The 65,953-nt window shown below is 56.8% G+C and overlaps 7 protein-coding genes across 10 annotated transcripts; all 7 read right to left on the bottom strand.

The window, feature by feature from the left end:
- Positions 1–4,031: 4,031 nt before the first annotated feature.
- Positions 4,032–9,694, bottom strand: S100A7 (S100 calcium binding protein A7). Its single transcript, XM_005280619.5, has 3 exons — positions 5,941–9,694; positions 5,119–5,310; positions 4,032–4,454 (listed from the first exon to the last, which is right to left on the bottom strand). The coding sequence occupies exons 2-3, from the start codon at positions 5,287–5,289 to the stop codon at positions 4,248–4,250; spliced, it is 378 nt and encodes a 125-aa protein (XP_005280676.1). The 5' UTR covers positions 5,290–5,310; positions 5,941–9,694; the 3' UTR covers positions 4,032–4,247.
- A 13,450-nt stretch (positions 9,695–23,144) lies between these two features.
- On the bottom strand, positions 23,145–26,053 carry S100A6 (S100 calcium binding protein A6). Its single transcript, XM_005280618.4, has 3 exons — positions 25,894–26,053; positions 24,451–24,613; positions 23,145–23,365 (listed from the first exon to the last, which is right to left on the bottom strand). The coding sequence occupies exons 2-3, from the start codon at positions 24,586–24,588 to the stop codon at positions 23,225–23,227; spliced, it is 279 nt and encodes a 92-aa protein (XP_005280675.1). The 5' UTR covers positions 24,589–24,613; positions 25,894–26,053; the 3' UTR covers positions 23,145–23,224.
- A 698-nt stretch (positions 26,054–26,751) lies between these two features.
- LOC101947433 (protein S100-A5) lies at positions 26,752–30,694 on the bottom strand. Of its 2 annotated transcripts, none has more exons than XM_005280617.4 (3): positions 30,394–30,694; positions 27,592–27,748; positions 26,752–26,977 (listed from the first exon to the last, which is right to left on the bottom strand). In XM_005280617.4, exons 2-3 carry the CDS (start codon positions 27,742–27,744, stop codon positions 26,834–26,836), a joined length of 297 nt encoding a protein of 98 aa, XP_005280674.3. In that variant the 5' UTR covers positions 27,745–27,748; positions 30,394–30,694; the 3' UTR covers positions 26,752–26,833. The 2 variants fall into 2 exon arrangements, with proteins under 2 accessions (XP_005280674.3, XP_065430856.1); XM_065574784.1 differs by lacking the exon at positions 30,394–30,694 and adding an exon at positions 28,221–28,478.
- A 2,578-nt stretch (positions 30,695–33,272) lies between these two features.
- Positions 33,273–34,635, bottom strand: LOC101947149 (protein S100-A4). Its single transcript, XM_005280616.4, has 2 exons — positions 34,495–34,635; positions 33,273–33,609 (listed from the first exon to the last, which is right to left on the bottom strand). Exons 1-2 carry the CDS (start codon positions 34,633–34,635, stop codon positions 33,445–33,447), a joined length of 306 nt encoding a protein of 101 aa, XP_005280673.1. The 3' UTR covers positions 33,273–33,444.
- Positions 34,495–45,193, bottom strand: LOC101950428 (protein S100-A2-like). Of its 2 annotated transcripts, XR_010594185.1 has the most exons (4): positions 42,711–44,291; positions 39,579–39,743; positions 36,102–37,923; positions 34,495–34,653 (listed from the first exon to the last, which is right to left on the bottom strand). XR_010594185.1 is itself a non-coding variant. In XM_065574783.1 (3 exons), exons 2-3 carry the CDS (start codon positions 39,723–39,725, stop codon positions 37,759–37,761), a joined length of 312 nt encoding a protein of 103 aa, XP_065430855.1. In that variant the 5' UTR covers positions 39,726–39,743; positions 44,336–45,193; the 3' UTR covers positions 36,816–37,758. The 2 variants fall into 2 exon arrangements, 1 of the variants encoding a protein (XP_065430855.1); XM_065574783.1 differs by lacking the exons at positions 34,495–34,653; positions 42,711–44,291 and adding an exon at positions 44,336–45,193 and having other exon boundaries at positions 36,816–37,923.
- A 1,976-nt stretch (positions 45,194–47,169) lies between these two features.
- LOC101946883 (protein S100-A2-like) lies at positions 47,170–49,900 on the bottom strand. The gene is made up of 3 exons (XM_005280615.5): positions 49,457–49,900; positions 47,757–47,913; positions 47,170–47,405 (listed from the first exon to the last, which is right to left on the bottom strand). Exons 2-3 carry the CDS (start codon positions 47,895–47,897, stop codon positions 47,241–47,243), a joined length of 306 nt encoding a protein of 101 aa, XP_005280672.1. The 5' UTR covers positions 47,898–47,913; positions 49,457–49,900; the 3' UTR covers positions 47,170–47,240.
- Positions 49,901–52,030: 2,130 nt separating this feature from the next.
- Positions 52,031–57,590, bottom strand: LOC101946427 (protein S100-A4-like). 2 transcript variants are annotated; one of them, XM_065574304.1, is made up of 3 exons: positions 56,292–57,590; positions 54,228–54,386; positions 52,031–52,292 (listed from the first exon to the last, which is right to left on the bottom strand). In XM_065574304.1, the coding sequence occupies exons 2-3, from the start codon at positions 54,366–54,368 to the stop codon at positions 52,128–52,130; spliced, it is 306 nt and encodes a 101-aa protein (XP_065430376.1). In that variant the 5' UTR covers positions 54,369–54,386; positions 56,292–57,590; the 3' UTR covers positions 52,031–52,127. The 2 variants fall into 2 exon arrangements, with proteins under 2 accessions (XP_065430376.1, XP_005280670.3); XM_005280613.5 differs by lacking the exon at positions 56,292–57,590 and adding an exon at positions 54,821–55,011.
- Between the last annotated feature and the right edge of the window lie 8,363 nt (positions 57,591–65,953).

Below are 65,953 nucleotides of genomic sequence, written 5' to 3' on the forward strand. Positions count from 1 at the left end.
CGGGATTCCTGCCCTGAGCCCAGTCGCTTGTGGTGACACAAGAGTCCATCTCTTCAAAGGACCCATCTGCATTGGAAGATTTCAGGCAGGGCTGGCTGATAACCTGCCATCAAAACTGGTTTTCACTCGGTTTTCAATTAAATGAATTCTTTGACGAAAAGCATCTACTTTCCACAGAAACGTTCCGCTTCTCCTGAGGAAAAGGAACACCTGAAAACTGACACATTGCAATTCAGGGTCTCCTGGGAGTTGTTTGCCTCATGCCCCCTTCCTTTTCAAAGGGTCAGGTTCCCTAGCCAGGCTGCATCTCCCAGAATGCACTGCGGCGAGGAACTCCCATGGTACACTGCAACAGCTGAGCAAGAGGGGAGGTCAGGGTGCCTCATGGGAGATGTAGTCCAATGAGGGACGCCAGCCTGCAGAGAAGAATCAGGGCATGAGAAATCCAAACTACAACCCCCATGAGTGGGCACGTGGCAGCAATTCTGAATAGAATTTTTCTAGCTTCAGCCAAAAGTTTTTGATTTTTTTCATCAAATGTCCATGGCAGAAACCACATCCCTAGGCAAGAGATTTAGTTGGTGTTGGTCCTGCTTTGAACAGGGGATTGGACTAGATGACCTCCTGAGGTCTCTTCCAACCCTAATATTCTTCGATTCTTTGCAAGCTGTTCCAGTAGTTAATTACCCTCGCCGCCAAAACTGCACACCTTTCTTCCAGTTTGAAATGGCCTTCGTCATTTTGCAATGTACCTATTTAGTCAGCCCAAAAAAGAGTGCCCTGATTGGGCGTTAGACCGGGAGAGAGCAATCAGCGAAGGCTGTCAAGCCCCGAAGACACTCAGAACTGTCATTCTTCGAAACTCCCTGGATTTGTCTCCCACCCCTGGACAGCTCAGACCCCAGTTTCACTAGGGACTGATGCCCCGTTTCAAGTGACCCTGGAAGATTTAGTATCCTCCAGGGCCTGTGGGGTTTTGTTGCATTAAAAAGTAATTGCCCCCAAAATATCCTCTTTTTTTTTTTTTGCTTCTGATTTCACAGATCCTGGGAGCCAAGCTAGAGAACAGGTTCTGACCTGATTGCTTGTTGCCCCATAGCTACGCACACAGAAATCTTTTCTGTGCAGCTATCAGCAATCTCCTTGGAAATCTTTTCTGCGCAGCTATCAGCAATCTCCTTTAAGGAGCCCGTTTGACCAGGTTGAACACTTTTGCATTCCAATGCGTATAGCAACAAAACAATCAGCTCCAGCCTTCAGCCATCCCCTTTGTTTGCCTCTGTGCCTAGACAGCGTTGGGACCCGAATGACGGTACCTCCTCTACGAAGTCCTAAAGTCAGGATCTACAATACCAGCCCCACTGGATGGGATTTGCATGGCCTAGCAAAGCCTCCCGGGCCCTGTCTGCACACACTGGCTTAAAAACGGAGTTAAGGGAAACGAGCACAGACCTTGGTGTGGACACTCAGATCAGTTTAGCATCTCCCCAGGTGAGGGGAATGAGTGGAGGAGTCAATGTCAGAAGGGGAAGTATGTGACTTGAAACCGGGCTTGCTGGGGACTGTGGGAGGGGGCTAGTGGCTATCCAGAGAGATGATCCTTCCTGAGCACTCAGGCAGAGGGAGCAGTGCAGGGAGCAGGAAGGTTGGAGTTCAGTGTTAGCCAATACCTATATGTTACACATAGTATACACCATGTTAATAGGTATTATGTGCTTGGGATTGTTACATTACACACTATGTACTGCGCACCGTACGCCCACCGTTCTGTTCACCCCGTCGGGTATCCCACAAACCCTTTGCAAAGCTGAAGTCAGCCTTGACATTCGAAAATAGGATCCATGTCAGAGCAAAGGTGCATGAATACTTTCTCCCCAGTGCACTTAGGGAGTCCTGTCATGGCTCACCACTATCTGGAGTGGAGTTTACCGAACTAGGCATGGGGCAAGACAAGGAGGTACCTTCCGGACCAGTCCCGGGAATTCTAGCATCCAGAATAAAGCAAGGTACAGAACAAGCTAAGGAACTGGTATGAACTGGTGGATTGGATGTAGAGGAAGGTTGGTAATAAATACTGCTAGCTGAACTGCATCTCTTTGAAGCACACCTTGTGTGTAAGGTGACCACGCTGTGAGAATATGCTTCCCAGACAGAGGGGTTGTATGTCCCATTGTACTCTCGACAATAAACGGGGCTACGCTTGGTTATCTGGTCTCTTGAACATTTTTAAGACTGACCCATGAGGGCAGTCAAACAATCGGCTGCAGCTTGTAGGCAATATGGGATCAGGAGGTGTTGGCTAGGAGTCTTTTGAGCCTATATGGAAACGAGGGAGTGGATGGACCCAAAGCCGGGCTGGGAAAACCCAACTATAGACATAATTCTGGACCCCCGAATGGGGTTAGCACTGTTTGGATGAGATGCATACACACGCCCAGGACAAAGGAAAGTCCAACACCTGATCGCTGGCAGGCTCCTCTGTACCCATTTGCTAGGATAAGGTCTATCTTCATCACACCATTTACGCTGGGAGTTCCTTGCCACACCATCCGGGAGGCAGAACATGCTGGTCACTTGCCAGAAGCTGGTGATTCAGGGCTAAGTGATTTTGTGGTGCTACATAAAAGTGATTGTACGCTATCCAGCCAGAGATGGGATGGGCATATTATAGCCATGGTTACTTATTTCTACAGCTCCAAAAATCTACCAGGGGCATACGAGAGAAGCATCCACCATCCTGAATGGTGCAAAGGGAACCCGCTGGCTCAGTGGTTGTTGCATGTCCCACTCAAGTGGTTGCTCCAGGAGAGGATAAGAGTCTACTAACACTGCCCACAAACGGAGTTACTCCTTTAGCTCAAGTGGTGAAGGCTCATCTTTTAGCACTGGCGGTCCGGAGTTCAATTCTGCCTGACCACCCACCCAGCAAAGTGCCAGGTCACCAGAGCTAACGTGGTGGATTTCGGAGGTGGGAACATCAGGATGGGACCATGTGCTCCAGTGAGAGCTGTGTACCAGGGTGGCCTCATCGCTCTTTGCAAGCATGGACTGTGATGCATATAAACACAGGGTAAAAAGTGATAGGAGAGAAAGGGTGCTCTCGAAAAGCTGACCCAGCATTAAGGAGAGCGCTTCTGTCACAATACCTCTGCCTAGGAAGAGGAGTGAGGCCAGGGGTCGGCATGCACAGCTGAGCATCTCACTAGCACCATGAGGAAGATGCTTCAGGCCATGCCCTGCACTCTGCCTCTGCCCTCTTGCAGGAAGCTTCATAGAATCATAGAATCTCAGGGGTAGAAGGGACCTCAGGAGATCATCTAGTCCAACCCCCTGCTCAAAGCAGGACCAATCCCCAACTAAATCACTTGCTGTCCACTGTATTCTGCTCACACTTGTCTTGGACCAGGTCCCATTTGCTCCCTAATGTGAGTACGATGCGAGGACTTGAACGACCAAGGTGCGACTGCAAGCTGATATGGCATTAGCCTGTATTTGAACAGCACGGCGTGATTGTGTCATGTTTAATCCCCCGCTCACACTGCCCCAGCCTCACTGCTATTCAGCTGTATTTCGTTTCCTTCCTTGCCGTTTGGCAGAAGGCCAAGGCTGAGGAATGCAGAAGGGAAGCAACTTGCCAACCTTTGCCCAGTGTCCGAGTGGAGCAGTGGTGGGTGGGAACAGAACCCAGGAATCCTGGCTGGTGTTTAGAATAGAACCCATGTGTCTTGACTCCCAGAACCTCCGTTTTACCCACCAGACAATCCTTCCTCCCAGTCCAGTGAGATGAGAAGCAACATGACTTGGCTACGTTTATGCCGAGTCAATGGCAAATGTGAGAGCAGAACCAAGGAGTCCTGTCTCCCCGTCCTGTGCTGGGAATAGAGACCAGACTTCCTGACTCTGCTTGTATCTTATCCGCCGGGCCACCCTTCCTCTCCCACCCCCCTTTACACGCCGTGATTAGCACACAAGTCCCAGCGGGTTACACCATTGTCAGGAGACTGAAGCACACAGCAAACAGACACAAGGGATTGCGTTAGAGGCAAGTTTTATTGCTACATTATCAGCCCAAACAGGCAAAGATTCTCTGGTTACATTCGATATTTGCAAAATCTCGTCTTGTTTTAACTCGAAGGGTCTCCCTGACTTCGGTGGTTAGGGTCATCGCTGGGGTTAGTGCCACAGCCATGACACCCGTGCCCAGAGGAGCTTCCAGCAGCGGGGCCAGAATTATGCTCATGCCCAAGTTAATTGGGGCCATGCCCATGCCCATGCCCATGCCCATCACCCGGCTTCCCAGACCCTTCATCACAAGCCCCGTGTGAGAGATCATGAGCATGTATGGCCAATTTTGCCAGCGTGGTAACGAACTCTTCGAAATGGAGTTGTCCATTTTTGTTTTTGTCGGTCTTCTTAAACAGGTCTTCTATGTATTCGTCCTCTGTCTTCCCGCGCTGCAAAAGAAGGAAGAGTCAAAGGAAGAATCCATTAGCAACACGGTGGTAGGAGGTTCCACTGCCCAGTGCCAGCGGTGGTCAATGAACCCTCCTTGCAACTTTTAACAGCAAAATACTATTCTGCGACTTCTGGATTTGGGGAGAGATTTGAAAGCTCCAAAGGGCTGCTAGACACCTGGCTCCCAGGGGGAGATAGCTGACTGCTAATCACTGACAGCGAAAATATAAAAGTGAAAGTGCTTCGAGAAAACCCTCCATGTGTACCATGAAATCCCCATTCATCTCTCTGAGTCTACTCAACCATTTCTTTGGTCCTTACTAGCCGTGCCGGCTTTTCCATCAAGGCATTTGCCTAAGACAGGAAGAGAGAAGGTCCAGAATAAAGTCCAGGCTCTCTTGGTCTCTGGATGTTTATCGACCGAGTGTTCTTCTCCACGCTAGTGGAGCAAACAGTAGGTTAAAGCAGCATAAATCGACGCTCAATAGCATTTACTTTCAGATGAACTTCTACTCCCCTACTTGACTCTCAGGGCACTAATGTGGTGAATGTCTCCCAGAGAAGTAAAGCGAAGGAAAAGGATAGGCCAGATCCCCAGGGGCGTAAAGCACCATCGTGGAGACTCCCAACACCTCCCACAGACAGTACCATGTCTCTGCTTACCGGGATAGTGCACGCCAGAAATGACTTGGCATGCTGTTTTAGCAGCTGCTTGAACTCCTGCTTCTGCAGGAAATCATCCGAGTTGGGCCTTTTTTCAGAGTACTCGTGGTACACATCGATTACATCATTCAAGGCTGTTTCCAGTTTGCTGGTAGGCAGTCCGCTTGTCATCTTGCTGAGTGTCTAGGGAACCTGAAACAGGAAGACAGTTATCTAAGAAACTGTTAGACTATAGAATACACGAATGAATGCTCCCTTCTGTCTCGGTCCGCCTTGATCAACACTTCTCCAGTCTGCGGAAGGTACCAAGAACAGTATCATGTTATTACTGGTTTTCAAATAGCTCGGAGAGTGCTGTGCATAGACGGTCCCTGCCTCTAAGAGGGGATTATTGATCCCATTTCACAGATGGGGAATTGAGACACAGAGTGATTATGATCACTCAGGGAAGCTATGGCAGAGTGGGAATTAACCCCAGCTCTCCTCAGCCTTAGTCCAGCAGCGTACCCATGAAGGCAGCTTTTCCTGCGGAAAGCAGGCATTTGGATGTTCCCTTACCTTTCCCATGAGCCCTGCGTCTGCCCCCCCGATGTTCAAACACAGAATCTAAAGCCCTCTCCGTGTGCCTTGGAGACTATCCTGTACTTCCAGCAGCATTTCCTACCCCTGCGTCAGTGGGGGGGGATCCTGCTTTGTGATCTCCCTGAAGCGGCCCGGCAGTGTCCCCTGTTTATAAAGCGCTATACAAGGCAGTTGGTTAGAAAAGCCAGGGTGTGGTTCAAATAAATAAATAATAAGGCTACTTATCATAAACAGACTTACCCGAGTCTTGGAGATCAGAAGAGGAGATGATCAGTCAGGTGTGGTGAAGCCAGTGCAGAGATCAGACACTTTTATACTCTCCTTGCACTGAGTTTAGTACACACACAGACAACGCCCTCAGATGGTGCATTATTGTTTTCGTTCTTTAAGGCTCTCTGGAGTCTTGTGCAATGCACTGCACCCAGCACGCCCAGGCGAGAATTCTGGAACCGGTCCAGAAAGTGACGCCTGCCAGGGTCACTTCAGAGGCACAGTCTGGGCGTTTGCTCTGTGCGACCAGCCGGCACGGGGTACAGACAGGGGTGCAGGAATCCTGAGGCTGGTATGTGCGTTCTAGTTCCCCAAACAGCATTATGGGGGGTCTCAAAAGCCAGTGCCACACTGGTCATCAAAGTCATTGCAAAACAACTGTATGGATGTTGTTATAGAATATCAGGGTTGGAAGGGACTTCAGGAGGTCATCTAGTCCAACCCCCTGCTCAAAGAAGGACCAATCCCCAGACAGATTTTTGCCCCAGATCCCTAAATGGCCCCCTCAAGGATTGAGCTCACAACCCTGGGTTTAGCAGGCCAATGCTCAAACCACTGAGCTATCCCTCCTCCCCACTGAAAATGTGTTCTTTGAGTCTGTGTCCAGCGAAGGTGAAAACCAAGTTCTGTCAGACAAGAGATGTTTAATCTGTAAAGCTGGTCCACAGTGGGCCTCCTACCACCCGTCTGAACTGAATGCAAAGGAAGGATTGCGAGAACTTCAGAAAGAAATGAAGAGGAAGAGAAAAACAGTGGGGCAGTCGGGGGGGGCATAGACCTCACTTCGAAGGATTGCTCTGCTATATTTGGGGTGCAGAGAAGACACCCCCCACCTAGGAAGTCAATGGATAGCGGATTTGCTTTATGAAAGTAGGATCTCAACCAGGCTTGGCTGAAAATGCTGCCAGATCTTCAGCTCCTATAAATCAGTGTCGTTTGTTGATTTCAATGGCACAACGTTGACTTGATACCAGCTGGGGGCTCTCTGACCCATTGACTTCAATGGAGCTCTGCTGGGGATTTGGCCCTCTGACTTCACTAGATCCATGCCCCTTTACACAGCTTAAGATATGACTCGGTGTCTTTAGTTTCTCAAGCCAAGAACGCAATGTTCCAGGTAAATTTTTGTTTCCTGTACATGTGGGCGGTAGGTAATGGCCCAGATTTCTTCATTCTCTTGCTCACACTTTTAAGCCCATGAACTATCTGCTCCGCCCTCCATTCTGCATCTCCCTAGGGACTTCTCCTTTCTCAACAGTTTTCTAAGGGAGTTTCTTGCAAAGGAGACGAGGGCTACACCCCTGAAATCTGCCCAAGGCTTATTAAATGGGTGGCATATCACAGCAGCGTTTTTCGTTATCTTACTAGGAGCAAAACTGAGACAAAGTCAGCAGTTAGCCCCTGTTGGCCTGGCCTCTTTTAACTCATCTGGTAAAACAGCAATTTGTCACCTCCCCTGAATTCTCTGAGATGGACCTTTTTCCCCACTAGAAATCCGTTCTCTATAACCAGCATTTTGCACTGCCAAGCCGTGTCACCTGCCAGCTTTTTCCTGCCTTCAGGAAAACTTGTGAGACTTGAAAGAAAGAACCGGCCGTTGCTCCAATCATTCCTTCTCGTGATGGGCGGATTGGACACCCCTCTTCCCTCCACTCATTCTGGAAGGGACATCCCAACCTTGTCCACTCAGGTCCCGATCCCCCACGCACACTCCATGCACTTCATGGGAATGGAGCAGTAACACGAAGTCATTCCCCCTGAACCGATGCCAAAGTCTTGCCTCGACTGGAGACGCTGCCAGCCGGGCATGGATGAGTTGCCAAACTAAAGTCATCGCAGCACATGATAAAAGCTTCGGGCATTTCAATCAAGTGCATCATCCTTTTGATAGAAAGTTCAATGCCACCTACTGTGTTGTGCAGCCTTTTCTATTTCTCCAAGGGGTATGCCTCAGGAACCCCAGTTCGCAGGCTTGACCTCTTCCTTGGCTCGCTCTGTAAGGTAACAAAGACAACTTAGCGCAGACAGTAACATTCAGCTTGTCTTGATTTGGGGTCAAAGCATTTCCCTCCCTCCCCAACACTTCTTCACACTCCCAGTCGAGGAATACCCCATTAACGCGACCATCTGAGTCAACCATTCCCCCATAGCCATTCACCCTCTCCATTACAGGGCAAAGTTTAGCTTTTTTTAAAAGAAACCTTCACACTGGAAGGTCAAATGGCCCATGCATCAGTCTTTAAAATATGTCCACTGGCTGCCTTCTTCAATGGAAAATATCCTCGCCACACTTATCGACTGATTCATAGATTTTCTAAGGCCAGAAGGAGCCATCTAATCCAACATTCTCCATAACCCAGCCCACAGAATTTTACCCAGTCATTCCTGTATCCGGCCAACAGCTTGTGGGTGAACTAGGGTATGTCTACACTACGAAATTAGGTCGATTTTATAGAAGTTGATTTTTAGAAATCGATTTTATACAGTTGATTGCCTATGTCCACACTAAGCGCATTAAGTCGGCGGAGTGTGTCCTCACTACCGTGGCTAGCATCGACTCACGGAGCGGTGCACTGTGGGTAGCTATCCCACAGTTCCCGCCGTCTCCGCCACCCATTGGAATTCTGGGGTAAGCTCCCAATGCCTGATGGGGCAAAAACATTGTCGCGGGTGGTTTTGGGTACATGTCATCAGTCGCCCCTCCCTCCGTGAAAGCAACGTCAGACAATCGTTTTGCGTCTTTTTTCCATGCAGACGCCATACCATGGCAAGCCTGGAGCCCGCTCAGCTCAGCTCACCGTCACCCAGGCAGTTGTGAGCATTGTAAACAGCTCGTGCATTATACTGCAGTATGTGCAGAACCGGACTAAGAGACGGCAGCACGAGGAGGATTTTGATGAGGACATGGACACAGACGTTCCTGAAAGCACGGGCTGTGGCAACTGGGACATTATGGTGGCACTGGGGCTGTTGATAGAGTGGAACGCCGATTCTGGGCCCGGCAAACAAGCACAGACTGGTGGGACCGCATAGTATTGCAGGTATGGGATGATTCACAGTGGCTGCGAAACTTTTGCATGCATAAGGCCACTTTCCTGGAACTCTGTGAGTTGCTTTCCCCCACCCTGAAGTGCAGGAATCCCAAGATGAGAGCTGCCTTGACTGTTGAGAAGCGAGTGGCGACAGCCCTGTGGAAGCTTGCAACACCAGACTGCTACCGATCAGTCGGGAATCAATTTGGAGTGGGCAAGTCTACTGTGGGGACTGCTGTGATCCAAGTCGCCAATGCATTCACTGACGTTCTGTAATCAAGGGTAGTGACTCTGGGAAATGTGCAGGTCATAGTGGATGGCTTTGCTGCAGTGGGGTTCCCTAACTGTGGTGGGGCGATAGACAGAACGCATATCCCCATCTTGGCACTGGACCACCTTGCCAACCAGTACATAAACCGCAAGGGGTACTTCTCAATGGTGCTGCAAGCACTGGTGGATCATAAGGGACGTTTCACCGACATCAACATGGGATGGCCAGGAAAGATGCATGACGCTCGCATATTTAGGAACTCCGGGCTGTTCGAGCAGCTGCAAGAAGGGACTTAATTCCCAGACCACAAAATTACCATTGGGGATGTTGAAATGCCAATCGTTATCCTTGGGGACCCCTTGCTCCCATAGTTCATGAAGCCTGGACAGTAGTAAGGAGCAGTTCAACTATAGGCTGAGCAAGTGCAGAATGGTAGTAGAATGTGCCTTTGGACGTTTAAAAGCTCGCTGGCGCTGTTTGCTGATTAGGTTAGATGGAGCCACCTCCTCGCCGTCCCCCCGCATTCTTGGGCGTCTGGGTGAGGAGGCTATGGAACATGGGGAGGAGGGTAGGTGGTTATACTGTGCTCTTGTTGGCTTTCCTGCAGCTCCAACACATGCTTCATCATGTCCATTTGCTCGCCCAACAGATGCTTCAGCATGTCCATTTGCTCCCCCATTAGCCTCAGCATCGCATCCTGCCTCCGCTCTTCGCACTCACTCAATTCTTTCCTGGCCTCTGCCACTGAGTGCCTCCATGCATTAAGCTGTGCCCTACCAGTGCGCAGGGCCGGCTCTAGCGTTTTTGCCGCCCCAAGCAGAAAAAAAAAAAAAAAAAAAGCTTTTATCGCGATCGGCGGCAGCTCTAGCGCCGCTTCATTCTACGGAGGCAATTCGGCGGCAGGTCCTTCGCTCCGAGAGGGAGTGACGGCCCCGCCGCCAAATTGCCGCCAAACAGCCGGACGTGCCGCCCCCCTCTTCATTGGCCACCCCAGGCACCTGCTTGCTACGCTGGTGCCTGGAGCCAGCCTGTTAGTGCGGGAGGACTGCATCAGCTCAGAAAATGTCATCGCGAGTGCATTTTTTTCACCTTCTAATCTGCAATAACCGCAGAGACGGAGATGATAGGGGGAGCGTAGAAACATTTGCACCTGGGGGGAGATAAAAAGGGAGAGTAAAATTGGGTTGGCTTCTTATGCCTTCATAACATGTGGGAATGTTTTCAAACTGCAGTGCCCCCCTTTCCCAGAGCAAGCAATGGGTTGGGTTTCACATTTAAAAGGAGGGGCTGCAGTATTCGGGTAGATGTGCAGCACACACCTACCCCCACCCCACCACGTGGCTATTCTCCGGGATGATTCCTTCTCCCCCGCCCCACCACGTGGCTATTCTCTGGGATGATTCCTTCTCCCCCGCCTCCCCCCCACCGCGTGGCTATTCTCTGGGATGATCCCTTTTAGCCAAGCACAAACAGCCCAGCATGAACTTTTACTGTTCCCTTACAAAAATTCCCCTATTTCAACCAGGTGACCATGAACACTATTGCTTTTAAACACTGTACTGTAGTTACAAATGTTCACTCACCAGAGGTGTTACCAGATTTGCCCATTACTTTGGGGTATGCTCATTTATTCGGGTTACTCCTCTGGGGAAGGGGATTCTGTAATCCTATCAATGTACTGCTTGTGTCACTTGTGTTTTCATATGGAGCTCTACTTCTCCCTTCTGCAAGTCCCCTCCCAATGGAGCTATCCTGCAGGACCTAGGTTCCCCAGGGCTGGGTTCCTCCAGCCCCAAAACCGGATGAACACACACGGACCGGGTCAATCAGCATTGTCAAGCTGACCCCTTATCTGTCTCTGGACTCACTGGGCTGGAGGAAGCAGCACTTTCAAGCTGCCCCCCCCTCATATGCCCCTGAGCTCAATGGACTGGGTCAAGCAGCACTTTCAAGCTGTTACCCTTATGCGTCCCAGATTCAGCACGTCCCTATCCCCACTCTCACATCACAATTGTACTGGCAGTAACCTACTTGATGAGCAAACCCCGCAGTATTCTGGGCGCTGCAGGGATCTTTAGCTTAGGTAAAAGAAGCGTTGCTGTAGAGTGAATGGGGGAAGCTAAAAACACAAACGAGTAAAGTTCAGCAAGAGGGAGAGAAGCAACCAACTTAACCATAGAAGTTATTTATTGAATAATAGTGATAACTACACAAGGACCTAAACCAACATAACAGTTACATTATTAAAGGTTAATACCTAAGGTAGAAAGGAAAACAGAGAGAGAGAAAGAGGGGGTGTCTCACCCACTCCATGAGGCTTGAACTGGTCGGGGTTCCCAGATGATGGTGGTAGCGGAGGGACCTGAATGCTGGAGACAGGCAGAGCCCCCAGCACGATCAGTCAGGAGATGGAGTTCCGGTGGAACTGATGCATAGTTTGGATCTAAGCATCAGAACCCTGACTGAAGGGTGAGTAGGGATTTTTGTAGAGAAATTACAATGGTTCAAGGGAGAACACTAGATTTGTTTCTAGGTAAGCTGATGACTCCAGGGTTTTCTTTAGACTAGACAATAGGAGCTGATCACTCTTGGCTCTGGGTGGTGTTTTCTTCCAGGGAGCTCACAATGCAACTAGGCTGCTTCAGTATTTGGATATCAATTAAGGATTCATTTCTAGAATTAATTGGGTAGAAGCTTTCGTGGGTAAAAACCTCACTTCTTCAGATGCATAGAGTGAAAGTTACAGATGCAGGCATTATATACTGACCCATGGAGAGCAGGGAGTTACTTCGCAAGTGGAGAACCAGTGCTGACAGGGCCAATTCAATCAGGGTGGATGTAATCCACTCCCAATAATAGATGAGGAGGTGTCAATTCCAGGAGAGGAAAAGCTGCTTCTATAATGAGCCAGCCACTCCCAGTCCCTATTCAAGCCCAGATTAATGGTGTTAAATTTGCAAATGAATTTTAGTTCGTCTGTTTCTCTTTGAAGTCTGTTTCTGAAGTTTTTTTGTTCAATGATAGTGACTTTTAAATAGAATGACCAGGGAGATTGAAGTGTTCACTTACTGGCTTTTGTATGTTACCATTCCTGATGTCCGATTTGTGTCCATTTATTCTTTTACGGAGGGACTGTCCGGTTTGGCCAATGTACATGGCAGAGGGGCATTGCTGGCACATGATGGCATATATAACATTAGTGGATGTGCAGGTGAATGAGCCCTTGATGGTGTGGCTGATGCGGTTGGGTCCTCTGATGGTGTCGCCAGAGTAAATATGGGGACAGAAATGGACAAAAATCGGACACTAAGACAGAACAAATGACTTGACCTTCTTGCATCTGAAGAAGTGAGGTTCTTACCCACGAAAGCTTATGCTCCCAATACTTCTGTTAGTCTCAAAGGTGCCACAGGACCCGCTGTTGCTTTTTACAGATTCAGACTAACACGGATACCCCTCTGATACTCAACTTTCACTCTATGCATCTGAAGAAGTGAGGTTTTTACCCACGAAAGCTTATGCCCAAATAAATCTGTTAGTCTTTAAGGTGCCACCAGACTCCTTGTTGTTTTTGTAGATACAGACTAACCCGGCTACCCCCTGAGACTTGATTACTAGAATTGGTCTGATAACTGCTGAGCTGGTGTGTGCAGACATAGGTTCATTAGCATCTGGAGCAGAGATTCCCAGGATGCAGTGCTTCCCTGCTTTTTCTGGTCCCAGAGTTCAGTGTGGTTCTCTGTTCTCCATTCTGTATGTAAATGGAGATGTCTCCCTGTCCCATCATTCATGCAGATGAGGCAAGGGGAGTTGTCTCTGCTCTCCATTCTGTATGCTAATGGAAATGTCTTAATCTTGTCACCCTTGTCAGGAGGGGTCTAGGTGTGTCTCCCAACACCCTTCACTGCTCTCTGCAAGTTTTTTTCCTCTGATGGGTTTTGGTTTAAGCAAAGGCTGGGGGGGAGGGTGTCTTTCATGAGTCAGGCTGGATACTACACCCTGGTTCCCCAAGAACACAGAGGTGTCTGATATCAGAGGGGCCTTCTCCGGCTTCAGGCTTGGGGATCCCACCATGGGAGGGTATTGGCTCCAGGGTGATGAAAAGGTCCTGGCTGCCAGGGAGAAGGGATTCACCACCTGCCTGCTGCACATTCTCCTCATCCTCCGCCTCTTCCTCATCCTCCTCCGTGTTGCGTGAGACTCCTCCCTTGCAGATGTCCATGGACAGTGGTGGGGCGGTGGTAGGGTCCCCCCTTAGAATGCCATGCAGCTGTTCATAGAAGCATCACGTATGGGGCTGTGACCCGAAGCGACCATTTGCCTCCTTTGTCTTGGTAGGCTTGCCTGAGCTCCTTAACTTTCACGCGGCCCTGCTGTGTGTCCCTGGGGTAGCCTCTGTCCAACATGCCCTGGGAGATTTTGGCAAATATATTTGCATTTCTTCTTTTGGATCAGAGTTCTGCCTGCACAGATCCTTCTCCCCAGACAGCAATCAGATCCAGTGTCTCCCGTTCACTCCATGCTGGAGCTCGTTTGCGATTCTGGGACTGCATGGTCACCTGTGCTGCTGAGCTCGCCACGCTGACCAAACAGGAAATGAAATTCAAAAGTTCCCAGGGCTTTTCCTGTGTACCTGGCTAGTGCATCGGAGTTGAAAGTGCTGTCCAGAGCGGTCACAATGGAGCACTCTGGGATAGCTCCCGGAGGCCAATACCGTCAAATTGCGGCCACACTACCCCAAATTCGACCCAGCAAGGTCGATTTTAGCGCTACTCCCCTCGCTGGGGAGGAGTGCAGAAGTCGATTTTAAGAGCCCTTTAGGTCGACGGAACAACCGGGTTGGTTGTGTGGACGCAGTCATTTTTAAATCAACCTAACGCGGCTAAATTCGACCTAACCCCGTAGTGTAGACCAGGCCTTAGACAGATCTCCAATCTTGATTTAGAGACGTCAAGTGACGGAAAAACCATCGTGTCTCTTTAGAAGGTGCCTCAAGGGTTCAGTACCCTCACTGTCAAGTAATTGCACCTTATTTCCTGTTTGAATTTGTCTAGCTTCAACATCCAGCCATTGGATCTTGCTAGGCTTTTGTCTGCTAAAGCAAAAATGACCTCTAGTATCAGACATCTTCTCCCTAGGCAGATACTTATAGACCATGATCAAGTCACCTCATAACCTCGTCTTGATAAACTAAACAGATTGGACGTCTCAAGTCTTTAAAGCAGGTTTCCCAGTCTTCTAAAAACATCATTCTTGTGTCTCTCTTCTGAACCCTCCCCAATTAAGGTTAATTAAGGGCTCTCGCTCCCCTGCACCTCACTTCTCTTTCTATAGGATCTGTCTATAGTCAGAAACCCAGCCATTGCTAGAATGGTGCTAAATTGACTTCCTGTGTAGGTAGGTTTTTATTGATGGTATAAACCTGTCTACCAGTCATGCTATAGACTAAATCGTGAATTCTCAACCTCTAGAGGTCGCAAATAGGCTTCAAGGGAGTCATGGCCACCCTCTCCTCCTTTATGGCTTGATGGGAAGAGGGGTTGACTACTTTTTTCTGTTGTCATGATGGAAAAGATGATAGCCTTGTTTGCTATGGTTGGTTCTGTTTCATTAGGGTCCCTATAGCTTTTGGGGGGTCCTCTCAGGTTCCTGGAGATTGTTCATGATTAGAAAAATTATTATTAGTTATTTGGATTGCAGTAGCCCTGAGGATCCCTAGCCCGGGACCAGGCCCCCATTGTACTAGGGCAGGAGTCGGCAACCTCTGGCACGCGGGCCAGTTTGTTTACCTGCCGCGTCTGCAGGTTCAGTTGATCGCGGCTCTGACTGGCCGCAGTTCGCTGCTCCAGGCCAATGAGGGCGGCGGGAAGCCGCGGCCAGCAAATCCCTCGGCCCGCGCCGCTTCCTACACCCCTCATTGGCCTGGGACGGCGAACCGCGGCCAGTGGGAGCCACGATCGGCCAAACCTGTGGACGCGGCAGGTAAACAAACTGGCCCGGCCCACCAGGGTGCTTCCCCTGGCGAGCCGCGTGCCAGAGGTTGCCGACCCCTGTGCGAGGGGCTGTACAAAGTCAGAACCAAAAAGATGATTTGGAGGAGAAACATAGCTTGTTCCATTCCTCCAGGCTTCCTGGCCTGTAGCACAGACTATAGGGTTTAGGAATGTCACAACTGCATAAGCATCTATGCTGAGATGCTGGAAAAAGAAACCGAGGGATGCTGTGAAGACAAAGGCCTCACTTAATACCTTACATTTCAAACCATGGCCAAATGACACGCGTGAGGGAGGAGAGCTCTGGACCCAGGCCTGCTTCGGGCTCCGGCCCCTCCCTGCTCCCTCCTCTTCAACCCCTTCTTTTCCAGCCACTGGCCTTGCCTGGACCTGTTGGCTCAGTGACGCTGGCAAGAGAAGATCTGCCATGCCGTTGGCTCTGAGCACACCGCGGTGCCCTCTGGGGCGGGATCTGCCAGCGGATATCAAAAATGCCCTTTGCTCAGTTCCCCGGCGCAAGGACAGCTTCGCCTGCACGCGCGAGGTGCGGCGAAAGGAAGGCGCACTGTGGTTTGGAACGCAGCTCACTAACTAAAGCAAGAGAGGAAGACAGCAGCACAGGGGAAGAGCCCTCAGCCTCCACGGCAAAGAATCATCGCCGTGGGGTGCCGGGCCTGGCACCCGGCTTGCAAATGGCCATTGTGGAGCAGGTAGAAAACAGATCCTGGCGGCTCCGGTCAGCGCTGTTGACTGTCTGGTTGGGGCTGGCAGGCTCCCTGCTAGCCTCCACGCACGTCCCCCGTCCGGCTCTTAGGTGTAGGGGCAGCCAGGGGGCTCCGCATGCTGCCCCTGCCCCAAGCGCCGACACCACAGCTCCCATTGGCCGGGAACTGCGGTGGTGGTGCCCGCAGACGGGGCAGCACGCAGAGCCGCCTGGCCGCACCTCCGTGTAGGAGCCGGAAGGGGGACATGGCAGCTCTTCCAGGAGCTGCTTGAGGTAAGCACCACCCAGAGCATGCACCCCTGAGGCCCCCCCACGCACCCCAACCCCCTGCCCCAGCCCTGATCCCCCTCCCACCCTCCGAACCCACTCGATCCCAGCCCGGAGCCGCCTCCTGCAGCTTAAACCTCTCATCCCCATCCCCACCCCAGAGCCTGCAGCCCCAGACAGAGCCCTCACACACCCCCACACCCGAACTCACTGCCCCAGCCCGGAGTCCCCTCCTGCACCCTGAACCCCCCATTTCTGGCCCCACCCCAGAACCTGCAGCCCCAGACAGAGCCTTCACACACCCCCACACCCGAACCCATCAGACCATCAGCCATCCACTCCTGGGCCTTGTCTACACTAGGGAATTAGCCAGCACCCAGCACTTGATACGCATTGACTCCTTTGGGGGTTTCAGGACCTTGCTGCTTCTAAAAACAATGAGCCCTTAATTAGCTCCTTTATTTCCCCTCGTTAGGCGATCCCGCGGGTACTTTGCTTCTCTCCCCACTGAGGCGCCAGGATCCAGAGGTCAGCTCCTTCCACTTCCAATGGGGCTTAATTATTTTTCCCAGCCGGCGGCATCTGGGTTGGCCCCACCAATGCACCCTGCATTGCTGCAGCCTATTTACGTGAGTGGCGCGTTAGGACGCTGGCGACCGCTCCCTGGAGAGGCTGCGGAAGCAAAGCCCAGAGCCGCCCCGCCACATGGAACCAAGGGAGAATCATTTACCCTGCCCGCTAGTGACATGGAGCCCTCCGGCTTTTGGGACGCTGTCGGGGCCTCTTTTGGTTGCCCGGAAGCCATGCACCCACCCTGGAGACCGGCAGGGTTCTGAGGGATACGCCGTCCCAACACGGAGTGCTACCTGGAGCGAAGAAACGAGTCCCCACATTGCCCCGAACACACAAGAGCGTGTGAATCTCCATCGACCTGGTACGCGCCAAGGACACGCCGTCCATAGCTTTGCTGCCATCTCGTGGCCTGTCCCGTAAACACACCCCACTGCTAACACAGCCCACTCCCCACGCGTGCCTGTAAACCAGGGGTCGGCAACCTTTCAGACGTGCTGTGCCGAGTCTTCATTTATTCACTCTGATTTAAGGTTTCGTGTGCCTGTCATACATGTTAACGTTTTTAGAAGGTCTCTTTCTAGAAGTCTATAATATAGAACTAAACTATTGTTGTATGTAAAGTAAATAAGATTTTTAAAATATTTAAGAAGCTTCATTTAAAATTCAATTAAAATGCAGAGCCCCCCGGACCAGAGGCCAGGACCCGGGCAGTGTGAGTGCCCTGAAAATCAGCTCCCGTGCCGCCTTCAGCACGTGTGCCATAGGTTGCCTACCCCAGCTGTATACACAGGGAGCTCTGTCTCATGCCTGCCACCTGGGGGCACTTCAGGTTGTTGGTCTTCTTTAAATGCAACAGGCCAAGTTCAATGGATTTCAATAGTTCGGCTGCTTTTTACACACAGGCCAGGCCGTACGACCCCCCATGCAGCTGTGCTCTGTCTGCAGCGTGGAATCCCTCTCCCTCCAGCAAGCAGGTCTCCCCCGAAGCCTGTATCCCTCTGAGCCTGCCGTTTCTGAGTCCTGGTTGTGTTGGGGTAGCTGATTTATTGCAGATAAACAAGGGATTGCAGGTGGTGAGGAGATGGAAGGATGGATGATGGGTGTATACGGAGAGAGAGAGAAAAATTGCTGGAAGAAGGAAGGATAGCTGGATGGATGGATAGACAGATAAGGATCTAGGAGGATGGATGGGTAATTTGTTCACAATATTGACAACCCCAAACATTTAAAATCATGAATGAGGCACCCACCATGTCACACTGGCTTCAAAACCACGAGATTTTAAAAAACAACTTGGGGAGGTGCGGGGGGGAGGGGTCCTTGGATTTTGAGTTTTCAGGTGCACTTAGATCCTGTTTTCAGGCTTTTCTCTGAACCAATAAGGACTAGAAACCTCTTTCTTTGTAATGAAAGCTGAGGTTCTCGTGTAATTAGGCCGCCCGCTTCTGTGGCTCTGAACTCTGGGCACTGAGGAACAGAGAAGAACAGAGCACGAATACAGTGGAAATGAAAATGTTAAGACGGATGCTTGGAGTTACACGGCTGGACCATGTTCAGAGCAAAAGAATCCAGGGAAGGGGGAAGGTGGCCTAGGGTGACCAGACAGCAAGTGTGAAAAATTGGGACGGGGGGCAGGGGGAAAGGTGCCTAAATAAGAAAAAGCCCCAAATATCGGGGCTGTCCCTTTAAAATAGGGACATCTGGTCACCCTAAGGTGGCCCCAATTCTAGAAAAGCTCCAGGAATCCAGGCTGTGAAAAGAAGAATGGAAGAACATATCGGAAACAGGGTGTTACACTTAGAAGCGGAGAGCAAGAAAACCCAAAACTAGATAGGTGGATGTCATACAGAAAAATTTGATTAACTACAAAATTTACAAGGGACCGCTTCAAGACCGACTGGAACGGCAAAGAAGGGCTGCAAGACCCACTCCCATATAGTTGGGACTAAGGCTAGAAGAAGAAGACGGTTCTCGTGTAATCACAGGACTCCGGGAGCTGCTGCTTTAAAAGAAAAACACCAAATCTCACAAAAACTTGGCAACAGTGTAACAGTTTATGGGATGCTGGTTCGGGGTTAGCAGAGCTCCTGGACCAGATCCCCAGCGACAGCCTAGTGCTATCTCTCTGGCCCAGCGGTGCTTGTTACTTTTGGGGACAAATCTCCTGTTTCAGAGGGCCAGCTGGGGTAAATCAGTGGGGGAGCGCCATGGACGTCAGCTGAGGATCTAGCCCAGAGTACTGTGTGTGCATCACTTAAACACCCTAGTTATCCCGCTGGCCGGCATTAGCGCCCGTGTGTTTCATGCAGTCCTGCTCTGGCTCGCTGTTTAAGAAGCAGAGGCCTGACCACGCTGCTCTTCCCTGTGCATGGCGTGTGTACGTGAACAATGAGATGTGTCTCTGCTGGCCGATTGCAAAGAACAAACAAACCCTGGTGTGTGCTGAACGCGTCACTCTGGGATCTCTGACCTCGGCTGGCTGGTTGGTAACGTTGAGTGCCTGGAACGCCTGGCGCTGGTGTCAGCGACGACAGCTTCCCGCTGGAACAGCAACACCAGAGAGGCCCATTTGGGTCACTGCTGAAGCCCTAAAATGAGCGGCGAGAGGGGCTGAGAACCTGCTTGATCGCCGTCCTGGCTATTCGGCTGAGGGGTTCTGGGGAGCATTTAGCAGGGACAATATCCTCGCGAGCAGGCCAGTCCTGCAAGAATGTGTGTGTGGCTTTCGTTGCTATGTGGCGTGTCTGAGCGCTGCAACGCTGGCCTTCTCCTAACCACATCCTGAGATGTTTGCAAGGCTTGGCACGGCGGCTGGTTCGCATGGCAGCCGGGTTTCACGCAGCGACCTTTAGAATTCGCCGCCGCAATGGAGCTGCCTTGATTCACACCAACGGGGCAGCTGGCCCCAAATGTTTAGCGGTCACCTTTGCAAGCTTTGCTCTAGTGCCTTTTGTCTGCTAATGCTATTCACAACCGAACGCTGAAAACTCGATTAGCAACCGAAACGTGAATACCACAAACACGCTCATTCCGGCCGGACCACAACAGCAAACGGCTAGTCCCTCGGCTGGCATGAACCAGAGTAGCTGCATTGACTTCAGCGGAGCAGAGGATCAGGCCCAAAGAGCTTCCAGGCAGCCCCTGTGGTGTTAAAATTAACTTCTAAGGGGCAATCGAGCAAGTGCATCACTGCAAAGTTGGACACCCATCTCCGTAGGGAGCCGGTATGTCCTCCAGGTGGCGCTGCTGAGATCTGTTATCTACACCAGTGGCTCCAAACTTCCCAAAATACTGTCCCCCTCTCAGGAATCTGATTGGTCCTATGCACCCCCAAGTTTCATCTCACTTAAAAACGACTTGCTTACAAAATCAGCCAGAAAATGACAGACGTGTCACAGCCACTAGTACTGACAAATTGCCGCCTTTCGCCTTTTTACCATCTAATTAGCAAAGAAAGCGATTGGAATATAAATCTTGTACTTACATGTCAGTGTGTAGTCTACAGAGCAGTATACAAGTCATTCAGTGGTTTGAGCATTGGCCTGCTAAACCCAGGGTTGTGAGTTCAATCCTTGAGGGGGCCACTTAGGGATCTGGGGCAAAAATCAGTCCTTGGTCCTGCTAGTGAAGGCAGGGGGCTGGATTTGATGACCTTTCGGGGTCCCTTCCAGTTCTATGAGATAGGTATATCTCCATATATTATATTATTGTCTGTATGAAATTTTAGTTTGTACTGACTTGGCCAGTGCTTTTCATGTAGCCTGTTGTAAAATTAGGCAAGTGTCTAACTGAGGTGACGTACCCCTTGGAAGACCTCTGCGTACCCCAGGGGTCAGAGGTGCTGGAACTAGGGGGGCTGCTGCACCCCCTGGATGGAAGTGGTTTCCATCACACGCTGGATTACAGTTTGGTTCAAGGCTCTCAGCTCCCCGACTGTACACACTGTCCCAGTGCCCCTGCCAGGGGGATTGAGACCCACTGCCCTACAGTGCCCCAGCCGGGGGGATTGAGACCCACTGCCCTACAGTGCCCCAGCCGGGGGGATTGAGACCCACTGCCCTACAGTGCCCCTGCCGGGGGGATTGAGACCCACTGCCCTACAGTGCCCCAGCCGGGGGGATTGAGACCCACTGCCCTACAGTGCCCCAGAGCACAAGCTTTCCAAGCAGACAGTTGCCCTGTGAAATCCGAGTCGTTAATTACCCACGCGTAAATCTCCCCCTTCCTGAGAAGGGGAGCAGTGCAGCGAGGGCAGGCAAGGGGCACAGGGCTCCTGGGTTTTACGCCTGGCTCTGCCCCTTGCTCAAGTCTCTGCCCCTCCAGTTCCTTTTCCACCACCCCACGTCGGTCTCGTTCAGGACATGGGAAGGGACTGGCTCATACTCTGGGCGTGCACACACCTCAGCAGGCAGGACGAGGCCCTGCTTTTAGCTGGGGCCTGTCGGTTCTCCTGCCGTACACACAAGAACCGTCTGTCTCACTAGCAGGAAGCACTTCCTTGTTGTGCAGCCCTAATATCCCTATTGGGAACGGCTCCTCTGCCCCGGGGCGAGTGACGCTACGCTGGGACCGCACCTCTCCCTCTGCGACATTCGCTCTCTGCCAAGCCCGTGGGGGCAGGATACACAGCCCTAGGGTCGCTGTGGATTGGCCCAGAGGGCTATAGGGTGTGGGAGCCTGGGGGGGGGCATATTACTCACTAGTAGATGGGGGGTCTGGAGGCACATTAATAGTTTATGGCACTAGGCAGACATTCGTTCTACGCACGCACTATGTACACAGCATCAGATGTAGCCGGTCACCGCAGCATTCCCGAGAGGAACGAGCCCCTCCTTTGTTTGAAGAGCCCGCTGGGGCCGCGCACTGCCAGGGCGACACCCACGTCTGCCCAGGAGGGACCGCATCCCGCGCAGTCAGGACCAGAGAGCCGAGGGGGCTCAGGGCCCCTTTAAAGGAAGGTTTTGTCAGCAGCCCCCGGTGGCTTTTCTTGCCCTGGGATGGCGCCGGATCTCTCGCTGGCCGCGGGACTCCTGCTAAGACGGCGAATAGCTCTTCCCACGTGCTGACAAGGCCCCAGGTGCGCGAGCCGAGCCCCGCCTCGCAGGTATTGCCATGGTGACACACCTGCAGCCCCACCCGCTCCCCTGAGCGCTGACATGGCTGCGCTGCGGGGGTGGAGCGACCACATCCTCCCCTAACGTTACAGGAACCAGGGGAGCCTGGTGGTTAAAGAGCAGGAGACCTGAGACCAGACTCAGCCACCAGCTTCCTTTTTCATCTCTCTGCCTGGGCAGAGCGTGCCAGGGCTTCTAGCCAGCTGCAGCCCTGTAGGGCAGAGTGCTTAGGGGGCCCCGGGGCTCTCAGCGGCTCCTAATGGCTCTAGCCTCCTCCATATCCCAGTGGGGTGGCTGCTGAGTGCAGGGCCGATGCGGGCTGCGAGGTAGACGGCTGGGTCAGCATCTCCCTGCAGTTCTTTGCTAGAAGGGCTGGACAGCTCTGAGTGACGCACCCCCAGGTCTCACAGCTCGGCGCTTCAGGGCTTGGGAGCAGTTAGACCAGGGGTCGGCCACCTTTCAGAAGCGGGGTGCCGAGTCTTCATTTATTCACTCTCATTTAAGGTTTCGTGTGCCAGTCATACATTTTAAGAAGGTCTCTTTCTATAAGTCTATAATATATAACTAAACTATTGGTGTATGTAAAGTAAATAAAGTTTTTAAAATTAAATTAAAATGCAGAGCCCCCCGGACCGGTGGCCAGGACCCGGGCAGTGTGAGTGCCACTGAAAATCAGCTCGTGTGCCGCCTTCGGCACGTGTGCCATAGATTGCCTACCCCTGCATTAGGCCATGCCAAGCCGGGGTGTGAATCTAGCCTGCCGCAGTCGGAGTGTCCGCGTGCGCCCTGCTGATGTGCGTGAATAGTTTGTTAGGGCGGCTGATCTAGTCCTCACTGACGTGGGACTCGCTCACAGGGCATTAAACCTTAACACACGGTGCCCAGGAGTCTGCACCAGGCTCGCACGGGGGAGGATTCCCACCCCCCATTGCCAGTCTAGAGACAAGCCCTCTCCCCCCCCCGGCTTGGTGCATGTGACACGCAGACCTCTCCTGGGCACGTGAAGTGCTGCAGCGTCTCCCTGGTGCTCATTGCCCGCTCCTGACTTTCCGCCCTCACCTGTTAAACCGATAAAATCAAGAAGGAGACCCCTTGTGGAAACGGTTCGTCCCAGCTCCACCTGGAGCCCAGCTCCTGAAACCCTCTCAAAACCCAACGACGTTTACTGAGCTTTACAAAAACAGGCCCCATCAACAGCAGCAATGTACAAAACAAACTTTTATTGGATACGCAGTGACTCATCGGGGCGCATTCCCCAGCGGGCTGCTTTGGCCCGTCTACTACTTATATTTCAGCAAAGCATCGTTGTAAATCATGGCCAAGGCACCTAGGAAAGTGACGTACTCCTGGAAGTTGACTTCCTGGTCCTTGTTCCGGTCCAGGTCCTCCATGAGCCCAACAATTTCAGCATCCTTCAGTTTCTAGAGCCAGAGGAAAGCACAGAAGCCAATCACAACCCAGGGAGGGGACAGTCTGGGTTCCAGGTGCACTGGGGGCGGGGGGTACATCGGTGCAGGGTTTAACATTTCCCAGAAGCCTCCTTTCCTGGCCCACAATTGCTGCTATGAGAGGAGAGCTTTTGGTGGTTGGGTTTAGCGTGCAGGTGCTGGGGGAGGGGGGAATAGAGGGAGGGGGCTGGTGGCCCCTGCTATACAAGAAGTCCGCCTAGATGATCTGGTGGCTGTTCCCGCCTTCCACTCTATGACTAACACGGTGACTTGGGACCCCCCATAGTTTCTTCCCGTCATTTTTTGTTGTGTAAAGTGCAAAAGACGCCCGAACAGCCTGGTACACACTGGGTGTCGCCGAGCAGGGAGGCCTGAGAGCCCCCTGAACCTGGGGGCAGTTGCCTACGGCTCCTGGGGGGCACCCTGACAGCTGGGGATTGCTAAGTGCAGCGGCACTCTGGCCGCACACACCCCCTTCACCCTGCTTGTCCCCCGAGAGGGTGACACAGGAGCGGACTACACTAGATCTACACCCACACCCGGGGAATTCTTAGCCGAGGAGATTTGCCAGCTTTGTAGCAGTCACAGTGATGCAGCAAGGGAGGAACAAGAGGGGGCTCTGGCCACAGGCTGCAATATTTCTGCCTTCACAGAGAGCTGCGAAGATCTTCAGGAGGGGCTGTGGGTAAGGGCTCTGGAGTGGGACTTGGGGACGCAGGTTCTGGTCCCAGCTCACTTCCCACCTCTCGCCCCTCCTATGCTTGGTCTAGTTCGGTTGTGAGCGTTTCAGGGCAGGGGTTCTCGTTTGTACAGCACCTAACACAACAGAGTCCCAACCCTGCCCGGGGCCTCTCTGCACTAACGTAATGCAAACAACCCTAACGCGTCTCCTTCACTCACAGCGGAGCCGGCTGCAATCAACAGGGAGCTGGCCTGGGTCACTAATGTGCTTACGACGATAACAAGAACAGAGGATGGACTTTTCTGGGGGCTGATTTTCACCCAGTCCAACATGCAAATCCTCAAACACCTGCGACCCCGTCTCCAGCCACACTCACCGCCCCAATGGTCAACTCCTTCTGGATTAGTTCCTTCAGCTCCTTCTTGCTCAGCGTGTTCTTGTCCCCTTCCTTTCCCGAGTACTTGTGGAAAATGCTGACCAAGAGCCCGATGGCCTGGTCCAGAGGTGCGGCCATCTCTGCAGGTCTGTGGTGGGTAGATCTGAGGGGAGCGAGGAGAAGACAGTCAGTGAGCGAGGCCAGGACACGGAGCCTCGGGGGAACTGAGGACCCGTTCTGGAAACAGAACCACTAGAACTGGAAGAGCAAAGCCTGCCCCAGAATCCCTGCCCTGGAGGGAAGAGAAGCCCAAGGAGCTGGGAAGTTTGGGGAACTCCCCCTAACTCAGCCCCGAAGGACTCTGCTCTGTGAGCCACGCCCTCCCATCCAGGGAGCGCTCCACGGCACCTGGGGCCCTTTCCCCTGGCCTCCCGCCCAGCATCTCTCAGGAGAGCCGCATAAACGTGGCATCCCCAGAAAAACGAGGGTGAGGAGTTTCTGCCCGTCTCAGCGCCCGGGGAGGGAGCCAACAGACAGCGGGCCTGGGGGGGGAAGGGACCTGCACAGACTGAGGGATGGTCTCAAATTTCCACGGACCTTGGCCTTGGTCCGCTAGGCACTGAAGTCAGCGGCCAGACCCCCGAGCAGCCGCCCCCTCCCCGCTGGCACGTTAGCCCCAGGGGGAGCGCAGCCCAGAGCCCCGTGGGGGAAGGTCAGAGGAAGAGGAAAGGCTGTAGGTGACCAGACCCCAGGGTGAGGGGCTCTGTGGCACGGCCAGAGAGACCACAGGAGGGCGACCAAGGGCCAAATTCGGTCTCCGGTCTGTGTCCTTCCTTCCATACGGGCCAAACCTGCCCCACCCGTCTGCCCCCAGCGCCAGAGGCACAGCCCCGGGGTCCCTCACTCCCGAGGGGTCTAAGCAGCAGGGGATTCCTACAGCGCCCCCCCCCCCCCCCCGCCTCTTTCCATGCAAGGGGGGCCCGGAGCCCGGTTGTACAGCGAGATGCGGGATAAAGCGGGGGCGGGGGAGGGGTCCAGTGTTTCCCCGCCCGTTTCCACAAGGGGTCGCCAAACCCGACGCGTTGGGCTGTGGCGCAGAGACTTGGCCACAGACCGGGAGTCGCTCAGCCCCGCCCGGCTCCGGCGGAGTTTTCCTCCCTCTGCACCGAGCCGGGCCGGAGGGCGCAGATCCCGCGCAAGAGGAGCGCAGATCCCGGGCGCAGCCGCTTGTTTGCTTGCGAGGCGCCCGGCGCGCAGTGGAGCGGAGCCGGGCTCGGGCTGCGCGGAGCTGCGCACCGTGTGAACACGGATCGGGCAAGCCCCGGGGGCTGCCGAGCTCAAGGGAACGGACCCGGACCCGGGGGCTCAGCTGCGTGCAGGGAGGGGGAGCCCCGCGCCCCCCGCCAGAGCCGGGGCGGGAGGAGAGGCACGAACCGGACTCACCAAGACAACGGAGCGGGCTGCGGGTGCGAAGGAGGCGTGGGGCTGGGGTGAGGGAGCCGCCCGCGGGCTGCCGTTATATAGCGGGCCGGAGCCCAGCCCAGCAACCCTGCCCACTGCCCAGAGGAGAGGGGGGCTGGGTGTGGCTTGGGGAGGCCACGCCCCTCTGCCCATTAGCCCCGCCCACTCATGTGGCTGCCCCCAATATGCCCTGCCCTGTACATGCCCGGGGCCCCCGCCCTGTTCCCAGCCTCACCCAGCTTAGCCCCGTTCTGCTGCAGCAAGCCATGCCGGGGTGGAGTGGGGAAGGCAAGGGGCGATCAGCAATGCTGGCAGATTCCCCCCGGGGCAAGGAGCCAGGGGCACCAGCGAGGCAGGATAGCACCAGGGGGCTGCCCTCAGTGACCCACAGGACCCCGATGAAGAGTGGTGGGAATTCCCCCAGACACACAGACCCCCCCCCGCCCACTGACCCCCAGAGCGCCGCCCATCCAGCCGCAGGACAGTCATCTCCCAACCCAGCTCCCTCCCGGGAGCCTGGAAACCAGCCAAGGCCTAGGGTGTGTTGTTATTACAGTTCCAGGTGCCCTTGGGGCCATGACTGAGATCAGGGCCCCACCCACATCCTCAAAGGGACCCACTGGGAGTCAGGCACCTAAATAACGAGGCTCTGGGCCATTGTGCCAGGGCCTGCAGAGACAGCCCCTGCCCCTGAAGAGTTTGCAGGCGAGATGGCTCGATATAGAGGGGCATGGGGAATGGACGGACAGACAGGCGAAGAGAAAAGAGATCTTCTAGCCTGGCTAGACGGCCCAGCACGGTGGATGGAAGGAAACACATGACACTGGGAGAACGGTGGACAGAACGCTTTTTATTGAAAGCAGCCGGACAGTGTCCAGAGCCAGGGGCTCTGGGTCCCGGTCTCAGGCCCCCCTCCCCCCAGCTATTTGCTCTGTCCCCGGAAGAAGTCGTTGTAGGCCATACACAAGGTGGACAGGAAAACCGAGTATTCCTTGAAGTCGATTTCCTGGTCGCTGTTCCGGTCTAGGCTTTTCATGAGCTGCTCAATGCCGCCTTCCTTCATTCTCTGCAGGAAAGGGCGAGAGACGATCAAAGCTGCAGGGAGCCGCTCTGGCCCTAGGTGCTGGCTTTCCTTTCCCTGTATGGTAATCTGGCTCGTTAACGATGCAGGAGTCTCGCCCCTGGGCTGCTGCTAACCATGGCGCAGAACAGGGAGGAGACGTTACCGTTACTTTCCCTCCCCATCGGGCAGCTGCGAAATGGGAGCAAAGCTTCCTTGGGAGGAAAACAATCCCCAGGCCTGACATGAGCACTGTGGGCAAAGATACCAGGCCAGATCCAGCCCTGGGGAAGGCATCCGTCCCCCCAGGACAGGGACGGGGGAGCTGCGTGTCTGAGTTCACAAGAGCAAACTGATCCATTGGTTGGGCCAAAAAACTGGGGGGGAAACTTTGAAAAATGTTCGTATTTTCCCCCTACATTTCCTGTGGATTTTTTTTTTTCATGTTTTGGACGGAAAAAAACCCCAAATTTTATTCAGTTTTCAGTTCTGCAAAAATCTCAAATCTGATCCGTTTGGGGAGAAACCCAGGAGAGTTTGATCCGAACCAAAATGCTCATTTTGATCCCCCAAATTCCTCATTTTTCACCCCCCCAAAGACATGTTTCCGAAGCACTCACCTCCCCCAGGCCCAACTCGTTCCTCACCAGCTCCTTCAGTTCCCCCTTGCTCAGGGTCATCTTGTCGCCTTCCTTCCCCGAGTACTTGTGGAAGGTGCAGACTAGGGTTGCCAAGGCCTTTTCCAGAGGCGTTTCCATGGCGCTCGTCCACATTGGTCTGAAAGAGAGAGCAGGGCCTGGCACGGTCTCGCGGCGAAACGGGGCTGCCCCGGGAAGAACTGTGCACACAAGCCCCAGTGAGCAAGGCGCAGACAGGCTGTGGTGGGGTGGAGGGGGAGTGAAGAGACCGGCCCTGCCACATTAATACTTCGCTTGCCACACAGCACTTTCCAGTTTCAAAGTGCTCTCCGACCAATCGCTTCTTCTTCTGGGTAGGACCCACCAAGCTCGGGGCCCTGGGTCTAAACAGACCCCATCCCATGTCACAGGTGGGTGACATTGGCCTATTCAAGAGACAAGCTGGGGCGGGGGAGGAGAATATCTTGGACCAACATTTGTTGGTGAGAGAGACAAGAAGCTGGGACCTCACTAGGACGGACGTGGCTACACCACCACGGCGTCCTCTCCTGTCATCACGCCTCCTCCTTTCTGCCCAGCGCTTGCAGCGTCTGCCTGGCCGTGCCCGGTACCTGGGTAGAGCGTGTGAGCTGCGAGCGGGCTCCGGAAGGAGCGCTGATTCATGGCATGGGGAGCCAGGGTGAAGTGGAGCCCGGGTGGCCAACCACATGCTGCATTAGAGGAAGCGGCCGCCAGGTGGTTAAGCCGGTTGCATCCGGTCCCTTCCGCCATGGCCAGAACCCAGACCTGCTGGATACAGCCGTGACAGGTGGGAAACGTGGGCACCTCATTCATATCCCCCGGGGGATGGCGCTTAGCCGTGCAGGTGGTGCTATCCACGCCTTGCCGTGGCCTGCTTCTCGGCTAGCTCACTGGTTACGGCATTGGCCTCGGGCCCAGGTGCACCAGCTTCAATCCCCCGCTCTGTCCCTGCCTCCCTGCATGACCCTGGGCACATCCCCTCATCTCTCTGGGTCTCTGTTAATTGCCCATCCTTTGCCTGTCTTGTCTATTCAGACTGGAGGCTGTTTGGAGCAGGGCTTCTCAGTGCTACCGTACCAAGAACATGGGAAGCTGCCTGGCAGACGGATGGTTAATAATTAAGAGCGAGGATGATGAGGAAGGTCCTGTCCAGGGCCCCAGGGCAGTTGCTCCTGCTGGCTTATCCATTTCCCTTATCATGGTGCTGGCTCATAGGAAATCAGGAGCTATAAAATACAGGGCTTGGTGCCTCAGAGCATTGCAACTCCATTAAGCCGTTAAGTGAGTAAATACCAGCAATAGCAGTTAGCCACAGGGAGGGTGCGGCCGGGCATCTTGGGGCTAAGCCCTGCCCAGAGATGCAGAGCTGTTCTGGTGACTCACCCGAGCAATCAGAGCAGGTGGGTCTGACTGGCTGGGAATTTCAAAGGCATTTAAGGGAATTCGGTATCGAATTTTGTTGTTTTCCAATCAGATCTGGGTTCCTCACTCTCTCGGTCCCCGTCCCCTTCCCATGAAAATCCCACCAACTCAGATGTTGCAAATCTCTCCAGGACAGAGGGAACTAAGGGCAGCAGCAAAGATCCTGCAGGGGGAAGCAGCCAAGCTCAGGATGAGTTAACAAGGCAGGAATCTCCCAGAGGGGGGGGGGGGAAATGCCACCATGCCCCCAGCCTTCAGTGCCAACCCGGCCTCTGGAAAATGAGCCACAGAGCATCCAGGCAAACAGAAAAACTGCTACTGTAGCAGGCCAGGAATTCCCCCTGGGAATCTCAAGCCAACATTCCCACGAGGAGTGAGGCCAGTGCTGTTACTGAGTGTGCAAAGGAGGGAGCCAAGCCACCTTCCCTGGGACCCCCAGATGGTAGTGACGTAATCGACGTGGCCCCGTTATCTCCCAGCTCAGGAGCCGGAGCTGTGCCTGCACCAGCCAGAAAGCAGGTGAGATCAGGCGATGTCTAAGCAGCCAGCCAGGGGAGAACTGCGCCAAGGAGACTGTGCCAACGCCCAGAAGCATCTCAGAGCCAGCTCCCCTGCAGCTCAGCCCGTGCCTCCTGGAGAGTGACTGCCACAGCTGGAGGGAGGCAGCCCCCTGGCACTGGGAATAACGGGGGGGGAGGATGCACATCTGGAGAGAGGTCTGCACAGCTGTGGCAGGGATCCCCCAGCACTGTGCCTGCAAGGGAGGGTGTGCACATCTGGAAAGGGGCATGCACCTCTGGCAAAAGGGCTTTCTAACACGGTGTGCCAGGGAGAGGTTTGCACATCTGGAAAGGGCTATGCACCTCTGGCGAGAGGGCTTTCTAACGCTGTGTGCCAGGGAGGGGTTTGCACATCTGGAAAGGGGCATGCACCTCTGGCGAAAGGGCCTTCTAACGCGGTGTGCCAGGGAGGGGTTTGCACATCTGGAAAGGGGCATGCATCTCGGGCGAAAGGGCCTTCTAACACGGTGTGCCAGGGAGGGGTTTGCACATCTGGAAAGGGGCATGCATCTCGGGCGAAAGGGCCTTCTAACACGGTGTGCCAGGGAGGGGTTTGCACATCTGGAAAGGGGCATGCACCTCTGGCGAGAGGGCCTTCTAACGCTGTGTGCCAGGGAGGGGCGTGCGCAGCTGCGGAGAGGATCTGCTAAGCCTGGGCCCACTGCCAAGGGTGTGGCACATCTGGCGAGGGGAGGGAGAGAGAACCCACCGAGGCGGCACTCTGGAGAGTCAGTTTTTTAAAGGCCACAACAGCCAATGTTATAAAACAAAACCAACTTACCAAGACGAGAGCAAAGGGAAAAGCAGAGAGTCCGGAGCAAGGTAGGCAGCTCCCTTTTATATGCTCGGAGCTCCCCGAGGGAGCCCTGGTTTCTAGCACGCCAGAGGACCAATGGAAAGCTGATCTTGTTGCTAGGATCCTGGTTGCAACTTCCCTCCCTGCCCATTGCTCTCCAGATGTTGCTTGAACTCAGTTCTGAATTCTCCTGCACCTGCTCTTGTGATGGCCCAGGCCTGCGGGTCAGATGGGCAAACCCCACACCTGCTGCCCAGGTGAGCCTCTGACTTGTCCCGTTCTCAGTTACACCGGTGTCAATCCAGAGTGGCTCCACTGAAGCCAAAGGAGTGACTCCAGATTCACTCAGCAGAAGCCAGTCCCTGGTGTGCAGCGACGCCTCTCGCTAACAGCGCTTGGGGGGACAATCCACCCAGGCCCAGGCGTGGAGCTGCCCGTTTATATGGGCACAGGCTGGGCCTAGGGCTAAAGGAAACAACAAGGGCCCTATCGCCCACTTCCTCGGCAGCAGCTGCTGCCTGGCACCTGCACCTGTGGTGACAGGGGATTTCCCGGTGAGCAGGATGCACAGGTGGGCGGGGGACCTGTCGCTTAGCAGACGGAGGCTGGGAGCAAGTTTGGGACGAGCGCCAGCGATGAAGGTAGCTGGAGGATGCAAAGGGCCGTGGCAAGAAGGGAAGAGCAGAGAGAGAACTGGAAGGTTAAGGGAGGGAATAGGGGGGGCAATAACAGATTTGGGGGGCAGGGGCTCAGTGCAGAGTCGAGCTCAAAGAATTCGTGGTCGTCCGATCGCTAGGGAGGAGCAAGAGATATTGCATGGGGAAGACCTACCAAAGGCGGATCCCGTGTCCTCTCTCTGCTCCCGCCACGCTCAGGCTCTGTCGCAGAGCCAGCCCGGCTGATCAGCACCCGGGGGTGAGACGCCTCGGTGCCAGGCCATGCCCCAGCGGCCGTGTCCTCACTGGGGCTGCGCTCTCCTGCGGGTGCCGCCAGCCCGGCCTAGACCTCGGGGGCCATATCCCGTGCTAAGTGGAGCCGCTCTGATCCTTTCCCAAGGGATTGTAGGAGAAGTTGTCTGTCCTACTGGGCGCAGGACAGGGGGGCTTGTGGGAAGGTATTGGAGGACTATCAGCAGGCCAGTGGCTTAACCTGCAGTTGCCACCCCAAGTGGAAGGAGAGCCTGGCTTGGACTCAGCTAGCCCACATCGCAAGCACCACGGAAGTGAGGGGCGAGGGTGAGCTGGGGGTAACTCTGCCGTGAAGACAGATCCTCAGGGCCCGGTTCACTGCTGTCCTGCAGCTGCCGTCGTTTGCAGCAGTGGGCATGAGACTGCCAGGTCGGCACGGTGACTTGCACACCCACTTGTGAGCACTGGTGCAAATGACGGCAGGAGGCACAGGACAATGGTGAGCCCGCCCTGGGTGTGTAACGGAGGGGGCGGGGGGCTCCCAGCCTGTCCTGACTGCAACAGGACTCAAAGGGTGTCATGTGATCTGGGAGGTGGGCGGATGGCTCTGGATAGAATAACCAAGCCTTTGTGCTTGGCGTGCATTGCAATTACAACTAATAACAACGAGCGTCTGTCCCTGCCGCCCGGCTCAGGCAGGACAGGGCCGCGCCGCGTTGCCAGCTCCTGCAACCTGACCGGGAGTCTTGTGATTTGGGGCAGGGTTTCTTAAAGCCATGAGCTGCTGGAATCATGTGATCACCTGTGAATCCCAGCTTCCACCTACAGCACAATCAGGTGTCTCGCCCGCCTGGCTGCTAGCGTCTCTGAGACCAGAAGACAAATAAAGAGTCCTGCATTTATTTGTAAAAAGAAATCTCATGACTTTTAAAGCCCCGACTTAGCCGTGCTGCAAGCGCTCCTCCCTCCCCCCAGAACCCTGGGTGCTGAGGCGGGTCGGCCTGTCCCACCAGGCTGGCTGCCTCGGCTCCTGGAGCAAGACGGCCTGTGCCAGGAGGGGCGGATGTTTGGGGCATGGGTCTGGGATCTTAACTGGCTTCAGCTGACGGTCATCGGTTTCCACTTCCTGCCCGCCCCCCTCTCCCCCGGGCACCCTGGGCTGCTGCTCCAGCCTTTGGAGCCGACGTGACTCGGGGTGCTGCGAGAACAGCTGGCCTCACATTGCACAAGACCCAGCCCTGGGGAATGCCCCGTGCTCGGCACTATTGCAACCCACTGAAAATGCAGCAAATTCTGTTTTATCCCAGCCGAGCCCGCCCCAGCTCGGCCCATCCCTGCCTGTTTGCTGTTCACTCAACGTGGCCAAACTCTGAGGTCCTTACTCAGGCGGCGCGCCCATCAGCCCCAAGGGCAGCTCTGCCTGGCTACCCACCGGCCACTGGGGTTGTCTGCACCTTCTCGGGGCTTCAGGGCCTGGGTTGCCGCTGTTTATTCCACATGCTGTAAGGTCACTGAGGGCCTGATCTGGGGGGAGAGGTCCATGGATGGCAGTGAGCTTCGGCTCACACCCCAAATTTAAACCCCCACACCAAATATTCCTGAAAAATGAGGTTTTGACCCCAGACCTTTAGCAGAGACCCCTACCACACGAGCTAAAGGAGTAATTCTCTTAGCTGGTAGCAGTAGTAGGTTGTTATCCTCTATGTGCCCCAGGCTCTAGGACCGTTAGCTCTTTCTGCTGTTAACTCAGCAGGCAAAGCAACAGAGGGGAGGGGAAATATATGGGGTTCTGCAGGATTCATTTTTTGGTCATTGTTATACATCAGACCAGACCAGACTCAGAGGGCGAGGCTCAGTCACGGTTCTATTTTTGTCCATGCCTGTGACCCTGGACAATAAAGAATCTGCCCATCAGCATGGTATCTGGGCACCAAGAAAACAAATACACCAGGGACCTTCTTTAAAGCAACCTTTATTGAAAGAACAACAGCTTCACAATGCAGGGGCGATGGGTGACGGACAATAAGCAGGGTGCTGTCAGCAGGGCACGGCAGGGATACACCCCAGATATTGCCCCCCGGAGCTGAGTTCCTGGGGGTCTGTTCCCCGCTGCCTCCAGGGCCGGGCGTCACATCTTCCGTGGCATCTTGTCAGGGCAGTCCTGGAAGTCCTCATTGCACATCATGGCGACGCAGGCCAGGAAGGTCGCGTACTCCTGGAAATCCACTTCCTTGTCCCGGTTGCTATCCAGGTTGTTCATAAGCCTTTGGAAGCTGGCTTCATCGGTTTGTTTCTGCCACGGGGAGGGGAAGATAAAAAGCGAGTTTTGCGTTAAAGAGTTTGGTTCCTGAGCTGGTCCCCGGGCGGACAACTCCTCTGACCCACCACAGCTCCCACTGCCTGGAGCAGCCGCCCGCATCTCTCGGCATCAGCAGCTTCTCATGGTGCATCGCACACTGAGTAGCTTGGGACGCAGAGAATCCCACATCCAGCCAAAACTAGGAAGGGTATTTAAAGAGGCAGAACATAAATGCCCAAATTAACCTCAATGGCCCAGCCAGCTAACCCCCCGGTCCTTGGGGCAGGTGCCAGGGGACCTTTAATACCAACCCCATCTGTGTGGGAAGGACCCTGCCACACCCCAGTAACAATCGCCAGCTCTCTGAGCACTGTGCCAAGGAGGTCGGTATCTTTAGCCCCATTCTACAGACAGGGAAACTGAGGCAAAGACAGGTGAAATGACGCGCCCACAGTCTCCAACAGGTTTTGAACCCAGGTCTCCTGAGTCTCACTCCAGTGGTCCGTCCGCTAGGCCTCACTGTCATCAGTGCCTCCCACAAGGAGCCACCCACATGGGCCCAATGGCAGGATCAGGGCCTCCGTTTTCCCAGCGTATCTGAGAGATACGGTAGCACACACCCCAGGCCACAGCAGTGGGCCAGGACTGGCAGAGAACAGAGCACCGACTGACTCCCCCGGTCTATCTGCTGTGTCCCGTGAACATCGCTAGCCACCTCTTCGCCCGGCTGGCGCTTGTGACGTGTCAGGAGCCTGGCCCAGGCTGGTCCCATCCCACCACAGGTGACTGTCACTAACGCGCCCCGACCGGCTTCCCAGCTCGCGGCTCAGCCCAGCGGAGATGGGCCCAGCCCCCCAGCCGAGCCTCCGTTGCCCTTACGCTGATGTAGCTTGGCAGCTCCTTCGTGACCAGGTCCTTGAGCTCAGCCTTGTTGAGCTTGAATTTATCGCCTTCCTTCCCAGAGTACTTGTGGAACGTGGAGACCATCGTGTCCAGAGCTCGCTCCAGGGGCCGGGCCATCGTGCACCGCTAGCAAATCTGACAGGGAGACGAGGGATGCTTGTTAGAGGGGGGGTCCACCCCACTGGGGAGCACGAACCGGCCTGGCCAGGGCAAAGAAGTTACAGTGTAGGACGGCATGAGCTCTGCTCCGTGAGCTTAGCACGGTCTGCGTGGGTTTACCTGTGCATTGCCAGCGAGGAAAGAGACCCCAAGCCAGACAATGGGGCGAGGGGCTTCTGTTTTCATAACTGGGAGCCGGTGGTAATGGGGTGCAGAAAGCCAAGGTAGCTAGACACGGGGATCGGTTACCCCGTCGCACAGCTAGGGCCGTCTTTCCAATGAGTTTGGGCACCGTGTAGGACTTCGGCCTGGCCGAGAGGTGTTTATGGCCAATCAGACCTTCAGAAGCCCCGTATTAACGATAACCCTCTTCCTGCATGCTACGAGCAGTATGCCTCACAGACAAGCACCTGTCAGGGCTGGTCTAGAAAATACTTAATCCTGCCATGAGTGCAGGGGACGGGACTAGACGACCTCTCGTCTAGCCCCTTCCAGTCCTGCAATTCTGTGATCGCTTAAACTTCACCAGCCCATGCGGTGACCTGAGCTCAGCCCACAAAGGTGCTGAAACGTGGCTAATTATACGTCCACGCAGGTGCCATCTGCCTCCGTTAGCGGCCCAGCGCAATGTCCCACCGGTCCCAGCAGAGAGTCGCGCCCTCCTTTGGACCATGGGCTAGAACTAACTCAGGCTCGGAGGGGCAGCTCCTGATCTCCGTCGCACTGGGCTCAATCCAGGGTGACTCCACCAACTGTCCCAGGGTCTGCCCCAGAGCAGGCTCCGTCTTGTGTCAGGCCCTGCCTGCCCCGTGATGTGCCCCACGGGCAGGGCACACTGATGTGTCATTCCTTCCTGCCTCCACTGCTCTCCTACCGCCAGCACAGGCGGGGCGTTGGCTTCTGGCACTGCTGCCGAATACCAGCCCCGAGGCGAGGAGGGGAAAAACTTGGGGACAGAGGGGTGGCAGCAGGGGATGGAGAAGGAAAGCCCCATTGAGAAGAAGGGACTCTCCAGCCGCACCATGTGCATTGGCTGAGTTCAGCTGCAAGAACTGAGTCCTGGCTCCTGCCTGGAGTGAAGGGGACAGTTACTGGCCCGCGCAGAGCTGTGTCTGGAGGGGCTCGGCCGCCCCACCTCTGCAGCAGAAGAGAGCAGCGCAAGCAGCCAGATGCAAAAAGCAGCCTCTGAAATAAAGTCCGCCGGCTCGGCAGCTGCAGAAAGTCAGTGACTGGCTTTCCCTGCTGACTCACAGAAACCGTTGGCTCTGCTGCCCTCAAAGCCAGACCCCCGGTGATTGCCCAGGGAAGCCCCCCCCTCCCTCACCGCCCCGAACGCGGTGCGGCGAGGCAGACCCGAAATGCAAACTGCTGGCATCGAAGAATAATCGTAGCCGCCCAAACATCTTAGAAGAAAATAAACTTACCCAGGCAACCGAACAGGAAGCCGAGCGAGGGAAGGCAGAGCCGGAGTGGAGGCTGAGTAACAGGGCTTAATATTTATAGCCCTAGCGAGAGCTTTGAGGGACACCCACTTGGGGGGGTTAGAATTAAAAAGAGGCCAATGGAAGTGCGAGTCTCTTTGCAGACAGCTGGCGGGAGAACACGAGTACCCCTGGGCCATCACATACACACACACCCCCGCCCTTTGATGATGCTTTCCAGCTGTTTGGCAAGGAGGGACTTTCACCCTTGGTTAGGCGAGAGGAAGGCTGGGGGGGGAGCCACCAGCCACACAGGCCATTAAATCCTGCTTCCAGGCCTTAGCTCGGGAGCGGCAGTGGGGGGGGGGAAGGGTTGCCTAGATGGGATGGAAAATCAGTAGGGCTGGACAAAGAGTGCATGGGGGAATTGAGGAGAATAGCATCTTCAAAGCCCTTCCCACACTCCGGCTCTGCGAGGTGACGGAGATGTCAGAGACCTGCGTGACTTTGCAGCTTCGAGCGAAATGCACCTGCCAGCTCGCTGCCTAAGCGTTTATATAGGCCTCCTTCACCCTAGGGTCACAGCACCTGGCACGCCAGGTCTGTCTTGTCGTCCCCCTCGTCTCCAGGGAGGAGCCGTTTTCCACACTGCCTGCGTTCACGTGTCCATTCTGGGGGGACCTGACCACCACGTGCTGAACGGTCACCGCGCCCAGGGTCATACAAAGTCTTTATTAATATTTCAAACCAGCCAGTCTGACAGGACAAGCGAAGAAAACCCACAATCAGGAGAGAAAACCCAGAGCCGTGTCACCCTGCTGCAGTGGAAGGAACTGGTCCTGACTAGGCAGTTATCTCTGGACTCGTTCCACGCTCATGGCAGTCAATTCTGAACAGGGCAAATATGGCAAAAATACCTCCAGGATTGGTGGTGCATCTCCAGCGCCCTGCTCATGATATTATTTAACTAAAATGAGATGCAAATGATTCATATTTCATAACTGCAAGGACTGTGCGGTGAAATTCAGGGTTGAGTAACTTAATCCTGTTTGGGAAGTTCTTGTCATGAACTGGCATGTGGGCTGGAGTGCTGCTGCCCTCTGCTGCATGCAATCAGCTCAGATCAACCATGTGTCATGAACCCTGTACTGCAGCGTTGCTCAACATTTTCAGGCTCTCATTCAGTCACAAATGTATGTGACACCCCCCTCCCCAACACACAACACATTAACTGTGAAAGCAAGAGTACAACAATGTCTCAATGAAGCCAATAGAACTGATTTGTGTGGCTGTGTATTGAGAGGTTGACAGAGCACACTTCACCTGGATGGACCGGGCCGTGCTGGGAGTGGGGAAAGGAGATTTGCTTTGCTGTAGACTAATACATTTTTCGATGCCTCACGAACCCCCGGTTGCCTTTCATGACCCTCCTCTCCAGGATTGAGAAACAAAGCTCTACTGCAGCTTGGTGAGGGAAAGTCTCCTTTAGCTCAAGGGAGTGGCTCTGTGTATTTGGGTCAGGTAGACGCGAGTTCAATCCTTGACACACCATGACCTTTCCCAGTGTGAGGTTCCCAGGTAGCGGCACGGTTGCTGCCAGACCTATAAGTTTGCTCTCCTGCTTTGTATTCATGCCCTGTACAAAGCCAGCTGGGTGGGTTTATTGCCCGCGTGGCAGAACGACAGGGGAGTCCAAGAAAAACTCATGGCATAAGGTGCACGCCACCGCCACGAAGCGAATGTACTCCTGGAAGTCAACTTCCCCGTCTCTGTTAGCATCCAGGATGCTCATCAGTTCCTCAAAGGCACCTTCCTTCACTTGGACCTGGGGGCAAGAGTGAAAGATGAGTAACAGGGCAAGAGAAACCCCCTTAGGAGTCTTTCAAACTCGGTGACAGCCAGACGGGACAGATCGCCTAGTGGTTAGAACAGTAGGTTACAGTTCAGGAGACCCGCCTTCAAGTCCTGTCTTTGCCACGAATTCTGCGACGGACTCTGGGCAAACCGCTCCCAGCTTTACTCCCATGGGGGAATAAGGGACCACTAATTAGTCTAGTTAGGCAACTTTGCAACAAAAAAACTTCAAAAACAGACTCCAACGAGAGACTGCTGAACTTGAATTAATATGCAAATTAGATACAATTAACTTAGGTTTAAACAGAGACTGGGAATGGCTGGGTCATTACACTAATTGAATCTATTTCCCACCATGTTAAGTTCTCCTCACACCTTCTATGGGTCATCTCGATTAGCACTTCAAAGGTTTTTCTCTCTCTCCTGCTGATGGTAGGTCATCTCAATTGATTGGCCTCTTACAGTTGGTCTGGCTACTCCCACCTTTTCATATTCTCTGTATGTATCAATAGCTTCTTACTGTGTGTTCCAGTCTATGTATCCCATGAAGTGGGCTGTAGCCACAAAAGCTTATGCTCAAATAAATTTGTTAGTCTCTAAGGTGCCACAAGTCCTCCTGTTCTTTTTGCGGATACAGACTAACACGGCTGCTACTCTGAAATCTATTTAGTTTGTAAGCTCTTCGGGACAGGAACTGTCTCTCCCGATGCATTTGTACAGCGCTGGTTCAATGGGCCTGGATCACTCGTGGGGCCGCTCGGTGCTACCGGAACCTATGTAATAAGGAGCTGAGGAAGAAATGTCCGTCCCGAGCGGGTTGCGGAAGTTCGACACCTTTCCCTGGTCGCTGTCAGAGGCAGTTATCATTCCTCTGCCCTGTGATGAAATGCTGGTCCCCCACCACCCCGCCGGTTTTCACAGGCCCAGCCCCATTCTGCAGGGGCTGGTCACGTCCTGCCAACTTGGCTCATAAGACATTGAAATCGGACCAAACTATCCTCAGAGCTGCTGTAACCCCTGGTGACAGCCCAGCACCAGGGCACCAGGGCATGGTTGCTGGGCAGCATTTGTACGGCCACGCACGGGGTCTGCTTCCAGTCCAAGCCAGAACCCAGGAGCGCAGGTGTAAATCATCATGTCCCATTCCAGAGGCTGGTCCTCATAGAGGATAACAGCCTACTACTGTCATCTGCTACCAGGGCTACTCTTCTCGCTCAAGTGGCAGAGAGTCCAGGCTTTGGTCCCAGAGACCTGGGGCTCAGATGGAGCTGGCGGGGATTTGTCCATTTGAAAACAAATAAAAACGTCAAGAGGCAGCATGGCCTAGTGGATAGGGCTCTAGCTAGAGAACTAGGCTCTTTCCTGGCTCTGGCACTGACTTGCTGGGTGACCTTGGTCACCTCACTTCCCTTTTCCATGCCTGTTTCCCTCCCACCCAGGGTCTATTAGACTGTGAGCTCCAGGACTGTCTCTCCTGCTGGGTCTGTGCAGCTGAGGTCGCTAGGTCCTGGGAATTATTGTCATTCACAGTTTGTAACCAGTTCGGGGTGGAGACTGCTGTCGTCTCATCCCAACGGCTCCGTTCCAGCCTGCCTCGGCACCCTCTACCGCCGCACGCTTACTCACGTCTCCCAGGCTGGGCAGCTCCTTCTCCAGCAGCTCCTTCAGCTCCCCTCTGCTGAGCGTGAATCTGTCGCCTTCCTGTTTGGCATAGCGCTGGAAAGTGCAAACCAGCACGGCCAGCGCCTGCTGCAGCGTCTGCGGAGCGGCCATGGCTCCCGCCCGGTGGGGCTGAAAGGCAGGAGCAGCGCAGGTGGGTTAGCAGAGGCCACGGCCCCACTGGGGAGACAGAGAACGTGGGGGGCCCTTTGGGTGGGGCGTGTAGAGGAACCGACCTGGGGAGCTGAAGGTGGCCAGGTGTCCGGTTTTCGAGTGGAACACCCGGTCGAAAAGGGACCCTGGCGGTTCCGGTCAGCACCGTTAAAAGTCCCGTTGGCGGTGCTGTGGAGCTAAGGCAGGCTAGTCCCCCTACCTGTCCTGGCTCCGCGCTGCGCCCCAGAAGCGGCCAGCAGGCCCAGCTCCTAGGCGGGGAGGCCACAGGGCTCCACGCGCTGCCCCCACCCCGAGCACCAGCTCCGCACTCCCATTGGCCAGGAATTGTGGCCAATGGGAGCTGCAGGGGCGGTGCCTGCGGGCGAGAGCAGCGTGCAGAGCTGCCTGCCATCCCTCCGCCTAGGAGCCGGGCCTGCTGGCCGCTTCGAAGGCGCAGCGTGGAGTCAGGACAGGCAGGAACCCTGCCTTACCCCCTGCTGCGCCACTAACCGGGTGCCGTTGGAGGTAAGCCCGCGCCCCAACCCCCTGCCCCAGCCCTGAGCCCCCCCAAACCTGGAGCCCCCTCCTGCACCCCAAACCCCTCATCCATGGCCCCACCCCAGAGCCTGCACCCCCAGCTGGAGCCCTCACCCCCTCCTGCACCCCAACCCCCTGCCCTAGCCCGGAGCCCCCTCCTGCACCCTGAACCCCTCATTTCTGGCCCCACCCCAGAGCCCACACCCCCAGTTACAACCCTCACCCCTCCCGCACCCCAACTCCCTGTCCCAATCCAGAGCCCCCTCCCGCACCCTGAACCCCTCATTTCTGGCCCCACCTCAGAGCCTGCACCCCCAGTTAGAGCCCTCACCCCTTCCCGCACCCCAACCCCCTGCCCCAGCCCAGTGAAAGTGAGTGAGGGTGGGGGAGAGCGAGCAACGGAGGGAGGGGGAATGTAGTGAGCGGGGGGCAGGGCCTCGGGAAAGGGGGAGTGGCCTCAAGGAAAGGGCGGGGCTAGGGTGTTTGGTTTTGTGCAATTTGAAAGTTGGGAACCCTAGGCAGCCCAGGGAATGCCCAGCGCCTCCCAGCTTTGAACAACTCATGCCCAGGTTGGTTATTGCACCACAAAACCCTGATGAGGCCGTCTAGCGTCCCCGGCCCTCGAGCAGCGACGTGAGCCGTGCAGGGGAGGTGCCGGGGAACGGAGACAGCGACTTGGAGGAGTTTGCCCTGTGACCGCAGAGGAGCCTTTTGCCAGCGCTAAGCCGGGCTGTGTCGCCGGGGGCATTACCAGCGCCTCAGAGGAGGCTCTCGCTCGACGCCTCCGTTTTCAGAGGTCTCTAAATCACACACACACCGTCCACGTCGTCTCAAACTCAGCAGAAACATTCGACCTTGTTCCCCGGCCCGGCCTACCGGTTCTGAGGCCAATCCGTCTCTCTTTGTGGAGTCTAGAGGGGAACCCAGCACTGGCCTTTGAATGGAGACCCTCAGCTTGGAGGTGGCTCAGACGGGCCGGCGTGGCGCCCGAGTCCACTGCAGCCTTCCTGGTGATTTCAACGGGCTTTGCACCAGGCCCTGGAGTACTGGGGCGCCCTCCCCCGTGACACAGAAACACGGGAGAGGTGCCATGTTCTGCAGCTGATGCGTCCACTGGGGGATAGTCTGGGGACAGAGGCCCGACCCCCCCCCCCCCCACACACACACACACACACACACACAGGAATTTCTGCTGGGAATATCGAGCCGCGTACGGCCACTGGGTCCCGCATTAGCTGCAAAACCAAACCTGGTAGCCCAGGAGAGGCCTTGCTTTGGAAAGGGATTGAAATCGTACAAAGTTGAACCACAGCGGGTGTTTCCTTCCCCTCGGCACACCCACACGCTGAGTCACTCCGGCCTGTCGCAGGCAGCGTCTGCTTTTCCACCAGCTCCTCCAGCCTCCCTGCTCTGGCCCGCCCAGCTCGGAGGAGGCAAACGAGCTGAGCTGTGAAGGGCCGGGGCTGGGGGGTGTCCTGCAGGGAAAGTCCCCTCGGGTAGCTTTGGTGATCAGTAGAAAACATTAGAGAGAGAGAGAGAGAGACACGTTGTGGAAGGAAGGATAGATAGATAGATGGGGTGGATGGGGATAGATAGATAGATAGATAGATAGATAGATAGATAGATAGATAGATAGATAGATAGATAGAGGGGGTGTATGGGGATAGATGGATAGATAGATAGATAGTCAGTCTTCATGGTGAGGATGACCAAGCAGTGTTGGGCCAAGGCCAGGACAGTTTCCTGGCTTCTCCAGAGGGGACACAGGTGTATGGGGTCCTGCAGGAGTGAGGGGCCCTATTGCCAGTTCTCCCCTCCTGTGCAGAGAGCCAGACCTCAGCCCTCCCCGGGCAGGTGGATAAACACCCCCGCCCTGGCAGGGCAAAGGCAAAGGCAGGAAAATGCCCAGTTCAGCCTGGCCCGCCTCGGGGGAGCCAGCAGCCGGTTGAAGGGCAGCGGGCACGGGAGACGAGATGGATGCAGCGGGGCTCCAAGGGGTGACGCCGGCCACAGACACAACCCTGCTCTTTCCAAAGCTCTTCTCATCTGCCATCCCCGGGGGTTAAAATACATCGTTCCTAGAGTGGTCCCGGGCCAGGCCAGGCGGCGGTTTGGCAGGGCGGCTGCTGAGTAAATCCCCATTTGCCTTGAAAATGGGAGCCAGCCGGAGAGACGGACCGAGCGCCCAGCCAAAGGCACATTGCAAGGGGTGTGGCGGCTTCCCCTCCTCTGCCAGGGCTCCCCCATTCCCCCTCTCTGCTGCTGCACACGCGGGCCCCATCACGCCAGAAACCTCTACCGGCATCGCTTCCTGGGAGCGGCATCCCCACAGCTGGAACATCGGGGCAACCTCTGGAGTCCAGCCCAACCCCTCGGGGAAAGATGGCAGCATTTAGGAACAAAACTCACCGACACGGACAACGAGGTTAAGGGTCCGGGGCAGCCCAGCGTGAGCAGGCGTGTAGGGAGGGTGGGAACCGTCCTGAAGCCACCTGCTTTACCAGCTCCCGGTTCAGACTCGGATGGGCTCTCCCAGGCATCAGGTTAATATCGCAGGCAAGTCTGGGAAACGGCCCCGAGCCAGATCCACCCAAGAGTTGCATCAAACTGGCTTCGAATCCACGCCCTGAGCCGCGCATGGAGTTGGAGCAGCATCACAGACGGTTTTGAAATCCAGGCTGGGCGTTTGTCTAAACGCTTTGCTCTGGGAATTGGGGGGGGTCAACTCTCCGGCCCGTGTTATCCCGGAGGTCAGACAATGTCTGCAATGGGCCCCTCTAGCCATCTGTGACTCCACGAATCCCCCAGCACACGGAGCTCCCGAGAGGGTCCTGGACTCCTTCATTTACTGAGCACAAGCGTTTTAGCTGGGGGGTCTCTCCCTTCCCATCCGTTCAAATCCTTTCTCCCCCTCTGGTGAGAGGAGGGAATCGAACCTGGGTCTCCCATATCCCACTGGAGTGCTCTCGCCACAGGGCAAAAAGTTATAAGATGGGCCTCCAGCCAGCTTCTGAACAGGACCCGACCAGAGATGCGCTCGGAGCTCGCCTACCGGCTCAGGCCCCGCACACAACTGGGACAGCCAACCGCCTCTACTCCCGGTGCACGGGCCTTTCTGGGCGTGGGCGCACAGGCAGTGGGGCTGGCGGGTCCAGAGGCAGTGACGTAGGTGCCTACAAGGCTCAGCGGGCATTTTGTGGATCATAGTGGAGCCAAGACTTGGACTTAGGCCCCTAAACCTGAAACTCGCCTGCCCAAGCGCCTTCCGGACCCCACTTTCTGTGCCACGTTTTGGGGGTGACCAGCACTTCCCTGCTGCCCAGGGGGGTGCAGATAAACACATCAACCCCTGTGAGATCCAACCAACAGTCTGTTCCAAGTGCTGTATGCCCCTCACTCTGCAGTAGGGCAATGCCAGATTAGGCGGAAAGAGCCCAGGACTATATTCCTGTCTAACGTCTCTTTAAACAAAAGCTCACAGGTGCTTTGTTTCTGGTGTCCGTCCGTCTCCCGGGATTTGTAAACTTGTTCAAACTTCCCAGATAAATAGTTTCAAGAACTTGTGAGCTGTTCAGCTACTCTGGCACCAGCGGTGCTAAGAGAGACACCGAGGAGCGAAGAGAGACTGGCTCATCGTGATATGGAAAAAGCTCACTGGCGATTTCTGCACTTTTACGTCCTTTGAGAGGGTGGTTCAGGGCTGGGGAATGAAGTGTCATTAAACCTTCAGGGGCTCGGTTTCTTACCCGGAGAACGCAGGGCTATGAAACTACCTCCCTTGGCAAACAAAAAATAACATCAAATAAATCCCCAGCTCTTTAATAATGCATCATAAATAAATAGAAAACAGCACAAATTCCTGCAGCTAAATACAACCCTGTCTGGAAAGGCAGCTGCTTCTGGCCCAGGGAGAGGATCTTGTCTTTAAATAATGGATTTAAAGATCACCTTAGCGGAGCAACTTCCCCCAGCCCCCTGTTTGAATCTGGTCTCCCAATTAAGAAGTAGGTTAAATCTGTTGTCAATTTCCTTACCCAATGTGGGAAGCTGATTGGTTCCCCTCAGGGGCGTGGGACAGGCCAGCTGTGTTATAAAAGACCAGCTCCGGGGGGCGGGAAAGGCACTGAGAGATCTGAGTATTTTCAGTGTTGGGGAAGTGGTGGAAAAAGTGAGAAGGGATGTTTTAAAGAGGGGAAAAAGAGCTGCCTTTGTTTGTGGTTCAGGCCTTTATAAATAGCCCAGGCGGATGTCTCTGGGGTGTAGCGTTTCAAGGAAGGATTTTAATGCTGGCTCTCTGCATGCAGGCTCTTGCTCTAGGTAGATGAGTGACTCATGTGGGTGTGGCACAGAGCTGAGCAGCCTAGGACCGTAGTACATAACTCTGTTTTTTAGATGAGACAGGTGGGGGCAGGGGAGCGTGGCTAGTTCACAGCTGGCAGCCCCATAGGGTGGGATTGAAGTTTCTCCATCTTGTAGGAGATTTAAATGATCCACTGACTTGCAGGGGAGGCCATCCTGTTTCCGTCGTGGGGGGTGTCACGGACTCACAGATCGTGCCCATTCTTGGCTCCGTGGGGGGTGCCCCTTTCAGTGGGACAGCCCTTCTCAGGGGTCCACTCTCTCCTGGGGTTGGCCCCTCCACCTCCTGGAGCCGCAACCTCTGAGCCTTAGCACGTCTGTCTCTCGCTGTGGGCCCCCTCAGGGAGTCCCTTCGCTCGGGACCCCCGGGGCCTCCACGCCTGAAGGGGTTGATGCAATCCTGTTCTCTAGACCAGAGCAACTCTCAGCCAGTATAAAACAGGAGGGTTTATTGAGAGTTGAACCCACACAGGAACCTCTCAGGGCCTCAGGGTCTGGCCTCCCTCAGCACAGCACATCCCAGTCTCTCTGCATCCAGGTGGGCTCTGCCTGCTCCCCCTCTCCAGCCCCTAGCCCCCCTGCTTCCCAGCTGAGCATCTGAGATCCCCGGCCCCAAACCCCGCCTCTGTCCATTGTCTTCTCTCCAGGGAAACAGGGTCGTAAACCGGGGCCTCCTCTTCTGTCCTCTGGCTGGAACCGGCTGGTTAGGTCACTGGGTCCTCACTCTGCAACCCATTGTCCTCCCACTGTCCAGAACCGGCTGCAACTCCTGATCTGGGTCGCCCAGTCGCCGGGGTAAACTCCCTCTCCCTCACCTCATTAAACCAGTAACACCCAGGGAAACTGAGTCCCACCCCCTCCGCATGCAAACCATTGAAACCCCACCGAAAACAAGAAAACCCCCCACTTCGCCACAGGGGGGCTGCTAGGTCCTAGGCAGCGTGTGAAGCCGCTATCGTAGCCTGGTAGCAGTCAGGACACCCGGTGCTGCACAGGGACTTACCCAGGGCTTCATCTGTATTGAAAGAGGTGCCGGGGCTCAGGCAGTCTTTTAACCTTCATAACTATGGCAACAAGCCCAGAGGCACCGGGGCTCTGAACGGCCAGGCCCGGGGCTCAGGCCTGGACCAAAGTAAACACCAGACTTAACTACTTTGAAGGCTCTTCCCCGGAAATAAAAGCTCTTCCTACCCGAGGGAAGAAGGTTATTTAGTGAGGACTCAGCCCAACTTTCCTGCCTTCTGGCCTCTCCTCAGCATGGTGCAGCACGGCTCCGCTCCCGGCTCTGAGGCCGCGGAAGGGGTCTCGGGTCCATTCCAGCGCTCGGAGGGAGTGGGGTCTAGTGGCTAGTACAGCAAGGGGCCAGTGGTCAAGAAAACTAAGCTCTGTATAATAATAACTCCACCGACCCAGAGACGGGGGCTCATGGTCTGAAACGCCCGATCTCTGGGCAAGCCCAGGTCAGAATCCACCCTGCTGAGATGAAGCCGTGAGTTCCACCTAGTTGTAAGAGGTTGCGGCTCAATCAGCAAAGGCTCTGCCTGTTCTCCAGGGCTCGTAAAATCCTCGACTGTGCAGCGCGCTGGGGTCGCTGCCTCCCTCCGCCTCAGAGGTGGCTGCATTTAAGTGGCGCTTTGTGTCCTCCAGCACTTAGATGGGGGGAAGGGTGTTGTATAAAAGCAATAGATTCCCTACCCCTGGCTGGGGCGGGTAGGAATTGGGCAGTGTCCCTTTAAATAGTCCGGGAGCCTCCGGCGCTGCTCACCGCGTCCTAGTGCGGACACAGGGCAGCCGGGTGGACGTGGAGCTCGGCCGTGTGAGTTCTTGGACCCGGCTGCGTCCCCGGGAGAGCAAAGGCGCACAGAACCGGCCCGGGGCCGCATTCCGAGAAGGACTAAGGGGTAAATTTTTCCGAGAGAGAGTCATTACCCAGAGGGGCGATTTCCAAAGGGGTGGAGAGATTCTCCATCACTGGCAATTTAAGAATCCCAATGGGATGTTTTCCAAAAAGCTCGGCTCTAGGAATTCTGTGGGGGCCGTTCTCTGGACGGAGCTACGCAGACGAGAGGCTCCCAACGGTCCCTCCTGGCCTTGGCATCTCTGAACGTATGCCCCCGAGGCAGGCAAGCGCCTACTCCCCCCCATGTGTCTGCGAAACCAAGCCAGTGCCACGTTCGTGGGGCCGGGCTGGGGGAGGCGGGTTCAGGGGGGGTTGGCACCGCCCGGGGTGGAATAGCAGGCTGTTTCAGCCAGGTCCCAACACCCTGCCCGTCACTGGGGTATCTGGGCGCCTGCTGGGAAGAGAGGGTGTGTGAGGTCCCTGAGAGTCGGATCAGACTTGGGTTTTCTGCCCAGTGCATGGTTTAACTCCCTCCCTTCTCCTTTCACGGGCATGGCGGGCTGTGTCAGCAGCCTCTGGGTCAGGCAGGAAGCCAGGGGCGTTACGAGGGGGAAAGGGAAACCTTCCGGGGGCCCGATCCCAGCCCTGCTCACGAGACACAACGGAAACCTCTGGCTGAAGCAACTTTACTGTGCATGGACCCCGTTCACACACAGCGGCCACGCAGGGCGGCTCGGGGTTCAGATCTTGCGGTTCCTCTCGTCGGCGCACTCCTGGAAAAACTCGTGGCACAGCTCGGCGGTGAGAGCCAGGAACACCGCGTACTCCTGGAAATCCAGCTCCTCGTCCCCGTTGGCATCCAGATTCCCCATCAGCTTCTTCAGGCCACTTTCGTCCACCTGGTCCTGCAGCGGGGGGAGGAGAGAGACACGGGCATCGAATGCAGCTTGGGCCCAGACCCTGGTCAAATAGGAAGCCGGGCTCCACAGGCCGATAGATGGGGAGGAGGAAGGATAGTATAGTGGTTACAGCTCAGAGCTGGGAGCCAGGCCTCCTAAGGAAATCACTGCCTCAGTTTCCCCATAGGATACTTCCTTTGTAAAGAGCTAAGGATTTAGGTGCCGCATCAGCTGCTATTGTTATTTGGAAACCACATTGGCTGCGTGTCTGCTTGACGCCCGTCGGCTCTGAAAGCGTCAGGCCGAGCCTCTGCGGGCCAGCCCGAGAGTCCCCCACCTGCATCCCCCTCCACTTACCCCGACAAAGCTGGGCAGCTCCGTGAGGAGCAGCTCCTTCATCTCCGCCTTGCTGAGCTTGTACCTGTCCCCCTCCTTGCCGGAATACTTGTGGAAGGTGCCCACCAGCACCGCGAGGGCCTGTTCCATGGGAGACGCCATCCCGCCGCCGGCAGAGCTGAAAGGGGACAGAAAAGGGTCCAGAGAAGAGCAACAAGAACGATTAAAGATCTTGAGAACATGACCTATGGAGGAAGGCTGAAATAATTGGTTTTGTTTAGTTTGGAAAAGAGAAGACCGAGAGGGGACATGATAGCAGTTTTCAGGTATCTAAAAGGGTGTCATAAGGAGGAGGGAGAAAACTTGTTCACCTTAGCCTCTAAGGATAGAACAAGAAGCAATGGGTTTAAACTGCAGCAAGGGAGGCCTAGGTTGGACATTAGGAAAAAGTTCCTAACTGTCAGGGTTGTTAAACACTGGAATAAATTGCCCAGGGAGGTTGTGGAATCTCCATCTCCAGAGAGATTTAAGAGTAGGTTAGATAAATGTCTATCCGGGATGGTCTAGACAGTATTTGGTCCTGCCATGCGGGCAGGGGACTGGACTCGATGACCTCTCGAGGTCCCTTCCAGTCCTAGAATCTATGGATCTATGGACAGCAGAGTGCAGGGCTTGGGGGAGAGCAAATGGCACTTCGGGGGGGATAAGGGGGCTGACTCTCCAGCCTCCCCCCGCGAGGTCTCACCTTGCAGCACCCCCCACTGTGCTCCGGGGCACGGTGATGGAACAAAAACGACATGATCCGGTGACCTCGCCGTGACTGACTGTTTTTTCCCTGCCCCTCTGCCGGGATATCGACTACAAATGTGGCGTGCCAGGATCGTAGCCTCAGAAGGAGACAGAGGGAGGGAGGCAAAGCCCAGCCCCTCGTGTGTAACCCTGTCCTGGGGGCCGTGCCCGCGTCTGACCCATACCAGAGCCGGTCTGGCTTTTCCTGGGGCTTTGGCAGCGTTCGTCTCAGTGAACTGAACTCTCTGGGGCTGGCTCAGGGGGATGGGTCCTTCCTGCTGCAGGAGTGCCTAGCAGCTAGAGCCCCACATGGGTTTCATCCCGCTCCCGCTATCACAGCAGTGAGTCCTGCAGGACCCGTGGGATCCCAATCCTGCTGCAGGGCTCGGGGTCACTCCCTGCTCCGCCCAGGGAGAGTGCAAAGCAGCAATGGGGCTAGAAATCCCTACGTAATTCCCCTGCCTGCTCCGGGCCTTCATTAGCAGAGCACCATCCCACAGCGCCCCTGGGAAGGAGAGGCCGTATCCCCACCCGGATGCCTATGGGGAAACAGAATGGTGAAAGAGAGGCTCTGGGTTACACAACACGTCAGTGGCAAAGCAGGGATTCGAACCGAGCACCGGGCATGAGCGATGCAGGGGGGATTTCTGCTACACACACGCTAGGAAGCAGAGCTTGAGCTGATGGGTCAGAACCATCCCCAGCCCAACAGCCCCCTCAGCCCCCGGCTTTGAACTCCGCCAACAGCTCTGTGCGTGGCTCTGTAGCCCGCGTCTGCAGCTCCGAGCTCAGCCCCCGTTGCCAGTCCGGAGTGGACCCAGCCCCCTCACTCTGCACCTGCCAGGAAGTCCCAACACCTCTCAAAGTGCCCTTTGCAGCCAGCTACGGAGCAAGGCCGTGCAATGAAACCAAATAATCCCGAGAAAACTTACCAAGCCAAGCGGAAGGGGGATCCGAGCAGCGAGGGAGGGGAATGGAGCCAGGGGAAGTGTGGCGCTATACCCAATAGGATGCAGCCTGCTTTCTCCAGCAGCTCTGGGAAGAGCAGACCTGTAAGAACCTGAATTCCCCTAGAAGACGCCCTCCCCCCAGGCCAGCCTGCGGCGCGGCCTCCCCGAGCTGAATTTCCATCTTCAGCACCCAGCGTCTCTATTTCAGTTGTGTCCCGTCCCTGGGGAGGGAAGCTGGGTGGCTTGGACGGGGTTAATTAATGTCCAGGGGGTGCTTTGGACCTGGATAAATGCTGCAAGTCGTTTGTGGTTTGGATTGAGAATTGTGAGCTGAAAATGCAGGTATCAAGCCTCATTCTGGGGTGGATCCTGGCCCCCCCCATGACACCCAGGCCTAGCAAGACTCCCAGATATCACCCCACAAAATTAAAAGGCATTTTCCCCTTTGGGCTCTGTGGCTGTTGTTTGAACCATGACTATTAACGGCAGCTTTTCCTGATAACCAGCACAGACCTGCCTCCCGCTAACGAGGCCCTGGGCGTGCGAGCTGAAACCTGTCTAGCAGGTATTGCAGAGCTGAGCACACCTGGGTACCTGCAGCCACACCCACACACCTGAGCACAGACCCAGCCACGTGAGCTCAGCTGCTCCATGTGCCAGGAGGTAACGTGCAAGATTGCTCCCTGGAAACGTTACGGGGCAGGAATTCAGACCGACCCCAGATTTGATTCCCAGAATAATCAGTTGCCCAAATACAAAATGGGAAATGGACTGCCAAGGCCGGGGTACTGCAGAAACCGATCTGGGGGCTATAGGGGGTCACAGGCTATGAGTCCACATGATACTGCTGCAAAGAAAGTGAGCGCCATTCCGGGATGGACCAGCTGGAGTGTTATAAGCGAGACGCAGGACGTAATTCTCTTCCGCTCTTCTTCACGCTGATTGGGCCTCACCCGGAGCAGTGTCCAGTTCTGAACACTGCGCTTCGGGGACGGGGGGACAAATTGGAGAAAGCCCAGAGGAGAGCGTCTAGAAAACACGGCCTACAAGGAAAGGCTGAAAAATTGGGTTTGTTTCGTGTGGAGAAGAGAAGGCTGAGGGGGGAACAGAACAGTCTTCAGACATGTAAAAGGTTGTTATAAAGAGGAGGGTGATAAATTGTTCTCCTGAACCACTGGGGTCAGGACGAGAAGTAACGGGTTGAAATTGCAGCAAGGGAGATTTCGATCAGACATTAGGGCAAACAGCCTGTCGGGGTCGTTAAGCACTGGAACTGATTACTGACCGAGGTTGTGGAATCTCTGTCACTGGAGGGTTTTAGGAGCAGGTTGGACAAACCCCTGTTGGGGATGTTCTAGACAATACTTAGTCCTGGCTGAGTGCAGGGGACTGGACTAGACGACCTCGCGAGGTCCCTTCCAGCCCGACATTTCTATAATTCCAGGCCTCTTCAGCCTCTGAGATTCTCCCGGGGGGTCTAGTCCCTCTGGTGGCTTAGGGGACGTCTCCTCTCCAAGCCTCCAGCTGCTTCCCTGCTGCGAACAGCCCTGGCCTTGGGTCCCTCCTCAGCCCTCAGCGTTTCAGCATCTTGGGAATGGCAGATCCAGGGGCCTCTCTACTTCAGTCCCTCGCTTCCTGACCCCCTCACCCTCTCAGCATAGCCCAGACGCCTGCCTTAGGGGCAGGGTTGCCCCGTGGGTTTGTGTCCGCCTGCCTTGGGCCCCTGCTGCTCTAAATCATGGCTCTGGGAGGGGTCGATGTGTGTTTTAGCCGACGCTCGGTGTGAGCGAGGAAACTCAAAGCCCGGCCTGTGCCTCCTGCCTGCTGCCCGTGCTCTCTCGAGACGGATCGTGTGGAAGTGAAAGGACCCGGCTCACCGGTGGAAGGCGACCTCCCAATGTTCGTCCCGTGGCTGGATGCACAGCGGGAAGGCGCTCGGCTCCTACGGGGGGAGGGCGGCACAGGAACCTACAGGGAACTGACCAGTGCAGGGAGGCTTTAGCCGCAGGGCAATGCGGCTGGCCGGGGTCTCGGGAGCCACCGAGAATGCAGCCCAGCTGGGAGAATTCGAGGTTATCGCTCCAGGCTGGCCTTGCACAGCCCTTCACACGCGTGGGCCGCCAAAGCTCGCGCACCAAGAGCTTTGCAAGCCGAGTCGGCCCGAGCTTGGGCCATGTGGTTCGAGTTACAGGCGCGCCGAGGCTCTGCTCAGAGCATGCAGAGCCCAGCGTGTGGGGTCCTTTTTTTTTCCTTTTCTGCTTGCGTCACTCGGAAACGGCTTGAATCATCGGGCTCAAAGTTTCCAAAACAATCGCCCCCGGGCTGGGACGCAGCATGGGGAATCCTAGGCCGAAAGGAATCGGCAGGGGGAATTGATGAGTAATTTGAAAAGGCTAATTAGCCAGGAAGTTAGACCTGAACCTTCTCTATGGAGGCCACTGCTCCCCCCTCCCCTCATTACCGGCTGGATTCTGAAAGGCTCAGATGAGACTCTGGGATCACAGAGCCTTGGAGATGAGCCCAGAAAATCTCGCTCCTGAGACACACCCTGGCATAAGCATCTTTAGAAAGACTTTTATTGAAAGCCCGGGTGATTACACTGGAAACACGGGGGGTTGAGGCACAGGAATCCCGGCCCCGCTGGCATCTGGGGTCACTTCTTACGCAGCTGTTTCTGACGCTGATCCTTGAAGAAGTCGTTGAAGCCCATGGCCACGCAGGCTAAGAAGCAGGCGAACTCCTGGAAATCCACCTCGTTGTCCTTGTTGACATCCAGGTCGCTCATGATCTTCTGGAATTCAGCGTCGTCCATTTGCTTCTGTGAGAAGCCGGGGGAGAGACGCCGGGTTAGCTCAGCGGCCTGCTTCTAGGCGGGGTCCCTGCCACCACCAGGCTGCACGTCAGACGCTCAGCCGGTCAATGCTGGAGCAGGCCAATATCCTGGCTCCCTCCCTCCCTCCCCCAACCACTCGCTTGCGTGGTTCAGCAGCTGGGTACGTCTTGTCTAGGAGCATGGCAGCCTGGATCAGACCAGCCGGTATCCCGCCTCCGACACTGGCTGGCACCAGCAGCTTCAGAGGAGGGTGCAAGAAACCCCCAGCTGGCCGAGCTAGGACAGTCCACCCAAGAGGCTAAGATTTACTCGTGTAAGCCCAGAAGCACATGGTTCATTGCCCTTCCAAAATATTCACCCTCGTGAACTGATTGTAGTCTAGTTAAACTAGGAGCACGCTGGCTCTGGGACCGTCACTCATGTCTGGGCAGCACCAGCACAATGAGCCCCTGATCTGGTGGAGACCTTGGGGTGCTCGTCTTCACATAACCCGGGCTAACCCCGTTTGGCTCTTTGTCCCCCTCTAAGAGCCAACTGCTAGCAGAGCACCTCATCCTCCCTGATTGAACTAACCTCGTTATCTCCAGACTGATTTATACCTGCCTCTGGACATTTCCATTACTTGCATCTGAAGAAGTGAGGTTCTTACCCACGAAAGCTTATGCTCCCAATACTTCTGTTAGTCTCAAAGGTGCCACAGGACCCTCTGTTGCTTTTTACAGATTCAGACTAACACGGCTACCCCTCTGCTACTTGTCCCCCTCTAGTGGCTGCACCACATCTGGAAGGTTGAGTCTGCTACTGCCTCTGGGTTAATGGGCTTAGTCTGAATCTGGGAGCATGAGCTGAAAGTCCCCAGGTTCTGTTCCCACACGTGACCGGTGGGAACAGGGGCCTTGTTAAACGCAGACTAGGGGGCCCAGCTCGTCACGTGGGAAAGTGTCCGGCATTTCTGGAGATCTCACTGAATAGTTCTGATTGCAGGAAAAGACCAACCTTTGTGGCAATTTGGAAAGCATCATAATTTGATTGGTCCTTGAAACAGGCGGATTTTGGGTATTGAACGTCTTCCCATGGAGCTTTTTTTTAATTATTATTGAAATTTTGTTTTTTAAATTTGGTAATTTTTGAAAATGCAAATTGTTTTATTTCCAAAATCAAGGGGATTTCTTTGGGGGGGGGGGTTTCCAAAAATGAACATTTTGATCATTTAAAAAAAAGTCCTTTTATAATAAAAAAAAAAAAACATTGGTCAGTTTAAACAATCAGAGTTGGGAAAGAAAGAAAGAAAGAAAGAAAGAAAGAAAGAAAGAAAGAAAGAAAGAAAGATTTGTCCGAAATTTTAAAAAATCCGTACATTTGTGTGACGATGTCTGGTTCTGAAAGATGGTTTCACCATAAATACTAGTTCAACCAAAAAATGGTGACCATTTTGAATCTTTTCCCTAATATTCACCCTAACTCTTCCTTCTCTTAATTTCTTCCTGCTGCACTTGTCTGTCGATCTCCCTGGGGGCTTTGTCGTGGCGCCCATCACCACAGTATCTGGGCACCTTGCACATGAAATAGGACAATAGCATGGCCCTTCGTGGCATCTGTGGCTTCTCTTCCCGTTCAAGCTACTCTTCTCTGCGCCGTGCTAAGGGCAGACGGGGCTATGACCATCTGGCCTGACCTCCTGCTTAACCACAGACCTCTACGCAGAGGGGAGTGGATCCGAACCCACCTCTCCACCTGGAGACCAGAGCACAAGGCAGATGGAGCCTTGACCCTTAGACCAGGTTGGTAACTGGTAAATAATTCCTCCCCGCTCCTTGATTGACACCCTTCGTGGACAGGTGTCGCGTTCCCCCCGCCCCCTTTGAGACGTCACCCAACACGTCTCAGCGTTTCAGTCTTTCCCTGCACCGTGGCACTTACGCTCTGGAAGCTCGGAAGCTCCTTGGTCAGCAGCTCCTTAAGCTCGGCCTTGCTGAGTTTGAATTTGTCGCCTTGCTTCGCCGAGTACTTGTGGAAGGTCGAGACCATCACGGCCAGAGCCTGCTCCAGGGGAACTGCCATCCCGGACCGCGCGCGAACCTGAGAAGCAGAAGCAGGGGGCGCGGGTTAGAGCCGGGGAGGGGAGCAAAGGGAAGGTGGGAACAGAGTCGTCCTCGGGTGCTGACTGCCCCTCGCCCAGGCTCACAGAATAGGAGGGAAGATGGTGCCTGGGGTGTCTCAAACTAGCTCTACCATCTTGGAAAGGGATTTGCACCACTGGATGCAATGTCCTCCGTCCTGGAGAACGATGGCCGCAGCCGAAGGGCCTTCACAGCTGGCGAGGGACTGGCCCAGCTGGGCCCAGCTGTATGTGCTGGAGAGAGATCTCCACAGCTGGCGAGGGCCCTGGCAGCACAGCTGGAGACAACATCTGGCTGAAGCCTGCAGCAGAGCGTAACATGCAGCTCTGGCCTAAATCTAGAGCCACCTGCCCAGGCGGCAATGGACAGGGAGCCCCGGGGGGAGCCGCTTACTGAGATCAGTGCAGGGGCTGGCAGCCAAGGAGCAGAGATGCTGGTGCACAGCGGGAACTGGCCATTTATACTTTCCGAGTCCTGCCACCCAAATCCCCTGCAGCTTTCAAAACAGCCAGGAACACGGGATCTCATCCCTCCCAACCAGCCCCGCACTGCAGCGAGTGAGGAAAGGAGATTCGCTCCCCGCCAGTTTCACCCACGCCCCGGTTTTGCCTAACGAGCCATGTGATCTCATTACCGGGGGTGGCTGGCTCTTCACTCGGGTCACTGGGCCCCCAGGTGGGGATGTGGAATTGACCGGGCTGAGATGCGAGCTGACACTTGGGCGCAGTCTCCGGGGCGGCAGGGCGGGGAGGCCGAGGTCAGCTCGGGCCAGCCAGTGCTTTCCTCACCCTCCCCACCTCGCTAGTCACCGACCCGCCGTGGGGCTAGCGGACGGGGTCTAACCTGGGCCGTGGGACACCTGGGCTCAGTTCCCTGGGCTGCCACAGACGCTGTGGGTGACCTTGGACCAGTCTCTGCTCCTGCCGGTGCCTTAATTCCCCATCTGCAAAATGTGGGGTGGGGGGGGTCTCTACATCAGAGAGTAAAATCCCTGACTGACTGGGAGGGGCCCGGCTGCCGTGCGGGGAGGCACCAGGAGAGATTCGCGGCCTGTGGCTCTGCCGCTGTCCTTAAGGCTGTGTGACCCGTAGCCCTGCTAGCCACAAAGTGACCGTCCCCCCCCCGGATCGCTCTGGCTGCGGTTCCCCTTTGGGCCCGTAGAAGGCGTGCTATGCTGGGGGGGAGCAAGGGCCCAGCCTGTCTCCGATCACAGCCCCGGGCTGCGCGTCCGGAAGCCAGGCTTCGGTTCAGGCCCGGCTTGCCAGCTCGCTGGGGTCAGAAATGGGCCAAGCTGCCACGGTGCAGGAGGCCACGTGATTTGCCCCGTGTGGCTTCTTCTAGCAAGCACAAGTTCCTGCTCCGTAGGCCGCCTGGAGCGTCTGCAGACAGGGCAGGATAGCTCGTGTCCCGCTGAGCTGCAAAGTTCCTGGGCCCGAATTAAACCAGACTTGCCCCAGCGTTTCGCTGCAGGCCAGGTGATTCCCCGCCCCCCCCCCCCCCCCCCCCCCCCCCGGCGCTGAGGCCTGCAGGGAGCTCGTTAGCTGTGGCTGACGGACGAGGCCGTGGTTACCGGCAAGAGAGCCGGATCTCACTGGCCCGGGGGACTCTCCCAGCACAGAGAGTTCCCAGCAGTCCAGACAGGCAGGCAAGGTCTCCACCATTAGTGCACCGGGGCTGCCGGATCGGATATGGGGACCCCCTGCTCAAATATCGCCCCAGTCTCCCGGTCTCGCCCCCTCGTGTCACCGGTCCCCAGGGAGGAACGTGGCCCAACATGTGATCAAACGGCCCCTATCAAACATCATGGGCTCAGCAGAATTGCTCTGGAAGGCCCATCTTGCATCTGAAGAAGTGAGGTTCTTACCCACGAAAGCTTATGCTCCCAATACTTCTGTTAGTCTCAAAGATGCCACAGGACCCTCTGTTGCTTTTTACAGATTCAGACTAACACGGCGACCCCTCGGATACTCTGGAAGGCGCAGTTACCCCCAGTTCCCGGGCCCCTGGCAGGCTGGCTGACGGGGGCGGGGCGCCCCGGGGCGGCTGGGCCCTGTTGCCGCCGGTTGCACATCCCTTGGCTCTGGGAGCAGCAGTGTTTGCTGGGCTGGGTGGCCGCTTTTGTCACTCCTGTTTGCCCAGCCCCACAATAGCGAGCGGCTGTTTGATTAGAAGGTGGCAGCCGGGTGGATCCCGTGCACCTGAAACGTGAGCTGGGCTCTCCGGTTCTACCACAGGGCAGGATGCGGGGGCTGAGTCATGCCCGGGGCAGGATCGAGGGCTGGGCCCACAGTAGCTTTTTTTTCTCACCTCTCAGTCACCGGTTTGAAGCCAGCCGAGGCTGGGTAGTGAGCTGAGCTACTTCCTAGGGGTGTCAGATCAGAGCCTGGGAAACCCCTTCAAGGATCAGCGTTTCCTAGGTTTTCAGAGCAGAGGGAACCATGAGCCCATGTAACGCACCGCCCCAGCCAGAGCATTTCACCCGCTCGCCCCGGTCCTCAACTCCTAGCTCTGCCTGGGTCCGGCCTCCAGCAGTGGAAACTCCACCGCAGCCGTGAATCCCCCTGGTGCTTTATTCCTACATGACTTTTGCCTGGCTTCGCGCTGCCTTCTCTGCTTGGCTAATGGGCCCTTTAGTAGCAGGAAGGCACTTAGAGGCTGTGATCGGCTAAACAGCCAGACTCCTCGTGTCTCTCACTCTCGACTTGGGGGGCTTGGCGCTGGACAAAGCAGACAGCCCTTGCTCCAGAGAGCTGGCGAGTTCGGTTTCATCCCAGGCCGGATCTGAGCGACACGGGCCCGGGTAACAAAAGCCACCCGAGCGGTCGAGGCCTCTCACAAAGAGTTGGTGGGTTTCCCCGTACAGGCCCGGCTCCCGCAGTCCCGTCACTACAGCAGCAGCTGGTGGCTCGTTGTAAAACGATCGAAAACTTTCTAGCTCGAGTCGTCTGCAGAGAGCGGGTGGGAAACGCGACCCTGAATAGCGCAGAAGCCCCCAGGCGAATAAAGAGAGCCCAGGCTTGTTGTTTAGTGAAATCCCACGAGCGCAGGGTGGGTGACTGGCCTGCAGAGAGAGAGGCCACCAGACAGACGGTCCGGCCTGGGGCTGGGGAGAGCTCGCCAGGGCGTCACTCATGCGCTACCTGCGCGAGTGTTAAAGAAAGGACGTGGGACTCCAGTAGCCATCAGCCCTGAAACTCACTAGAGGTGAAACCCCCCAATGCAAAGACTTATGTCCTGCTTCCGCTCAAGCGGCTCCTGACTCCAGGCCCTTGTACGGGGCGGGAGGTGCGCCATCGCCTTCACCTCTCCGTGACTCTGAGGCCCTGGGGAGGGAGTGGGCAGGAAATTGCACGCTTGGTTTGCATGCTCCGGGGGTGGTTTGATTTCTCAGGGATGGAGCGGGAAGCCACAAAAATTGCAATTTGCATCCAAGCTGGGTGTGCTCAGGGGAGTTATGCTGTCGGCGTGCTGGATGAAATTCACCGCTGGATACGGGGCGGGGGGCAGGGTGGGAGACCCACAGGACCCTGTTTCAGCCCTTCCTGGGGGATCTGCGTGACAGGGAGGAGGAAGCCGGGGTTTATCAAGGATGCTGGGTGCTCCCGGGGGTTACAGTTCAGCGGGATCCACACAGCACCTTGGCTTTGCAGCTGCGTGAGGGGGCTGGACTCTCACGCTGCTCTGCAGGGTGCACGGGGGCATGGGGACAGGTGGCATTGGCGGGCATAGGGAGTGACCCAGTGCAGCAAGTTCTCCTCCATCCGTCCAGTGCCCAGCGGCGCCCGCTCCGCTCTCACACGGCACGGGGATGGAGGCTGGTGCTGAGTGCAGCGGGAGGGGGACCAGGAAATCAGAAGTGGCCTCAGCTGTGGAGGTCCCAGCAGGATCTGCTCCCCGCCCAGGGGATGCGCTCGCGTGGCTGGGACAAATCCTGCGGTTTAAATCAGCCCCTGGACACGCGACCAGCTGCCCCCCACACGCATGCAGCCAGGGTGGGCCACCGGCCCCCAGCGTCTGCCTCCCACACGCCCGGCGCTCACAGGAGCCTTGCTTAGAGCCCCTGCACTTCCCGACCCTGCGGAGAGGCGACTGACGGCCCTTGGGAGCGAGACCGCTAGCCACAAACCCACCCCTGCCGTACCGGGGGCCGGCTAAGGGAGAGGGGAGCCTGCGAGCCAGGGGTTATGGCAGTGGACAGGACGCTCCCCGGCGGCTGGTGGATTGAGACTGGGAGCGCTCTGGGGCAGGGCCTGGCTCTCTCTAGCCCCCGGCTCTAGCCGCCATGGGGACACCCTTGGCCTCTCTGCTGAGATGTGACCATGAGGGTCAGTTCCCACCTGTCCCCCGTAGGGGCTCGAGTCCCACTCTTCCCTCCCCCGCCCAGACCCACTTGATTCAGGCCACCAAACTGGCAACAAATCCCCGGCCCGGGCCCCCCAACCCAGGAGCAAAGTCAAGAGAGCTCCATGGGCCCGTGGTCGTTACCGCCCTGGGCTGGATTTGAACCCGTGGCCTAGAGGCGACAGGCTCTTCTCTTCTGCAAGCAGCAGCACTTGGGGTCTCCGTGCCCCTCTGCGCGCACGGCTGTTGTGAGAGCAAACAGGAAGGGGACGGCGGCGCTCCGCAGGGAGCCGCTGCACCGGGGGCTAAGAAAACCCAGCCAGGTTATCTTAGCGGCATAGGCCGGGCCGCACTCAGCCGCCCGCAGCCCGGGGGCTCCTGGCCTCTGCCCGCACCAGGGCGGCTGGGAGGGAAACACTGGGAGGTCAGGACTCGTGAATTCCCCTGGCGCGGACAGAGGGGATCGCAGGGGGGAAGGGCTGCTGGAGTCCGGGGCAGGGGAAAAGGAGGGTAACCTGCAGCAGGCACATCACCGGGGCAGATCAACTGCGGCGCAGCCATGGTGTGATGAGCCGTGCGACAATGGTGCGATGAGCCGTGCGACAATGGTGCGATGAGCCGTGCAACTGCAGTGCTTGTGCATTGCACTCTCCTAAGCGCTTTAACCCACACTAGCTGGCCCAGCCCAGGCCCGCCTGCCCCTGCCCACCACCCACCCACACCCCTTTGCCCGGTGCAACGAGGTTCCCACGGCAGGCGGGTGAGCGACACCACCTTGCACTAGGGCGTGGGAAGCAGCGAGTGCCCTGGATTCAGCTGCATCCTACCCAGCCTCCCCCGGGGCTGTTGGGGCGCAGGGGGGCTCCAGCCCAGCCCAAAAGCAAGCACCAGAGAGGGGACCCCAATCAACACGACCCCGGGGTAACCTCCCCGGGCCGGGCCCTGTCCCCCTCAGCACTCAGGAACTGCATCGGAGAAGCAGAGGGGGCCAGAGGGGGACAGACGGTGCTGGATGAGCAGAGAGAGGAGGCCGCAGGGCATGAGCCGGCGGGCAGGAGAGGTCCTTGCAGCCGCGGCGGGGAGGTGGTGTGCCGGGGTGGAGAGGGAGGCTGGAGAAGACAGAAGGGGGCTCCCCGAAAGGAGGGCACTGCAGAGGCGAAGACTCTTGCGCCGAGAGCAGCCAGAGAAGTGGTGGGGTGCTGGAGGGGGTTGAAAACCCAGGCCCCTCCAGGGCCAAAGCCTGTGGGTCTCTCCGGGGGCTTCCCCACTGCAAACCCCTCCCCCTCCGCCAACGCCCAGCTCCCAGCCTCTCTGGCATCTCGCCCCATGTGCCAGGGCGCGGTGCCCCCGGGGGGCGGGAGACTCTCACTCCCTGGGCTCCCAGCAGCTCAGAGCCACTGAGGCTGTCAGCCCCCCATGGTGCCCCTGCCCAGTGCCCTAGAGAACACACGCCCCCCACCCCTGAGAGCAAGGGACGCTCAGGGCCTGGCCTGGCCGCCTCGGCAGAGGAAGGGGCACTAGGCTGGCTGCCAGCTGTTGGCCAAGGGGCTGAGGGCACCTCCACTGCTTACGGGCCTTAATGCAAACGCAGCAAGGTTCGGGGAGACTCGCCCCACATGCCAGCCTCCCGCACAGGGCACAGCCAACACCTGGCAGGGACAGAACAGGCTTTGTCTGGTTCCTGGGCATCGGCTGGTCCTGGTGCAGATGGGTCCAGCAGGCCGCCCCCGGGCATCGGTTTGTTCTTTGTCGCTGGGTGAGAGCGCGAGTGTGCGTGTGTGAGTGTGTCTGCGTGTGTGTGTGTGTGTTCGTGCATGAGTGCGTGTGCATGCGTGAGTGTGTGCAGGTGTGAGCGTGTGTGTGAGTGTGCGTGTGTGTTTGCGTGCATGTGTGAGTGTGCATGCGTGAGTGTGTGTGCAGGTGTGAGTGTGTGCGTGAGTACATGTGCACCGCTTTGGCAGGGCTATAGCAGGCTCCATTCTCCTGTATGCAACACGCCCCCCCCAGCTACACACAACACCCCATCACCCAGCCCCTGCACGCAACACCCCAGGGAATCCACAACACACGCCCCACAAAAAGCCTGGGGTGTGGACACACAGAGCCACACACATGAAACACGCCACAGCCACGCTCGGCTGGAAACGCGGCCCCAGCTGCCCTTTCTCTCCCACGTCCCAGGTCCTGAGCCGGCCGGGGGCTCTGGCGTGTCCCTTGGCTTCGGGCGCTTTGGGCTGAGCGATGGGTCACGAACGGTCCCTGGAGCGTGGGATGATAAACCCAGCTCGGGCGCTCGCTGCTCCAGGCAGGGGGAGCACATGGCTCACAGCACGGGCCCGGATGCCTGGGTCCCACTGATAAGGGAGGGGGAGGTGTCTCCTGCGACTCTTACAAATGGTGTCTCACAACAGCGGGGGCTGGTTGGGGGAACCCGTCACCCTGCCTGCCCCAGTAGGGGGAGCAGTTCCTCCTTTGTTGCCCCCCAACAGATACTCAGAGCCCTCCCCGCCCCCCGGTAGGGTCTACACGGAGCTGCCTGTAGTCCTCATCTGCCCCGCCAGGGCCATGGAGGGGTGGGGTGTTGCGTGGGGCAGGGGCCCCAGAGAACCAGCCCCCCCTACCCCAGAAAACAGGGTGACTTGGTAGGGAAATGTGCCCCGCCCTGCCCGATGCATCACGTACTAGGGACCCTGTGTGGGATCCTGGCAAGGTCACCAGCCCCCAGCGCTGAGACGGGGCCAGGTGAGCCCAGCCCTGATGGTGGCTTGTGTGCTAGATTTCCCCCCGCCCCCCGCCAGTGCTGTGTGCTCAATTCCCCCCCCCCCAGTGCTGGATTACACCCCCCCCCCGCCAGTGCTGTGTGCTCAATTCCTCCGCCCCCCAGTGCTGTGTGATGGATTCCTGCCCCCCCAGTGCTGTGTGCTCAATTCCCCCCCCCCCGGTGCTGTGTGCTGGATTCCCCCCTCCCACCCCAGCTCGACTCAGTTAGCAGCAGCGCTCGGCGCCGCCCCGGCCTTGTGGTTTCCCTGGCAGATTCCAGGGCAGTGACTCAGCCGCCCTGGTCCCGGTGCCAGGAGAGGGGCCGTGCCCAGTCCCCTCGCTCCCTGCACAGCCAGTCCCGCCCCCCCCCCAGCTCATGACTGCCCCGGTGCTGGAGCCAGAGGCGCCCGTGGGCCATCGGGGCTGGGGGCGAGCGGGTGCCCACGAACACTCCTGGCGGGTAGCGGGTGCAGCTGCGCCAGGGCCCTGCGGGGGGGGGGGGGGGGGGGGGTTGCTGCTCTGCCAGGCGCTTGCCCGGGGCGGTGATGCCGGCGGGGGCAGGGCCCCTGGTCTGCAGGGGAAGCGTCTTCCCAGCTCCCCACCAGGCCTGTGCTCTGCTCACAGCAGGGTCTGTCGTGGGGGTATGTGGTTGCGGGGGGGGAGAGGGGGCAGCTGGGGGTGGGGGGCAGTGTCTGCCCCCCAGGGACAGCTCAGGCCCTGGCTCTCGCCTAGGCAGCCCGTGACTCCCCCCAGTGGAAAATCCCCAGCAGGGCAGCCGGGCTGTCCCTGGCCCCCGGCCAGCAATGCGGGCGGTGCCGGAACCCGGGGCCAGAAACTGGGGTTGCCGCTCTCGCTGCTGGGCTCTGAGACAGGAGATCCGGGAGCCCCCCCCCAAATCCTCCCTCGCCAGATTCCCCCCCCCAGCCCCTCCCAGGATTGGATTCCTCCCCCACACGCACACCTGGGCCCGATTTCTGGCAGCCTCAGCACAGACACCGAGGGCTGCCTCGGGTCCCCTCTTGCTGCCAGGGAGGGGGGCCCTGCAGGGCGGGGCCGAGGTGCACGGGTTGTACTCATGGGGTGCACAGCTAGATTCACAGGTCGGGAGTGAGGGGCACCGGCAGAGCTGGGGGGGGGGCAGAGCAGGGCTAGCAGGGGCTGCGGGTCGGGAGTGAGGGGCACTGGCAGAGCTGGGGGGGGAGCAGGGCTGGGCTAGCAGGGGCTGCGGGTCGGGATTGAGGGGCACCGGCAGAGCTGGGGGGAGCCCAGGGCTGGGCTAGCAGGGGCTGCGGGTCGGGAGTGAGGGGCACCGGCGGAGCTGGGGGCAGGGCTGGGCTAGCAGGGGGTGCAGGGCGATTAGCATGGACCCCGCCCCATGCAGCCCACTCAGGCCCCTGGGGGGAGGCACCATTGTAGTGCTGAGCTCTGGGCTCCAGGCGGGCGGCTGGGGCTGGGGAGACAAAGGCCCCGCTGTCCCTCCCAGCCGCCTTTTGGGGGGGGATTTTTCCCCGGGGGAGGAGGGCGAAGGCAGGAAAAGCCCTTGGCGTTGGGTGTCTGGGGAGCCAGACACGCAGGATGGGGGGCACCGGCTGGATCCGGGCGGGGCCACCGGGCCAGATCCCGGAGCACGGGGAGGATTTTGCTGCCCCAGAGCCTCTGGCAGCGAGAGGCCGAGTCGGGTTCTCCGCGTGCGCCAATGGGATGCACAGGGAAATCCTGCCCCGACCACGGCACCCCCTGCGGGCAGGGCAGGCACCAGCACAGGGGCCGCCGCAGACCCCCGGCCTTGTGTGCACACGAATCCCCCCCACATCCGCGCTGCAGTGGGCTGCAGACACACGAGGGACCGAATTAGGGGCTCAGCAGGGGGCGCTGCGGGGCCAGAGGGCTCGGTAGGGGGCGTTGCAGGGCCAGGGGGCTCAGTAGGGGGTGCTATGCTGTAGGGCCAGGGGGCTCGGTAGGGGGCGTTGCAGGGCCAGGGGGCTCGATAGGGGGCGCTATGCTGTGGGACCAGGGGGCTCGGTAGGGGGCACCGTGCCACGGGGCCAGGGGGCTCAGTAGGGGGCGCTATGCCGTGGGACCAGGGGGCTCGGTAGGGGGCGTTGCGGGGCCAGGGGGCTCGGTAGGGGGCGCTGCGGGACCAGGGGGCTCGGTAGGGGGCGCTGCGGGGCCAGGGGGCTCGGTAGGGGGCGCTGTGGGACCAGGGGGCTCTGTAGGGGGCGCCGCGGCGCGGGGCCAGAGGGCTCAGTAGGGGGCGTTGCGGGGCCAGGGGGCTCAGTAGGGGGCGCTATGCTGTGGGACCAGGGGGCTCTGTAGGGGGCGTTGCGGGGCCAGGGGGCTCAGTAGGGGGCGCTGCGGGACCAGGGGGCTCTGTAGGGGGCGTTGCGGGGCCAGAGGGCTCTGTAGGGGGCGCTGTGGGACCCGGGGGCTCTGTAGGGGGCGCCGTGCTGCGGGGCCAGGGGCCAGATGAGCTTTACAGCGGGCGTCCTGCTCATTCCAGGTCTCGGGCCCTGTTCACGGGAGCTGGGTTCGGAACCCCGGTGTCCTGGCCCCCTCCCAGCTCTGCTCACTCCATTCTGCCGCCTCAGCCCTGCCTGCAGCATTAGCGCTGAGCCCTGGCCTGGACTCTCCCGCGGTGTTGCTGTGGGCTGTCAAACAGCTGTCCCTGCCCTCCCCAGAGGTGGCTGCATTGCAGCGGTGAAGAGTAAAACTGATTAACTACAGAGCTGTGGCCGCCCCTTTGCAAAGCCCTTTGTGTTCTCGCTGGGCCTGGGGGGGCTGCAGAATCGGCCGACCGGTGCCCACTGTCTGCGCAGGGCTCACGCGTCGCCTCTGGGCGCAGATCCTCGCTCGCACCGAATGTCTCTGTGTCACTCAGCCGGTGCTTTTCCCAGCTCTGGTTTCACACACCCCGTTCACACGATCGGGGCCGGATCCTCCAGGGGGAGCTGGGGCACTGCCGTCACTGGCAGCAGGGGGGGGGCATTCCCCCAGGGGGAAGGTAAGAAAATAAAAGGGGGGTGTCCCACCCACACCCCTGGAGCTCTGGCCCCTGATACACCCCCCCCACACCCCTCCACACACCAGGATCTCTGCACACACACACAACACATACACCAGGATCTCTGCTCCCCCCCCCCCCCCCCACACACACACACACACCCTGGGGCTCTGCCTGCCAGCTGGGAGTTCCCATTTGCATTGGGCTTTCCTGTCTTTTTTCTTTCAAAGACGCCCCGGAGCGGCCAGATGAGTCACCGGCCCTGCCCTGGGCACCTGCCTTCACTTGGCTCTGAGCCGCTTTGCGGGGGGCGGGGGGGGCGAGAGGAGGGAGGGTGTGGCTGTGGCATCTGCCCTCTGTCCGGGGGGCAGCCCCTCCCTTCCCAGGCACGGACAGAGGGGGGCACAGGGGAGGTGCCCACCAGGCTCTCGTTACCCAGGGTGAAATTGGGGGGGGGGGGTCGTACCAGTGCCGGGGGGGGGAGCCCTCTGGGTAGGGTTTGCAACAAAGGAACCATCAACCCCACATGGGATTAAAGCAGCAACGGAGCCTGCAAACGTCCCTCGTGTTGCCCCTCAATCCTTCCCCACAGCCCCCTGCGATCCCGCCCCGCAGCCCCCCATGATCCCGCCCCACAGCCCCCCGCAATCCCACTCTTGCGATCTTGCCCCGCAGCCCCCCTGTGACCCCGAGGGATTAAAGCTGATCGGCCTGTTTTTCCACGGAGGCCTGAGCCAGGGACAGACTGTCGGGACACCCCGCTCTGCTCCCGGGGTGAGCTGGGGGCAAATACGTAATGTGGGACCAAGTGAGATTTGAACCCAGCTTGCTGGAGTCCACCACACCGCACCGTACACCCGGGGACAGACGGATACCCGGGAACAGCCAACCCTCCCCTCCCCCAGCGCCAGGCATTTGCCCACCTCCCGGCCCGAGAATCCCTCGCCCCAGCCCAGCAGATGAAGGGCAGACAGAGACGTTTAATGCCCAGTGCTTGAGGAGAAGGACGAGAAGCTGGATAGGAGTCAGCAGTGTGCCCTGCCTTGTTGCCAGGAAGGCTAACGGCATATTGGGCTGTATTAGTAGGAGCATTGCCAGCAGATCGAGGGAAGTGATTATTCCCCTCTATTCGGCACTGGTGAGGCCACACCTGGAGTATTGCATCCAGTTTTGTTCCCCCCACTACAGAAAGGATGTGGACAAATTGGAGAGAGTCCAGCGGAGGGCAACAAAAATGATTAGGGGTCTGGAGCACATGACTTACGAGGAGAGGCTGAGGGAACTGGGGTTATTTACTCTGCAGAAGAGAAGAATGAGGGGGGATTTGATAGCTGCTTTCAGCTACCTGAAGGGGGGTTCCAAAGAGGATGGAGCTCGGCTGTTCTCAGTGGTGGCAGATGACAGAACAAGGAGCAATGGTCTCA

This window comes from Chrysemys picta, chromosome 20 (assembly GCF_011386835.1).
Source record: "Chrysemys picta bellii isolate R12L10 chromosome 20, ASM1138683v2, whole genome shotgun sequence".
Taxonomy (NCBI): domain Eukaryota; kingdom Metazoa; phylum Chordata; order Testudines; family Emydidae; genus Chrysemys; species Chrysemys picta.

What these genes read in the sequence shown, in the direction of transcription:
- LOC101946883 (XM_005280615.5), bottom strand. Translation starts at nt 47,897, where the DNA reads ATGGCGTCTCCCATGGAACAGGCCCTCGCGGTGCTGGTGGGCACCTTC. An exon ending in AGCTGCCCAGCTTTGTCGGG is followed by an intron (nt 47,406 to 47,756) that starts GTAAGTGGAGGG and finishes CCCCCGCTGCAG; the next exon opens with GACCAGGTGGACGAAAGTGG.
- LOC101947433 (XM_065574784.1), bottom strand. Translation starts at nt 28,318, where the DNA reads ATGTGGTTGGCCACCCGGGCTCCACTTCACCCTGGCTCCCCATGCCAT. An exon ending in AGCTCACACGCTCTACCCAG is followed by an intron (nt 27,749 to 28,220) that starts GTACCGGGCACG and finishes TCTCTCTTTCAG; the next exon opens with ACCAATGTGGACGAGCGCCA. An exon ending in ACGAGTTGGGCCTGGGGGAG is followed by an intron (nt 26,978 to 27,591) that starts GTGAGTGCTTCG and finishes CCTTTCCTGCAG; the next exon opens with AGAATGAAGGAAGGCGGCAT.
- S100A6 (XM_005280618.4), bottom strand. Translation starts at nt 24,588, where the DNA reads ATGGCCGCACCTCTGGACCAGGCCATCGGGCTCTTGGTCAGCATTTTC. An exon ending in AGGAGTTGACCATTGGGGCG is followed by an intron (nt 23,366 to 24,450) that starts GTGAGTGTGGCT and finishes CTCTGGCTCTAG; the next exon opens with AAACTGAAGGATGCTGAAAT.
- LOC101950428 (XM_065574783.1), bottom strand. Translation starts at nt 39,725, where the DNA reads ATGGCCGCTCCGCAGACGCTGCAGCAGGCGCTGGCCGTGCTGGTTTGC. An exon ending in AGCTGCCCAGCCTGGGAGAC is followed by an intron (nt 37,924 to 39,578) that starts GTGAGTAAGCGT and finishes TCTTGCCCCCAG; the next exon opens with GTCCAAGTGAAGGAAGGTGC.
- LOC101946427 (XM_005280613.5), bottom strand. Translation starts at nt 54,955, where the DNA reads ATGAGATCCCGTGTTCCTGGCTGTTTTGAAAGCTGCAGGGGATTTGGG. An exon ending in CAGCCCCTGCACTGATCTCA is followed by an intron (nt 54,387 to 54,820) that starts GTAAGCGGCTCC and finishes TCTGCTTCTCAG; the next exon opens with GTTCGCGCGCGGTCCGGGAT. An exon ending in AGCTTCCGAGCTTCCAGAGC is followed by an intron (nt 52,293 to 54,227) that starts GTAAGTGCCACG and finishes GGCTTCTCACAG; the next exon opens with AAGCAAATGGACGACGCTGA.
- S100A7 (XM_005280619.5), bottom strand. Translation starts at nt 5,289, where the DNA reads ATGACAAGCGGACTGCCTACCAGCAAACTGGAAACAGCCTTGAATGAT. An exon ending in TTCTGGCGTGCACTATCCCG is followed by an intron (nt 4,455 to 5,118) that starts GTAAGCAGAGAC and finishes CTTCTTTTGCAG; the next exon opens with CGCGGGAAGACAGAGGACGA.
- LOC101947149 (XM_005280616.4), bottom strand. Translation starts at nt 34,635, where the DNA reads ATGGCCCGGCCCCTGGAGCGAGCTCTGGACACGATGGTCTCCACGTTC. An exon ending in AGCTGCCAAGCTACATCAGC is followed by an intron (nt 33,610 to 34,494) that starts GTAAGGGCAACG and finishes TCCCCGTGGCAG; the next exon opens with AAACAAACCGATGAAGCCAG.